The sequence below is a fragment of the Pistacia vera genome, unplaced genomic scaffold, assembly GCF_008641045.1.
Source record: "Pistacia vera cultivar Batoury unplaced genomic scaffold, PisVer_v2 Contig1517, whole genome shotgun sequence".
Lineage (NCBI taxonomy): Eukaryota > Viridiplantae > Streptophyta > Magnoliopsida > Sapindales > Anacardiaceae > Pistacia > Pistacia vera.
Window position 1 is genome coordinate 8,985 of NW_022195594.1, and position 72,089 is coordinate 81,073.

The window sequence follows — 72,089 nt, forward strand, 5'->3', positions numbered from 1 at the left end:
CATGCATTTCATACAACAATCTTTGAAATTTGGAATTATCATTTCCTGATTACGTATTCCTCAGTAATGAACAAATGCTTGACAAAAGAAGTAGTGCACCATCGCAAAATGAAAGTTCTCCAAACAGTAGAGCAGATGATAAATTGTATGCATCTGTAACTGATCAATAATCTAGATAATGTCAATATGGAATTGAACTCTGTGTAGTTAACTAGTGTCTAACTTGGATTACTTTGGGGATTTGTTGACTATAAGAGAGACAAGATAAAAGAGAGGGGAGGCTGGGATTGGGAGATTGTACACGTGTTAACATTAGTAATTTGTTACCTTATTATAGGGTTAAGAAACTGAGGCAGTAGCCAAGTTGATTAATGGTTGTAATAACAAGTTAGTGGTGCTAGTTCTCACAGTTAGCTTATAAGTTCATTAGAAAGTAAAATTGGCCCTATCAAAGCTTGTTGCAATTACTTGTTACAATTTCAACAATTTCTTATATATTAAAATTACTAATTAGTATATAAAGTTTTTGACTTGTTATTCTATTGCACACCAAATTCAAAATTCAAACTTTTCAATTTTCAATTTTCAATTTATTATTTTGTTTTTCATGATAAAGTTTGAGTCATGTGATATAACCTAAGACGCGTGAATAGAAAATTTTCAATTAATTATTTTGTTTTTCATAGCTTATATGTTTTTCTTATTAGGATGGATTTTAAAATAAAGATTACATGAAGAATAGATTTAAATAAAATTGCATTTTTCTTCTTCTTTTTCACTTTTTTCTTTATTTTCGGTAGATCAATATAAAGTTTTTGACTTGTTATTCTATTGGACACCAAATTTTCAATTTTCAATTTATTATTTTGTTTTTCATGATAAAGTTTGAGTCATGTGATACAACCTAAGATGCATGAATAGAAAATTTTCAATTTATTATTTTGTTTCAATTTATAGCTTAAAATTTTCATGAATAAATATTAGTAATTACTAATTTACTACATAAACATTACTACATTAGCACAATACTTAATTAAATGATTAGAAATTTAATTAATTATAACATTACATTATAAATTTATAGTACGATTACGTAATTAATTATAACATTACATTATAATTAAATGATTACTTAATTAATTATAACATTCTATTATAAACAAATTAATTATAATATTATATTAAATATTTATAGTATGATTACTTAATTCATTGTAACATTTCATTATAATATGATTACATAATTAATTATAACATTACATAATTAGATAATTATTTAATTGATTATAACATTATATTATAAACATTAATTATAACATTACATTATAAACAAATGATTAGAAATTTAATTAATTGAACAATACATTATAGTTAAATAATTACTTAATTAAATTGTAACATTATTACATTACATTATATTGTAATCACTTAATTAATTATAGTATTATATAGTTAAATGATTACTTAATCGGTTATAAATTTATAACATTACATTATAAACATTAGTAATTTACTACATTATTACATTACTTAATTAAATGATTAAAAATTTAATTAATTATAACATTACCTTATATATTTATAGTATGATTACTTAATCAATTATAACATTCCATTATAAACATTAGTATATTAATTAAATGATTAGAAATTTAATTAATTACAATATTAAATTATAGATTTATAGTATGATTACCTAATTCATTATAATATTACATTATAGTATGATCACATAATTAATTATAACATTACATAATTAAGTGATTACTTAATTGATTATGATATTATATTATAAACATTAGTAATTTACTAATTTACACAATACTTAATTAAATGATTAGAATTTTATTAATTATAGCATTACATTATAAATTTATAGTATGATTATTTAATTAACTATAGCATTCTATTATAAACAATATTACAATACTTAATTAAATGATTAAAAATTTAATTAATTATAATATTACATTATAAACATTAAACATAAGTTATTAGAAATTTAATTGATTATAACATTACATTATTGTTAAATAACTACTTAAATAATTATAACATTGCATTAGAGTATGATCACTTAATTAATTATAACATTACATTATAATTTAATAATTACTTAATTAATTACAGCATTACTATATTACATTATAAACATTACTAATTGATAATATTAAATTTAATACATTAAATTTAATATATTATAAATACCTAATTATAACATTAAATTAATAAACTTATAAACATTAATAATTTATTAATTTATCAAATAGACCCCTAGAATGTTAGTATAAAATGGGGTATCTTGTAATTTTGCATTTACAAACAAAGCAAAATACCCAATTCCATTAGGGTATTTGAAATTGACAAATTCCCAATATCTCTTTAGTCTCTTCTTCTCCATTCTCTCTGCCGTCTTCTTCTCCTGTGTTGTCTATTTCTCTAGTTCTTCTCCATTCTCTCTGTCGTCTTCTCCTCCTGTGTTTTCTACTTTTCTGGAACTTCAAGTGTTAATTCTCCGCGGCATATTAAGGTGCGTGATATGAAACTAAGCACAATGCTATGTATGATTGAATTTTATAAATTTTATAACTGAATCACTTTTGCTGATCATTACGGCAGTTGCTGCAATTTGCGGAAGCTGCAATTTATTTGTATAATATAAATATTGCAAATACTGCAATGCAGCTGCTGCAATTTGCACAAGCTGTTGCTGCAATTTGTTTGGTCCTTTTTCTTCTTTTTTGTTTGGTTCATGAGAAAACATACACTTTTTCCTGGGAAGTTTTAGTTTTGACTCTACCATTTTGTATTGTTAGTAAAACCCAGAAACGCAATTAATGGTAAATTACTATTTCTAGAGCGGTATTCTTTTTTTTAATTTTCTTTTTCTTGTAATTTCTAGAGTTGTAATTAATGATACAGTTAGTGAAACCCATAAAGGAAATTACTCTCTTTATAGTTGCAATTTAAAAAAAAAAAAAAAAAAAAAAAAGAAGAAGACTTTTTTCTTGTTTGTTTTATGAGTAACTTACACTTTTTGCTGGGAAGTGTTAGTTTCTATTGTACCCTTTGATGCAGTTAGTGAAACCGAGAAATGAAATTACTTGTTAATTACTCTTTCTGTAGCTGTCCTTTTTGTTTTGTAATTTAACTTAAGTGCAATTTGCGGCAGTTGCAAACTTAGATGAATAATTGTTTGTGTTTTGGTTTTGATTGACGAATTTTATATGAATTGTGATGAATTGATTGAATTCAAGTGTTGCCTAGAGATTACAGGTTATGAGTTACATTAGACACAAATGACGAGTAATAAAAAATTATTAGGGGTGTATTTGTAAACTTTTAAGGTATTTTTGTCATTTTTAAACTAATGGGGGTGATTGATTTTTTAAGGGTACCCGGAAAAGGAACCGGAACCTGCATTTTAGGTTCCGATTCGTTGAATTTAGAACCTACATTATGAGGTTCCGGTTTCGGGTCCAGTTCCTTTTTTTTTGGAACCTACACTGTGCAATTCCGGTTCCGGTTCCCCTGGAAAATGCAAGGTGCCCGAATCGCTCACCCCTACCTCCATTAACTTTCAAAATTTTCATTTCATTGTACTACAGTGGATCTTTCATTTTCTTTGTTGCATTTGGCAAAGCACTTCTTTCTTAACTTGTTTAAATATCATTTTAAATCTGTTAGATTCTTTCTAGGAAAGCATGACTAATGTGAATTGGGCTGGTTTTGGATATTACCACTGGTTCAATGATGAAACAGTCCTCCCTACGCTCGACATGCACTCAATATGCATGGTGCGTGTACCTGGCATGCATGACCAGGGTCTAAACCCACCATTGCCTCAAAGAAACATACAAATTGGATCATGTATTTTAATATAAATATAATGCAAGACTTAATGATGAAATTGGTGTAAAATATTTAATTTACACCTATGAAGAATCCTTTGAAAAGGCTAATTTAATAGACTAATTTCAAGCCTAGTTGTGAACCATTATTTACTAAAGAATAATTGGTAGTAGATGTTATGCTCAACCTATAATGTAAACTGGAACGACAAGAAACCAGAAAAAACCACAATCAACAACACAGAAACTTTACCGTGATTCACTTGCCCGATTTGAGCAAGCTACATCCACGTTGAACTCTGGAAAGAAGTTCGCTGCACTATGATAAAGAACACCCAATTACAGTCTCGATTACAAAAGAAAAGGCTCTCCAAGAAACCCAGATCGAACACCACTTTCGGAACCCGTAATCTGCCCTAGGACTCCTCTAAACTGAAATCCCTATATCAAAACATAGCAGTTCTTTCCCTTGATTGATTAACCCCAAATCACTCAAGAACCCACAATACACAAAGAATCAAACCCAAAGAAAGAACCCTAGTTTTCTAAAAAACGAAAACTGCTCTAACTTTTTTTCGATCTACTGTTACAACATGAAACCCTAAACCTTTTATAGTGTTGACTCCAAGCTAGATCTCAGCCGTTGCTTTCCTTCTGAATTACGGTCAGGATCATCATGGGCTGTCTCAAAACGACACGGTCCATTTAACTCAGAACGACGCCGTTTCAGTATTCACTCACAACAATCTCCACCTTGAATGCTAAACCTTCACAGTGCAGCAACCCAAATTTCCATCATTGTTCTGGTCTTCACAGGTTATCTTACATGCAGCAAGTTCAAACAGTGTTTGAACTTGCAGGTGAAACACCTTGGTTCCCATATCGGCAGGATTGTCTTCAGTGGGAACTTTTACAAGATCGATTACCCCTTGTGTTACTAAGTCTCTGACAAAGTAAAAACGGACATCCACATGCTTGGTCCGCTCATGATAACTGGATTCTTACTAAGGTGGATTGCACTCTGACTATCTGAGAATACAGTAGCCTTGCCATCAGTTAGTTTTACTTTGGCTAACAAACCTTGCAGCCATACAGCTTCCTTAACACATCAGCAATAGCAATATATTCTGCTTCAGTAGTTGAGAGGGCAACAATGGCTGGAGTTGTGACTTCCAGCTAATGCAATTCCCTCCAAGGGTAAAGTAATGAGGTGGTGGATTTCCTTGTGTCTTTGTCACCTGCAAAATCAAATCTACAAAACCCACCAAGTCAAGTGTTATATGTCTTTTACAGAAGTTTAACCAACATTCAGGGTACCATTAATGTACCTTAATACACCCTTTAAGGTAGTCCAGTGCTCACTGCCTGGATTTGCCATGAATCTGCTTAATAAGGAAATAGAATGAGACAGGTCTGGTCTGGTACTAATCATTCCATACATCACAATCCAACACATTAGTATAGGGAACAGATTCCATTTTGATATTTCAGACTCATTGTGGGGATTGGCTTTGTTTAACACAACATGGTTTGCAGAGGCATAGACACTGGTTTTGAGTCAGCCATACCAATTTAGTCCTAGTTTTTCTAAGTATATTTCTGCCTAATGATTAATCCATGTTGTTCCCTGTTCCTGAGAATGTCCATCCCTAGGATTCTTTTGGCATTTCCAAGGTCCTTCATGTCAAATTCTGATCTAAGCTGACCCTTTAACTCATGAATTTTAGACTTGACTTACTCACAAACAACATATCATCCACATACAGTAAAAGATATGCAGGCAGATTATGATCAAATTAAAATAAAAACAGTTATCATCTACTCCTATGTATCCTATACTTACAATGATTGTCAAACCTTTATACCACTGCTTGGGGACTGTTTCAGTCCATACAGTGATTTGTGAGGATGCACACATGGTTAGGTTTCTTGGGATCAATAAAACCTAGGGGTTGGCACATGTAAATCTCCTCCTCTAAGTTGCCATGCAGAAAGGCAGTGGTAACATCCATCTGTTCTAACTCTAGGTTATAATGGGCAACAATGGAGAGCATTAACCTAATGGTTTTTATACTTAGCTACGGGGAAAAGACTTCATTGAGCTATTTCTTCCTTGGGGGTAACCTTTAGCTACTAACCTGGCCTTGTACCTAAGGGGTCGTACTGAGATTCCTTCTTTAATCTTGTTACAGCCATCTACATTTATTAGTTTTTGTCCTTGGGTTTGGAACCAAGGACCAGGTCCTGTTTACCCAAGTGACCTCATTTCCTCTTCCATTGCTTCCTCCATTTTTCCCTTCTTAGAGTTCATGCTTCTTCATATGAGTCTGGTTCTGTTCTTTGAATCCCTGTTCCTGCAAGCAAAGCAGTGTAAATTAGTTCAGCATAAGAAAACCTGGCAGGGGGTCTTACCTCCCTCCTTATCTGTCTCTGGCAAGTTGATAGTGTTCTAGGTGTGCTGTTGGGGCCTGAGGCATCTGCTTCATTTTCTTCACTATCAGATCCAGGATCCTCTGATCCTGGTTGGTTTTCAGGTGCATGTTCCTCATTAGGTTGGGGTGGTTCAGCCTGCTGACCCACAGGCTCCACCTCATGGTTGTACTCTCAGTTGTGTCTTTGGTGGTTCAGTTGGGGTTTTTAGCAGTGTTCTGTCATTGGTTTTACAAGGGAACTCTCCTTCATTAAAGACCACATCCCTGGAAATGATGATTTTTACCCCTGGGACTTTCTGTCCCAGAGTCATACCCTTTGGTACCATCTTGATATCATAGGAACACACACTTAGTGGATCTAGGCTCTAACTTTCCTCCCACTGTATGAGCATAGGCTGTACACCCAAAGATTCTCAAATGGCTTAACCCAGGCTTTCTTCTGACCACATTTCTTCAGGACATGAAATTTATGGCAGTTGAGGGGCTCCTATTTATCAGTATGCTGCGTGGACAAAGCCTCTCCCCGAAAGTATTTGGTACCCTGAAGTGAACAACAAGCTCTGACTTTTTCAAGGAGTGTCCTGTTCATCCTCTCAGCTACCCCTTTCTACTGAGGGGTTCTTCTCACTGTCCTATGTCTTAGGATTCCTTGCTCACTACAAAACTGATCAAACTCACTGTTACATACATCTAATCCATTTTCATTCCTTAGGGTTTTCACCTTTCTGTCTAGTTGGTTTTCCACAAGGGCTTTCCACTCTTGAAATTTAGACAGAGCCTGGTCCTTAGTTCTAAGGGTGTAAATCCACACTTTTCTGCTAAAGTCATCTCCAATGGACATAAAGTAGCTACTGCCCCATGAGACTCACTCTCTCAGGACCCCATAAGTCAGAGTGTATGTTTCTAAACAACCTTTGGCCAGGTGTATACCTTTTGAAACTAACTCGGTGCTGTTTACCTAAAATGCAGTTCTCACAAAATTCTAAGGTTTCAGCAATGTCTTTTCCTAACATGCCTTGGTTACTTAGGATATTTAGTCCCTCTGACTCATATGTCCCTCTAAGTGCTATTTTTGTGTTACTGACATTTGGGTTGACAGAAGAAGAACTTAGCAATCAGAATATATTCCCACATAGGATGTACAATCCATTCCTTTTTTCTCCTTTCAGAATTAGATTATGGTTTCTATACACATTCAGCCACCCATTTTCAGCTCTGTAACAGCATCCTTCTTCATCTAAGGTTCCTAAGGATTAAGGTTCCTTTTAAGTTCTGGGATGTACCTAACATGAGTAAGTTTTATTAGTTTCCACTACAGAGTCTAAGGGTTATACTGCCTTTACCTTTGACTCACAGCATGTTGTTCCCCATGAACACAGTCTCCCTATCATATTCCTCAAAGTCATGAAACCGTCCCTATTGGGACTCATGTGAAAAGGCACCCAGAATCTAACACCCATTCTCTTGTATTGTCAGTAACAGAGACAGTAAGGACCTCAGTTTCTTCAGCTAAGTGTTTGGATGAGGCTAGGTTACTCTCTGTGTTTCCCTGCTTTTGTTTTCTTAAGCCATTCAAAACAATTCTTTTTCAGGTGACCAGTTTTATTCAGAAAAAACATTTCCTAGACTCTGCCTTATGCTTATGTTCCATTTACCCCGTTTCTTGTTTTTGGACCCCTGGCTAGGTTGATTGCCTTTACCAGATTGAAAGGTATCTGGTTTCCCCAACATAGGTTACTCCCAGTTCGTTTTTGACTTTCAACTCAAGTTCTCTAGCCTTAGACCGGCCACAACAGTCAACACTAGGTACAGTACCGGAGTACTGAAGTGCATTCTTAACAACTAGGTAATCCTCAGTATGGAGTTTAACAGAATCATGGCTAGACTAGTCTCTCCTAGTTCCTGATCTTGCCCTTTAAAATTAAGGTCATTTTTAGGAATTCATCTAGGTTCTCCTCTATTGTTCTGCTACTATCCTTTTATAGAAAACAAAGCACCCTTGAGAAAAGCTAAGTTAGGTGCAGATTGAAGTGCATACAAAGTTTCGAGTTACCCCATAACCCTAGAGGGGTTTCGATTCCATCAACCTTTCTCAGTACGCTGTCTGAAGTTCATCACGATCAGATTGTAGGTAGCTTCATCTCTCCTCCTTTCTCCTTCATTTCGCTCGTACCATTTCTTTGGATCCTTCTCCAGTGCCAGGGCGACTTTGTTATGTGAAAGCAGAGCCTTCATCTTCTTCTTCCAACTCCCGAAATCGATCTTCCCATCGTATTGGGAGATCTCCATACGTGTAGTGCTCATGATATTAAAAACAAATGTGATACAGTCTAAGGAGTAAGTGGCGTTGTTACACCAGAAGTTGCCAAGTACTGCCCAAGCAGTTTTTAAGGCGGTCTCTGGTTTCCAGCCTATATACCCTTAAACTGGACAGACAACCGAATGAGAACAGAGCAAGTACAGTCCCACGTCACTGACCAAGATCACTCTCCTTAACAAGTGTTTGTGATCTAATCTCACAAAGAAAACCCCAAGACTTAGTAAGAATCACAGTTCTAAGACTCTAGGAACCTTTAGATTCAGAAACCCCTAAAATCTGAGAAACCCTAATTTTTCGAGCAAACCCTAATTTTTCAATCTATCAAAAATTGAACAATTTCAAACAAGATTTCTCCCTATCACGATGGCTCTGATACCACTGTTATGCAATCAACCTATAATGTAAACTGGAACGAACAAGAAACCAGAAAAAACCACAATCAACAACACAGAAACTTTACCGTGGTTCACTTGCCCGATTTGAGCAAGCTACATCCACGTTGAACTCTGGAAAGAGAGTTCGCTGCACTATGATTAAAGAACACCCAATTACAGTCTCGATTACAAAAGAAAAGGCTCTCCAAGAAACCCAGATCGAACAACACTTTCTGAACCTGTAATCTGCCTAGGACTCCTCTAAACTGGAAATCCCTATATCAAGAACACAGCAGTTCTTTCCCTTGATTGATTAACCCCAAATCACTCAAGAACCCACAGATTACACAGAAGAATCAAACCCAAAGAAAGAACCCTAGTTTTCTAAAGAAAAACGAAAACTGCTCTAAACTTTTTTTATTCGATCTACTGTTACAACATGAAACCCTAAACCTTTTATAGTGTTGACTCCAAGCTAGATCTCAGCCGTTGGCTTTCCTTCTGAATTAGCGGTCAGGATCATTCATGGGCTGTCTCAAAACGACACCGTTCCATTTAACTCAGAACGACGCCGTTTCAGCATTCACTCACAACAGTAGACAAGGCAGATTTAATATAACATGTCTTCAACTTCTACTTCAACTTCGATCGATGACATCAACCTTGCCAGTGGTGCTGACTCTCCTACAACAAATCTCATCCTCTTGGCCGTTGTTGCTAAGTTTGAGACGAGAGACCTTGACGCTAGTGAGGAATCTTAGACTCTCCTCGACCTTCCAACAACTGTTGACTCTCTTAGTGCTTTGGTTTTGATTTTGACTTCGACTTCAACTTCAACTCCGATTGATGACATCAGCCTTACCAGTGGTGCTGAGTCTCCTACAGTAAATCTTGTCCTCCTGTCCACCATTGCTAAGTCTGAGACAAGAGACCTTGGCGTTGGTGAGGAACCTTAGACTCTTTTCGACCTTGCAACAACTACTTCTGGTCATGAATCTCATTCGGAGATCCTTACAGATGAGGTTTGCTGATTATTTAATTGATTGTGCTATTTAAGTATGTCATGTATTAAATTATTCTGATTAAGTATAAACTATATTGATTTATTGTATTACTTTATCTGTTCAGACAGCTTATGATAGTTGGGACTTTGTCCTTGGCTCAGCTGTTGGTCTTATAAAAAAATTGTTAAAATTGTCTGACACAGTTAAACTGTTGGTTTGGGAATTTTGCAAGAGTGATAGTATGGAATCTAGTAGCATTGAAGATCAACTTGAGGGTTCAATGATTATTAATGTTGATCTTCAATGATTATTAATGAAATGAAAAAAAAAAAAAAAAAAAGCAGCCATTTATTTGGGTGATATAAGCGTAACTTTTTAGGTATAAAATAAACAAACGCCGCCCTAGTCAGTCAATCAATTACTAAGATTATTACTCAATGTAGACTGGATGCGATGAACTGATTGGAGCAGTCATCTTAAAAGATAATGACATCCATAAAAACATAAGAACAAACAAAGAGGGCCGCAGAACAGCTATAAATCACTTTTACTTTTTTTGCAATATCAGCATTCAGCGCTAAGTATCATGGACCCTCTAATCCAATTTCTGTTATCTCTATTCTGTAGCCTACTTGCCCTGTCAATTTGTATCTACCAGTTGTATCAATCGAAGAAACCAATCACTCATAAGACAACGAGATGCGGTGTGCCTGAAGCTGGTGGTGCTTGGCCTATTATTGGCCACATGCACCTCTTTGGTGGCCGGAAACTGATTTACAGAACACTGAGTGACATGGCTGACAATTATGGATCAGTCTTCACTATAAGGTTAGGTTCACACAAAGCTTTGGTTGTGAGTAAGTGGGAAATCGCCAAAGAGATTTTTACTGTTCATGATTTGGCTTTCTCCAGCAGGCCAAACATGGCTGCCTCAAAGCTTCTATGTTATGACTATGCTATGTTTGGCTTTGCTCCTTACGGGCCTTACTGGCGAGAGATGCGCAAGATAATTACCGTTGAACTTCTGTCAAACTACAAGCTAGATATGTTCAAGCACATAAGAGCTTCAGAGGTGCAGACTTCAATAAAAGAATTGTACAAGACTTATTTAAGCAGAAGTAGTACAGAAAGTGGAGTTCTTGTCGAAATGAAGCAGTGGTTTAAAGATTTGNTTTTTAAATTATTGAAGTTTCTATTATATGATCACATAGCATGATTATATAGTATATTGTTTATTAATAGCATGATTATATAGGCGGTAATTGATATATTTCTTATTGTTTATTAATTCTGTAAGTAATTGTAGTGATTTTTGGTATATTTTCTTTTTTACTTTTTTTTTTTTTTGGGTTAATTTCGTGTGTCTAATAAATGGGTCAAGTCAATAGTATGGGAAGATTGATTAGCTACACTTATGTAGAATCTGATACAAAAAGGTTGTATTGTGTGCGGTGATGATAATAACCAATAAGATTATATTGTGGAATCAATACAAGGGGTAAAGTTGAAAACAAGTTCAATATATACAAAAACAAATTACATTTAAACACTAGTTCATGGTATTACATAATGTTTTTTTGTTTATTTTTCATAATAACACCGTAGATTGAAAATATGTATTTGGTAATTGGCTTGATTGAGATGATAGAGACTATCATTTTTGCTCTGCCCCAAACCGTGGCCAGTAGTACGGTTGTCACCTACAACAACAGCCTCAATTCCCTTAAATTACAGAGTTGAAAGTGGAGGGAAATTGAATCAATGTTTTTTCGATTTATTCCTCGAGAATGATTGCTTGACGAAGGAAGTAGTGCACCATCACAATATGAAAGTTCTCCAAATAGTAGAGCAAATGATAAATTATATGCATCGATAGCTGATCGCCTGCCCCCACAGTTCATACTTCTCATGCACTGAGCCCATACAAAGTTGATTGGAATGGACAAGCTTTATCTTCAGAGTTGGACGATGTGGATTCTAGGGATGGTCCTGGAACCACGTCTCTTGTACTTCAACCTATCTATGGTTCCATGTCATAGAATACTTCTTTAGTTTCACCTGCATTGTGATATACATGAAATCTAGTAGAAGCTTTTTCTCAAGTTCTATGCCTTTAGAGCTAATGCTAAGAACAACAACATTAATGATTCAATGTCATCTGTTCCTGCTAGGTGGCATGAGAAATGATAAAGGGTAATACTACATGTATAAAGAAATTTACAAAGATTTTTTATACAAAGTGACGTGGCAGGACATGAATATAAAAATGAATACGATGACTTTGACTTTTGGTATTCACTCTTCTATTCATCTCCTGATATCTCACTTTGTACAAGAAATTTTTGTAATTTTCTTTGTATGTCTAGCATTATTGAATTATAAATATTTAGATGATGACAATATTTTTTTCTCTCAACGAGGGAGTAGAAGTTTTGGTTTTAATTTATAATTTAAAAATGACCAAAAAATGGCCTTTGCAAATGAAGTCATTCTTATTTTTGTTTTTATTTCAAAATTTTTAATATTAAAAGAGTGGTGCTATTGGCACCACAATTTTATCTTAATTGACTGTAATTCAAAATTTACCCATTTGGTTAAACAAGTAATTATATATTTTTAGTAAATTTTATAAAAGGTAAAATTGTAAATAAATAATAATAAGTAGATGGGGTCTATTATAGTGTTACAAAGAAATAAAAAAAAACGTGATGAGATCTTAAAAATATTAGAAGTATTTATGTCAAAACGTGCCCTTAATATTCAATTTGGCTTGACTTTAAATGATAGAGATAGAGGCCTCGTTTGTTTCAATTTTCAGAATACTACTTTTAGTATTCCCAAAAAAGTTAAACAGTAAGATACCCAAAAACTTTAATTTTTGCAAATACTACTTTCAATATTATTCAACTTTTTTTAAACCCTCTAAATTTGTTAATTTAATTAAATATCCCTAAATATTTTTTTAAAAATTACAAAAACACCCCAACAATCCATATTTATCAGATTCCGACCACCACCGCCGAAAAATGATCAGAATCTGGTAGAGTGGCACACTACCGGCTGAATCTGGCCGGTAGTGTGCCGATCTAGCCTTTTCCGACCAGATCCACGGTGGATCTGGCCGAAAAAGGCCAGATCTAAGGCCAAAGATCTGGCCGTCTGGCCTTTGACGGCCAGATCTTTGGCCGTAACAGTCGGTAACGACGGCCAACAAATACGACGACCGTTTGTTGGCCGTTGTTGACCAACAAATACGTGGTCGTTGACGGCCAGATCTGGCCATAGATCTGGCCTTTGCCGACCAGATCCACCATAGATCTGGTCGGAAAAGGCCAGATCAATGCACGACTGGCAAGATCCAGTCGGTCATGCGTCGATACGGTGACTCCGGCCACCCTCCAGCGGTGGTGGCTGGCTGTTCGTATTTGACGGCCAGATCTTTGGCCGTAACAGGTCAACAACGACCGTTTGTTGGCCGTCGTTGACCAACAAATACGGTCAGATCTGGTCATTGACGGCCAGATCTGGCCGTAGATCTGGCCTTTGCCGACCAGATCCACCATGGATCTGGCCGAAAAAGGCCATATCGACGCACGACCGGCAAGATCCAGTCGGTCATGCGTTGATACGGCGATAGCCGATAGCTCCAGCGGTGGTGGCCGGCTGTCCGTATTTGAGGGTGGGTTGGGGGTGTTTTTGTTAACTTTTAATATTTTATCATAGGAGTGTTTTTGTAAATAAATAAACATATGAGGTAATTTATTAATTTATAAATCTTACATCGTAATACCCGCCCAATTCAACTTTTTTTTACCTTTTTTCAAAAAACTTTTCTCAAAAACCCAAAATTTTGAACCAAACGGAGCCAGAGTCATTTTTGTCTTCACATAATTTTAATTAAATTAATATTGTTGATTATTTATTTTAATAAAAATTGACCTACTTAAAGTGAAAGGTTAAGAAAAGCACAACCTCTGTTTGTTTAACTTTTTAAAACTCTATTCTATTATCCTATTAAACAGTAAAAAACGTTTTTATTTTAGTATCGACGGAATTCAATTCAAAATCCAATCTAATTGAAAGACATTTTTTAGACTGAAAATGAAAAATCCAATCCTATTTCTATTTTCCAATCCTATTCAACTATTGTCTCTCTCATTTTTCTACCTTTCACAATAAAAGTTTATAAAGTAACAAAAATACCCCTACCACCCACCCAAGCCACTATCGGTCACCAGCCGCTGTCGACGTTGGAACAACGCACGACCGGCTGAATCTGACCGATCGTGCACCGATCTTGCCGTTTTCGACAAAGATGGCCAGATCCACAACCAAAGATCTGGCCGTTGATGACGACCATATCTTGGTTGTCATTGACTACCAGATTTTGGCTGTTAACAAAGGTCAGATTCTGCCTGTAGATCTTGTCGTTTTCGATGAGATCCACGTGGATCTAGTTAGAAAATGTCAGATCGACGCACAACTGGCAAGATCCAGCTGGTCGTGTGCCATTTCAGCCACTGCTGGCTGTCATTTGGCTGTGGTGGCCAGTTGCCGACAGTGGCTTCGGTGGGTGGGGGTTGTAGATAAATTAACAAATGTAGTGGGTTAAAAAATAATCTAAATATTTTTTAGAAAATGTTTTGAAAAAATGTACCAAGCAACTATTCTATATTTTTATCCAACTCTGATATTTTAGATATTATATCAAACACATTCTTAGAATCATGTACCAAACAAGCCTTAAATCTTTGTTAATACTTTGATAATCCTAATTTAATTTGTGAAAGATGAAATTAACAGAAAACTATTTAATCTAGCTGTGCAAAAGGAAAAATGATCATTTCAAAGATGAAAATTTCAAAATAACCATTCACTTCTCAAATTCACCCCACCGGCAATTTCAGGCCATTCTGGCTTGTTTCCGACACAATTGACCCTTCCCGACACCACCATTACAATCCCCTTAACCCCCACATCAAAACCCCAAACCTCCCCGCCTGATTGAACCCCCTAATTGTAGGTCGCTACTTTTAGTTTCAGTCGGCATTTCATCCAAATTCTGGTAGGTCCCGACATCGAAAACCACACCCAACACCACCAATAGCATTACCGGCTTCCCCCCACCCAAAACCCCCAACATCGCCGATCGTAATTGCCCATCGATCAATGCCGCCTCTCCCTTAGGTTTTCGTGTTTTGTCACACCTTTCCACCCAAATTCCAATACCTTACTGAGGTGCAATCAGGTGGAAAAGTTAGGGGTTTTGGTGAGGAGGATAAGGGGATGTTGATGGTGGTGTTGGGGAGGTCCAATGGTGCCAAAATCAAGCCGGATTTTGGCTTCGCTGGGATCTCCTTTGGGATTATTTGAGAGAAATTTGATAGGGGTTATTTTGAGAGAAAAGTAACGGTGTTAATTTAAGAGTAGGAATCTGCAATTTATGAAACCAAGGGTGGGAACTGCAGATTTGCCAAACGTTGGGTGGGAACATGCCGTTTACTCTTTGTGAAATAACTAACAACCAAGGGAAGAAGAAGAGAAACGGCATCATTTCTTGTTATTAATTAAACTATTAAGGGTCTGTTTGGTTCAAGGAATGTTGGATTGCGAGAAAGTTAAATTACCTTGAAAATTATTGGGAATCTTTAGAAAAATGTGTTTGATTAGTTGGAATAAATTGATGAGTATGTTATATTAATATGTTTAGTTGGAAGGAATAAATTGGTGAGTATGTTATTTAAATTACTAAATTCCTTTTTTTTTTTAAATATTAATATAATATTATTTTTATTATTAATTTTTTAATAATTTCTTTTAACTCTCAACATTTCAGATTTAGTTAAAACACCCTAGCTTATGTAAAACTTTAATTTATAACAAAATAACCCCCACCATTCCAAGCCACTGCCAACCATCGTCAACCATTGCTGGAAAGTCGCTGAAGTCGCTAAAAATGGCCAAGAGTTGCTGGGAGGCTCCCAACGACTCTTGGGCATTTTTAGCGAATCTGGCAACTTTCTGGCAGCGGTTGGCTCGCTGTTGACAATGATGGTTGGGTGGTGGTGATGGTTTACAATTTGTTTTAAATATAAGGACATTATTATACAAAAACTTAATTAAATAAGGGTAAAATTATAATGGTGAATTAATGTAAATTGATTTTAAAACAAAGACATTATTGTTCAATATTTTTATTAATAAGAGATAAAATTATAACAAAAAATAAGATTACTAAATCTTAAACCTTAAACCCTAAAAGATTACTTTATTAATCTTATAATATTTAGAAAAATAAAGATAATTAAATTATCTTCAATATTACCAAAAATAATTATTATTGTTATTATCAAAAACTCGATAACATAGGCATATAATCTCCGACCAATCGCCTCCTCAAGGCAATCCATTTCGACCAATTAATAACACAAACACCCAAAACAGAGACACTTTGAAGCTTCCACTTCTCAGTTCCAACAAAACGCAGATGGATTTGATTTCATCTTTTAATATGAAAGCCACCCAGATTTTAATTCCAGCAATCACAAACTCGAGTAGCTTCTCAGCTTCACTTCGTAACTCTAAATTCCCAGTTCCAAACAAGTCCTGTACGGTCCATGCCAGGAAGAGAAACTCAAACTCAAACTCCGACTCACTTCCCCAAAAAAATTTAGTTGAAGAAGTATTATTAGACGAAGAGGAAGATGTTCTTTTTGAAGACTTTGAAGATGGTACTAATAACCCTTTTAAAAGAAACAGAGTCATCTCATTTAAGTTCTTATGTTAAGTTTTTCTTTACAGTGAAATGACCGTTATTTGATAATCAAAGAAGCTTTTATGAGTCATTGGGATTTTTTTTTCTTTTTCTTTTTTTTTTTTTTTGTAGAGGAAGTAATGGATGGCGATGATGGTGGTGATTATTTTGAAGATGAGTATGCGGAAGAGGATAGCGAAATCTATGTAAGTTGGTAGTGAAGTTATTTGTGTCCTTTAGTAATGTTGTGATTTGAAGTCGTGATTTTCTAAGAACATATTTTACATTTTGTTTTTGAAGGCTGGCGATGGAGGTGAAGGAGGTGGAATATCCCTTGCTGGGACTTGGTGGGATAAAGAAGCTTTGGCTATGGCTGAAGATGTCTGTCTGTCTTTTGATGGTGTCTTGAAAATATACGCATTTAAGACTACGTTAAATTGCATCATTCGAGTGCGCATTGAGAACATGTCAAAGAAGTAAGCATTTGTTGACATTGTTATAGGATTCTAATTGATTTTGCTTCCATCGGTGCATAATGTAGATTGCATTCACTTGCAAGAATTTCAATAGGACTTCTGTTTAGTTAGTGATACTCCTTTCATTTGCTATCAATCTGTTACTGGGTATATCTTGATGCTATCAGTTGCAAACATAATTGAGGATATATCATGGAATGCTTTCTATAGATAATTCCTTCTCATGCTCGTGAGAGTGGAAGTTGTAATTTACTAAGTGATGTATTCTTAGAGCTGAACCAAAATGTCAATTAAGCTCAAATCAAATGATACACGATGAGGGAACTTTCTGTCATAAGACGAGGATGGTTCATGTTCTAAAGATTCTTCTGCATAATTTCTTTATTTTCTTGTTATTTATTTATGCTGAAATCAAATTCTTGACTACCATCTGAATGGCTTATATTTCATTAGGATTTTTTCCTTCAACTTTTTATGGCTATCGCTTCCTAATTAGGAGGATTTTCACCATAAGATTAATTAATAAATGTCTCGGGGCTCTCTTTGCTGGCAATGTGTCACAGATCAGGTTCCCCAAATATGGAAGATATTGAAGCCTTTTCTGCATCCTATAGAGCTAAACTAGATGAAGCAGAGATTGCGAAATCCATACCCGAGAACATGTCTTTGGAGGTATTTATTAATTTATATTTATTCTGTTTTGGTTTTTCTTTTGATATGTTAATTGTGTTAGCTTCCTGTGGAGGAGGCAATCCTCTCTAGACAAGCAGTTGAAATTGACAACTAAAATGCAAGGAATGAACTGCATGTGTAGTATAGACTGGTTTGGTTATCTATTTGGTTATTCTTTTATATTGCCACTTTCTTTGGCTTGAAGAGCTGAATTGATTTTGTACTTTGCCACCAAATATCTGCTGGCTATTGCTTTAAGGCTAATTGTTGAATTGTTCAAGTTCTCTGTTAAACATTTTGGTCTAAGTAGGTGCTTTTTTAATTTCAGGTGTCATCTCCTGGTGTTGAAAGGGTAGTTAGAATTCCACAAGAGCTGGAACGGTTCAAGGATCGACCTATGTATGTGAAATATGTCAGTGAAGTGGCTGCAACAGGTTCATCTTCAGAAAGTGATGGTGTTTTCAGGCTTATCTCTTTTGACCTGGAAACAAATTGTTGCACCTGGGGTTTGGCAGATGTGAGAATAAACAGAGAAAAAGCAGGGAAAGGAAGACCACTCAGCAGAAAGCAACGAGACTGGCGTTTGGATACAACCTTTGATTCCTTGTGTTTCGTCCGATTGCACTCTGATTGTTGAATTTTGTTCTCCAGTTATTTTTTCATCCATTAAATCATGTGTATTCATAGGAAACTCCATAATGTAGCCAGGTATGCTAACATAATGAGTTCTTAGGATGCCATCGGACAGGACCAATCCCTATATGAGTTGTTTATGTACATACTTTAATAAAATTCTGTCTTTTGTTCTATATACTACTGATTTTATATGGATGAATTGAATTAAAAAAATGAAATGAGAAGGATAAAACTGATGAAGTTTGGAAGTTACGGGGTCAAGATTAGAAGAATAAGAAAAAAAGGTACGAATAAAACTACTAGTTAGCATAATAGGTAAAGTTTTATAGAGGTTTCCTGGCCCTGGTTTAAAAATCTTCAGTTTGTTCTCAGAACTTCTTCACCTCCTTGACTAGTCCTAGAAACTGAAAATAAATATATAGGATTCTGTTAGCATTAGCTATTTATCGGGACAGTTGCAAGTTTATATGGATTTTTGTCTCACTTTATTGCTGAAATAAACCAAGGATGTTGTATCCTCTGATGCAGTGACATTTGAAAATGAAAAGTAAGGTTTTACTAGTCTATGAGATGGTGCAAGTTCTGTTTCGTCTTCATGGCATCCTTTCTAGTTACCTGGAAATTAAGGTATGACATCACCATTGGATCTTTTACTTTTGTCCTTTAGGTTTTTTTTTGTGGACGCAATATATGTTCTTAAGTCGTAGCAATATTCTTCCACAAATGCCACTGGTCTGATATTTGTTAGTTTTTGATGTTTAATGTTCTGACGTTCATTTGGGGATACAGGAACCTTCCAAATGCTGAAAGAGGGGCTTAGGGCGAAAGTTAAGCGACGAGCAAGTGCTAGGCCTGCCCCATCTTCTGCATCCTCTGACGGCTGTAATAGTGATCCAGGATAGATCACTGGTAGTTCTGGTCATTTATCCTTTGAGCCAAACATAAAGATCTGAAAATTTCTGTGTAGATTGCTTCTAACAGTTAACTGCGAATACTCCATTGAGTTGCAATTTTTTTCGAACTTCTCATTGTAATTTCTGTATCTTTGTAATATGTCGTTGGCGTTGGGCAGAACTATTTTTCTAAAAAAACATCCATGTTCTAGGTTGATTAATTAAATCATGAGGCCCAAATAAATACAATTATTTGGTTGCTGATTGGTCTGGAATATCTGTGGAAATGCTCTCATGATCAGCCTCTTGTCTGTGTAGAATGGCCCTCATTGATCTAGCTATGGCTCTTTTTCTTTTTCAAAAAGTTATTAAAACTGTCTACTTGGTCCTTAACTTCGTTTATGTTAGCACTCAGGTAAACTGAACATTTAAACTGATAGTGCTACTAATATGAAATGTATATCTTCAGACTTTACCTTGTTTGCTTATTGAATTCCGATCATCTACCAATGAGGGATATAAAGAAGCATGCCTATACGATTTCAAAGAAATCTTTTTCTTATTCAATTCATGCATTGGTGTTCTTTCCCGCAAAGTTAAATTAAGCCTTTACTATAGCCTCATTAGATTGCTAAGAACCAATACAAAATTGCTTTTATTGATCATTTTCTTTATTTGTGATTTTATCTCTATATCAGCTGGCCATATTTAGAGAAAACCCTAGTAGACATGGCAGTATGGCCCAGGAGGTGAAATAAACTACCATTGGCAGTGAAAACATAGGTTCACGAAAGAAAAATAAATAGAGCCTGATGTGATTGATTTCTTAATTGAACTATTGAATCGCAGATAGTGTGATGTCAAAGCATTGTACTTAATGGTCCATACTGAGCCATATATATATGTGATATGAAAGCAAAAAAGTGACGTGATTTTTAAGTGCACTCCTAAGATCTAGAAAACGATAAAATGTGAAGGTGGGTGTGGGGCGCACTTTTCCGACTGGAGTGTGACTGTAAAGAAAATTTTCTATATAATCAAAACCCCACATTTCCCTCTTCCTGCTTTTGTTCTGTAGAAAACGTATGACATGAGCTTTTCTTAATACACAGCACTAGATGACTAAATTAACCACAAACCAAAACACTTTATTGGATGTCTTATCCAAATCTGATTTGTATCGTTAAAATATGTCATTTGTGTGATGTCTATAAACGGCAGACGTTGTCCCAACAACCGCCCCAATTGTTATGGCTCAAGAATAGAGAAAACACTTTTCGATTATGGAAATGACTGAATAGAATAGAACCTCTTTTTGCTTTTGGTATTTCTCATTTTCAGCTTTTTAATGCTATGTTCATATGTCTCAAGCTGCTGTGCCGACTGATATAACATGGGATATCACTCTACTCGCAGATTCACAGCTTTGAATTAAGAAAACCAGCACATTCCTCATCACTGAGGTTCCCCACAACATTCTCGATGGTAAAGTACCGCGATAATGTCGCTCAAATTACAAGCCAATAAAATCGAGTATTTTGTAAATGCGTGATATACAATAAGATGTCTCTTGTGTATGACAATGTTTGGCGACAAACACGATTTATTGATTTGAAATTATGACACCCTTGGTAAACCAAACATATTATAGTTCTAAGTGTAAAAGAACTAATGATATTTTCACACGTACTTATTAGTGATCTTGACTCCGTACAGAGTATTACATGTGAAGCGTGTTTTTCAATGATTTTTTAACTTGAGCTTTTTTTTTTTAAAAGTCTCTTACGGGCATCCCAACGTGTTTTTTCCTTATCGAATTTCCAATGATTGTTCAGTCTAAACTTGGGATTCATTGTATTATTTGGGATTGAGAATTTGTTTTAATTTAATTTAGAACACAATATCATAACATTAATTTATGCCGAACGGATATTGAGAAGAATGGAAATATTATTTTCTTTCCCATCTTATCAACTTTTAAACTATTAGATGGGAGCTAGATCAAAATATAAAAGTGTTAAGTAAAAAATATTAAATCAAATTAAAGTTAAAAGATTGATCATCCTCACACTACCGGTGTTATAACTGGGCCATCTCCAACCAAGCAATTGCAGGTGTAGGTGTGGGAAAATGTGTTTACCCAACACTAAAAACTACACCAAATTGGTGTAAGTGAATACTATTCATCACACACAAAGTCGGTGTGATGTGAAACTATTTAGTTGAATTATAATGAGATATTTTTTTATTATTTAGTTGGATTTATGTAATTTGATATTATTATATATATTAAATAGTAAAATTATAAATTATATAAGTCAAAAAATGATAACAAAAGTTAAAACAAAACTTCTTAAATGCAAAATGTAAACTACCAATAACTCAAAATAAAGCTTAAAAACTAATAAAAACACTAAGATTAAAAACAATAAATATAAAACTAAAAATAACCAATTTAGTGTCATGGTAGATTAGTTCCGATCTTAAGTCATCAAAATATTGGAAAGGGACTATATACTATCTTTGGAGATCATTAACCTTGTTGTTGCAGTCTTTTTGCATATTCGTTTTACTCATTTTGCAAAACAAAAAACCACACAGGCTGAAATGGTTATGGAATTCAAATCCGATTTCAAAATTTTTTGCTCGATATAGACAAATAAAAATACAGAGGGTTGTCCATGCTACTTCGAAAATATAATGAATTGTGAGAGAATTACTAATTAGAAAATTAATACTATCAATATGAAATTTTATTTGTGTATTGTTTATTGTTTTTTTTTTTTTTTTTTTTTGGTGGCATTTTATATTAGATGTAATGTTTTTATTATTAAATTGTAATGGCTATTTAATTAAATAAATACTTAATTTTATTAAATTAGTATAATTTTCAAATGATTTATATTTAATAAAAATATCATTCTCAATAGTTAATTAATATATAAAAAAATAATTAGTAAATAATAATTGATTTATGAGATAATAGAAGGAATACTTGTAGTGTAATATTTGGTGCAATGGGTTAGAGATGCAACAGTAAAATATATAAAAAATCTACTAATTGGTATAAAATTGCATCAATTTAGTGTTTGTGGTTGCAGATGGTCTAAGTGGGTTATTTTCTTGTCTTTTATCAACTTTAAATTATAGATTGCAGTGAAAAAATTAAATAACAAATAACCTCTCTAGATAAGGAGGACTTTTTTTTTTTTTGTTCTTTAAAAAATTATGCTCGAAAATTGAACTTGGATTCCTTATGGAGCTACCAATTCGGTTTGACCTAATCAATGACAATTGTTAAAATAATAATTTTTTAAAATAAAGAAAATTATAATTAAATCGGAGACATGTGTGTTTATAATAGTCTTGATAAATTTTTTTTTAATACTTGATATAATAATTTGTTATTGTTAAGTTATAAAGTAGATAGATATAAAGCAAATACGCCTATTTTGTAAACTGATAAAGATGAACCGTGGTTTAAGTTATTAAAAAAAGACCGTGGGGTAGTATGTGTAGTAATAAAAAGTAATAAAAATACATAACAAGAGAGATGCGACAAAATGTGGCCGTAGAATGAGGCCAAAAATCTTGAAAATATAAAACAGTAGTCAACGCCACGCTTGATGTCTTGTCGAGTCAATTTGAGCCCCGCTCGTGCTTGTGGGATCTACACTGGACCAGCGCGTGCGCTCATTCCTATCCGCAGTTAAAAGATAAGTTCAGCAGGCGGCCAAATTTGTCGGCACTTTATTGAGTCGTAAAAGTACAAAAAAGATTAGCCTACATTCCATCAATTCAAGCCCAGAGAGCGATCCCATCAGTTCTCTGTTTACTGATTCGACATTGCACTACACCTGCCCCATCCGCGAGTGGCCGTCAAAATTTCTCAAATACATTACATGCGGGAAGCGGCTGGCTAAAGTATTGCATAGAAGATACTCTTTTGTACTTTATACTTATTGACTCATAGTTCCCATAATAATAAAAAATATAATATAATGTTTTTATATATTTCGATTATTATATTAAGAGGGCTTTCTGATTAACCTTAACATTTATGAGAAATGCTGCAGACACCAAATTTATACACTGAAATTTGTTACCGAACGATGTGAAATCCACTAACTAAGATGCGGCTATGTTGGACAAAAAAATACTGATTCTGTGAATGGATGATTATCTATCTTACACGGACAATTGCCCATATGTTATAGACGGATGAACAATCGTCCACAATAATATCAATAGACTCCTATTTATATAATATGGATGGATATCAATTTACTATAGACAGGAGAAAAGTTTAAAAACTAATAATAGATGGACGTCCATATACAATGGACAGTCGTCCATCCTATCTATACCCAAAATCTAGTTTAATAGAAAATTTTCTTTAAAAAAATTCTACATTGTGAATACTTTTTATCTATCTCTCTTGCTTTGCATTTTTTTTATAAACGAAAAAAATGTAAATTTAAAAAAAAAATTATTTGAGTATGGACACTAGTCCATCTCATTTGGATGTTCGTCCATTGTATATGGACGGCCATCCTCATTAGATGGATTTGCGTCCAACCTTTTTACTTTAAAAATCAATTTTTTTCCCTTTATTTCATCTAAAAGTTTTGTGCTTTAAAAATGAATATTTCATCTAAAAATTTTGACTTAGACAAACGATAGTTTTTTTATAAATGAAAAAGAAAATGTAAATTTAAAAAAAAAAATTATTTAAGAAGGACGGTCGTCCATAGTAAAGGGACTCCCGTGCATAATATATGGACGGAAGTCCATTGATATTTCCTAGACTCCCGTCCATATATTAGGGATGAGAGTCCCTTTACTATGGATGGCTGTTTATTATAAATGAACGATCGTCTGGACTCTCGTCTATTTATGATAAATGGTCATTTGTAATTGTTGAACGGTCGTTTATTCTCTAAATACTTGTGTTATGACTTACATGATCACGTCCGACTCAGATGCCAAATAGATGGGTACAAAATTTTGGTGCCAACATTCGGTGTACATAGATTTTTTATCATCTATAGGTGTCAACATTATCATTTATTATTGTACATGATTATTTTATTGATAATTAATTTTATAAATATTTATTTATTATTGAATTAAATTTAAATGTAAGGATAATGTGGTAGTTGAACTCAGTTAAAACTTTTGCTTTTGGTTGTAGTCTGCAAGTCTGTAAACAGTTTCTTTCTCTCATTTATGGGGGCTAACCTGTAGTGTAGTGTATAAATAGAGCATAATTTTTATAGAAAAAATCAAATCATGGGTTAAAATATTATCTCAGATCATTATATAACTATCTTTTTGTTAAAGCTAAGCAACGCCAGAATTCACGTGACTGGTGTAACAGAATTTGTTTGATAAAGATATCCATAATTCCATACATGGTATTATCATCATCATTATTAATATAATTCTTTTTTGGTGTTACTTTTTTAAATCTTGGTTGTCATTCTATGTTTGGAGTTGCAATTCTGTGGAAATGGATATATAAAGCAGTGAGCTGTGTAAAAAGTTAAGATCTTGAAATGGGTATGGGTAGGTGGTGTTTTGGTTTGTTGTTGGTTTGGGGTTTGGTTGTGAGTAGCAATGTTGAAGTGAAGGGATACCCAGTTGAGGATCTGGTGGTGGGATTGCCTGGTCAAACCAAGGTTGAGTTCAAACAGTTTGCTGGGTATGTTGATGTTGATGTGAAACATGGCAGGAGCTTGTTTTACTACTTTGTTGAAGCTGAGGTTGACCCTCAGAAGAAGCCTCTCACTCTCTGGCTCAATGGAGGTTGGTTGCTTAATTTGCTTTTTTTTGGTTCTTTCTTTAAATTGAATCTGGTCAACTTATATGCAAATCTGGAACTGGTTTATGTTTCTCATTATGGTGTATTTTTGTTTTATGTTTTTGAAGTGAGTTCTGGTTAGATTTTGGAATGTTTTTGTTTTGTCTACTGTTTATTTTTTGTTTCCTTTACACTTAGGTTCCTGTTTATCTTTTAAAAAGTGTTTTGGACTGCGCATAAGCAACCTTTGTTGTGTTTTGTTCTCTGTAACATATGCTTTGATTTACATGCTGGTTATTTCTTATTTTAACTTATTGCCCGATGTACTCTATAAATCAACTGCAGCAACATATGAGACTATTAAGTTTGTAATTTAGTTCTTCATGCGTGAGCATTTGCTCTATGAGGCAAACAAACTATTCAGATTATATTTCTTCTCGTCGATTCAGGCCATTAGGACCATTCTTTGATTTGACCTTCAAGACTAATTCATTATCCTAACATAATGCTTTCGTGTTTGGAATACATATTTTTAGTAGCAAGATTGATCCGTCTTCTTCTACACCTGTGGTAGGGGAAAAGTATTCTACTGTGTTTTTAAGTAAAGGTCATCAAATTCCAAATTCACATTGACAGGTCCAGGGTGTTCATCTATTGGTGGAGGTGCCTTTACAGAGTTGGGTCCATTTTATCCCAGAGGAGATGGCCGAGGACTTCGAAGAAATCCAATGTCATGGAATAAAGGTATTGGAATAACATATATTACTATGGCATGTTACTGGAAGTAATTCGAGCATGTAGCTATAAGAAATTTCAATTTACATTCATTCTTTATTTTTTTGTAGCATCAAATCTCCTTTTTGTTGAATCTCCTGCTGGAGTTGGCTGGTCATACTCAAATAGGACTGCTGATTATACTTGTGGGGATGATTCTACTGGTAAAAGGGGCAGCATATGTCTTATTTTTTTTCCTTTAAGATTTTTTTGGCTCCATGTCCAGTTTGGAATGGTTAAAGCTAATTCAATTTTCTTGACAGCCAAGGATATGCGCACATTCTTCTTGAATTGGTATAAGAAGTTCCCAGAATACAAATCAAGAGAATTATTTCTTACAGGGGAAAGTTATGCAGGTATCAGGAGCAATAATTCTAATTTAGTAGCCATTGTGAAAGGCAAAATTTGTTTGAAGTAAATGATACTGATTTGAAAATTTAAAATTTTGAAGCATATTTTGTATGATACCTAAAACTTCAATTACTTTGCGAGTATCAAACTCATGAAAAGCTATTGCTTTGTGCTCGAAGTAGAAACAAACAACTGGCTATTGTGGTAAATGTGATTAACATTATTGTTTTAGTTGTGACTGTGATTCATTTATTTCTGTTAATTTGTGCTTATTTTAATTATCTTGGTTTAAGCTTGACAGTCGTTTCTTTTATATTTATCGATGTTATTTGCCAGGTCTTACATACCCCCGCTGGCTGATGTTCTGCGGACTATAATGCACGTTCAACTGGTTCATGCATATCAAAGGAGTTGCTGTAAGAAAATCTGGCATTATAAAATCTAATTTCTTTGTTTCTTGTCGTGCTGTTTGGTATCTGTGGTTGTTTTTGTTATCATTTAATCCTTTTATTTGTCTTTGCTCTGATTAGATTGGAAATCCACTTCTAGACTTGATCGTGATGATGCTCAAGCAATATATGAATTATTTTGGTCTCACGGAATGATTTCTGATGAAGTTGGTCTTGCCATCATGAACAAATGTGATTTTGATGATTATGTCTTCGCTAGTCCTCCACATATGACTGACTCGTGCAACAATGCATCAGTGAAGCAAACGACATCGTTGGTGAATATATAAATAATTACGATGTGATCCTTGGTTGTTATCCATCTATAGTAGAGCAAGAACTGCGGTGCGGAAAGTGGTACTTTATTCCTTGTACTCCAGCATATTTTTTTTCTTTAGATTTCTTTACTTGAAACTTTATGAAGAAATGAACAATTTTCTTCTTCTTATAGTACAGGCTACAAGATAAGTGTTGGAATTGATGGGTGTAGACCTATAAAAGAAGTTCTATTTCAACCTTCCTGAGGTTCAGAAGGCTCTTCATGCAATCGAAACTAAATTACCATATGGCTGGTTATGTGCAGTAGGTTAGAAAATTTGCAATTCTAGCAGACATCCTCATTCTGTAACTATTAAACTATAGAGTAACTATTGTGCATCTCTGCGTGAGTTATGCCTTCAGCTAGCTGAACTAGTAGAAAGTTCTCTAACTCTGTTAAAATAAAACATGTAAGGTCTGTCATACATAATTCTCTGTGGAAGTTATTTTTAGCACTTCTTTTGGTATGACAGGTCCCCTGTAGGATTACCGATCATCCTGTATGTCAAATTTTAATACATGACTACTGTTTACTGATCATTGCAATTTCATGTTTTCGGCAGCGTTCTAAATTATAGTGACACTGATGGTAACATCGACATGCTTCCCTGCTCAAAAGGATAGTTCAGAAAGGGATACGTTTGGGTATTTAGGTAGATCTATAGGTAGATTATACGATCTGCTAACCCACCCTTTTCTGGTCCTCTTCACTAAACATTGTTTGGTTGGTATGATTATCTGATTGTTAAATTTGATAAACTATAGTGGTGACCAAGATTCTGTTGGTACCTTTGCTGGAGCCCGGACACTCATCCGTGAACTAGCGCATGATCTAAAGTTCGACGTTACAGTCCCATAGGAGCTTGGTTTCACAAAGGCCAGGTACTTGCCCTCCATCAATTTCATCATTTCCCTTTCTATTTTTCCGTGTTAACTTGCTCCTAAATATCTATTTTCTTGTTACAGGTGGGAGGTTGGGCAACCGAGGATGGAAATTGTTGACTTTTGCCACAGTAAGGGGTGCTGCTCATATGGTACCCTATGCACAACCATCAAGAGCCTTACATCTTTCAGTTCATTTGTGCGCGGTCGAAGACTGCCATAATACCGTCCTTCATAGATGATAAGAAAAATGTTTTACGAGTTGCTGCAATGTGTTAGGGTTTCAAGTTAGTTCATAATTCTAAAATTTCGTTACTCGAAAGACAAGAAAGTCACCGTGTTTTCAACAATACGGATACCCGAAGGGACAAAAGAAGGCCTTTCAATTGTAGTTGAGGAGAGAGAGAATTAAATATAGACTTTTCTTAATTTCATTGAGGATAGTTCTCACTTCTCAGTTGTATCTTTTGAAATAGAAGAAGAACATGATTGACTTGATAACGAGTATTTCATGTAATGAATGGGAGGAAGTTTGATTATTTGATTGGAATTATGTTAGCTGTATTGACATTGAAGTTTGTGGAATTGAAATGCAACAGAATTTCATGCTCTTGTCAGACATGATCTTTCTGCACTTATTTATTAATCAATTGTAAGCATTGAGCAGGAAGCTCTTTGATTCTTCCAACTTTTGTTTTTATGTGTTCGGCGAATCAAAGAGAATATTCTATGTTATAAAATCCTAACCAAATATTTGTGTAATTGAATTGTTTGATTGAGAGAAATGAGAAAAAATTTAGCGTGAATTTTGAAATTGAAAGTGTGAACAAATAATAGGGATGCTTTACAATAGGAGGGGTGATTTTGAAAAACTCAAAAAAATATTTTTATTTTTAACTTCACATTTTCTTGTTTTTTCCTTCTTACCATAACTTTCTATTAAAGAAACAAAACTACTCTTGTTCCCCGCTTATCATAGGACTAACTACTTTTGGCGGGAATACATGTTAGTTTTTAATTTTTTCAAGTTTTTAATTAAAGGAAGAAAAAGAAATCCAAATAGAACAACTAAGCGAGACTCAGTAGCTTAGGCCTTAGGAAGTAGGAACCCAAGAGGGTCATGCCCGAGTCGTCACTGAGTCAATGGTCTCAGCTTCTGTTTACATCGTCACAAAACTCAAAGCCACGCTTCATTGTTCAATATTCAAGCTTCTCAAAGATTACCTCTGACTCGACCTCCTTGAAACCAGATCCCCTTTACATCATCTCTTACGAACTTGCGTCCAAGAATGCAAACACAATACCCGCCACCTGTTCGACGAAAGGTCTCAGAGACTAACCCACGCTTTGAAAACAAGCAGAATTGTCCATGCCCAGAGCCTCAAATTTGGATTGGGGTCAAAAGGGTTGAGGAAACGCTATAGTTGATCTTTATGCCAAATGTGGCAATGTAGACTTGGCTGAGAAGGTGTTTAATAGGCTTGAAGAGAGGGAATTTTGGCTTGGAACTCTATTTTGTCCATTTACGAAACGTGGGTTGTTGAACATGTGTTGTAAATCTTTTGGGTTGTTTGTGTAATTGGTGTGTGCCAAATGAGTTCACATTTGCGATGGTCTTATCGCTTGTGCCAAGCGTGGATGTTAATTACGGTAGGCAAATACATTGTTGTTGTAAGATTGGGATTGAGATGAGTACTTTTTCTGAGGGCGCTCTTATTGATATGTATGCTAAGTGTGGTAATGTGAGAGATGCAAGGAGGGTTTTTGAGGGCAGTGGATTTGGATACGGTTTCGTGGACATCAATGATTGCTGGGTATGTTCAGGCTGGTTTGCCCGAAGCTGCGTTGGAAGTGTTTGATGAGATGAAGAAACTTGGCCGAGTTCGGACCAGGTGGCTTCTGTGACTGTGATAAATGCGGTGTGTAGTCTACGGTCGGCTTGATGAAGCATGTGAATTGTCGATCAGATGCAAAACCCGAATGTTGTAGCTTGGAATGTGATGATATCTGGGCATGGCAAGAGAGGTATGAGGCAGAAGCGGTCAATTTTTTCAAAGAATGAGGAAAGCTAGTGTTAAACCTCACGATCCACGTTAGGCAGTGTATGAGTGCCATTTCAGGTTTAGCAGCTCTTGACTTTGGCTTGATAGTCATGCTGAGGCTATTAAACAGGGTCTCGACTCTAATGTTTATGTGGGGAGTTCTTTGATAAATATGTATTCCAGAGTGTGAGAAAGTGGAGTCCGCAAAGAAGGTTTTTGATTCTTTGGATGAAAGGAATATTGTCTGTTGAATGCTATGCTTGGAGGTTATTCACAGAATGGGTATGCCCATGAAGTGGTGGAACTGTTCTCCACCATGAAGAGCTCTGGTTTTCAGGCTGATGACTTTACCTATACTAGCATTTTGAGTTCATGTGCTTGCCTGGACTATTTGGAAGAGGGTCGCCAGTTGCATACGGTCATTATCAAGAACAACTTTGCATCTAACTTATTTGTGGGGAATGCATTGGTTGACATGTATGCTAAGTCAGGTGCTCTGAAGGAAGCAAGACAACAATTTGAGCGCATAAGGAATAGGATCATGTTTCTTGGAAGCAATTATTGTTGGATAGTGTGCAGGAAGGGGATGAGTTTGAGGCTTTTAATATGTTTCGCAGAATGAATTTATCTTGGATTTTGCTGATGAAGTGTCCTTGGCCAGCACCTCCGTGCCTGTGCCAATGCTCAAGGTTCTCAAGCAAGGAAACAGATACACTGTATGCAGTCAAAGTTGGTCTAGAAACAAGTATTTATTCGGGAAGCTCGCTTATTGACATGTATGCCAAGTGTGGAGATATAGGGGCTGCTCGAAAAGTCCTCTCTTGTATGCTGAACGGATGTGGTCCCATGAATGCTTTGGTTGCTGGTTATGCTCAAATAATTTAGAGGAAGCCATGTTTTGTATCAGGAGATGATGGCGAAAGATTGACCCCAAATGAAATAACTTTTGCTAGTCTTCTAGATGCATGTGAAGGACATCATACATTTAATCTGGGAACACAAATCCACTGTCTTAGTAAAGAGAGGCCTTTGTATGATGCTGACTTCTTGGGTGTCTCTCTATTGGGTATGTATAGAATTCCAAGAGAAATACAGATGCAAGTATTTCTTCTCAGAGTTCAAAAATCCAAAAAGCAAAGTTTTATGGACTGCTATTATTTCAGGACACACTCAAAATGATTTCAATGAGGAGGCCTTGCATTTCTATCAGGAAATGCGTAGCCAATGTCATACCTGATCAGGCTACATTTGTCAGTGTCTTAGAGATGTGCTATCTTATCTTCTTTGAGAGATGGTACAGAGATCCATTCTCTAAATTTCACATTGGTTATGATTTAGATGAGTAACATGTGGTGCAATTGTAGACATGTATGCTAAATGTGGAGATGGAAAAGTGCAGTTCAAGTTTTGGTGAAATGGGGAACAAAAATTTGTTATTTCCTGGAACTCATGATAGTTGGATTTGCAAAAAATGGTCATGCAGAAGATGCACTAAGATCTTTGATGAGAGAAGCAAACTCATGTTATGCTGATGATGCACATTCCTTGGTGTCCTAACAGCATGAGCCATGCAGGTAAGGTATCCGAAGGTCGACAGATCTTTGACATTATGGTAAACTGCTACGGGATCACCCTAGAGTAGATCATTGTGCCTGCAGGTTGATCTTGTTTGGCGAGGGGTTTTCTTAAAGAGGCCGAGGAATTCATCAACAAACTGAATTTTGAACCTGATGCTAAAATTTGGGCTACACTGCTAGGTGCTTGTGCGATACATGGAGATGATATAAGGGGAAGGTGGGCAGCCAAGAAACTCATTGATTTGGAACCCCAAAATTCTTCTCCGTATGTGCAGCTTTCTAATATATTTGCTGCATCAGGAAAATGGAGTGAAGTTAACACTTTGAGGAGGGAAATGAGAGAAAAAGGAGTGAAAAAGTTGCCTGGATGTAGCTGGATTGTTGTAGGACAGGAAACAAACTTGTTTGTTGCAGGGGATACATGTCATCCTAATTCAGATGATATTCGTGCAGTTCTGAAGGAATTGACAGAATTAATGAAAAAGGATCGCCATCTCCCTGAAATTGAATCTTTTTGGCATGATGAAATGTGAGGGGACCCTTGATTTTCATTACAATCTACCTACTTGAGCAGATGTGAAACTATTATTCATTATTCAGTTTAATGCATGCTGTATGAGGCATGTATTGATGGCAAGGGGATCAGCAGTCAAGACCCGAGATTTTAGAGGTCTGAATATTAAATCGCTTGTACTGGTTTGCTGAAGAGATTCTCAGCATTATAATACTCGAGATCTATGGACTCAATGACCTATGCTAAATTAAAGTAAGTTGCTGGGGAGTTACAACGTGGCAGTCAAAGTCAAGGGACCTGGAAGCCAAGGATCGCTTTGCAATGGACAGCCTAGCATATTTTGGAGTTAGTTTTTTATCACTAATTCTGGCTTCTCAATTTTGGTGGGAAGAGGAGCACCAGAAGACATTATCTATCTTCTTCACAATAAGGTCTTCTACTAATTATTTTTAGCATGAATCATTGGTACAGTGGGTTGTGGCATTACTAGTAGGAAGATGGTTGATAGAAGCAGCACTAGAATTATAATATGAACAGAGTTTGATGAATTCCATCCGAGATATGCTGCTGGATAAGCAATGTGAGTAGGACATAGAGATTGATGACATAATTTATAGATAAATAGTTGGGCCTATGATTCATCAGATTGAGCTTTTGAGTTTTGGGATTAACTTCCCCCAAGCTGATGTGAATTCCATGGGGCCTTTATAATGAAGAAAAGTTTCCTAATTTTTTTCCATACAATTGATTGATTGTAGGAATGAAATTCTTGTTTCCTGAAGTTAAATCAAGTTGTAGTTATTTGATATCATATCACTGATTTATGTTGAGTTGATATTCTGCATGTTCGATGCTCAAATGATTTATACTTAACTTGTTTGTGATTATTGTAAACAACATTAATTAATTCTTTGTATCTTGTGGACAACATACGTTACTTTACTTTTGCATGATCTTATTGAGGAATATCTAAGAAGATAACTTTGTTTTAAGGTTTAAGGTTTAGAGTTTAGGATACCCATATATCAATGAGGATTTAGGGTTTAGGGTACCCGTTTGTCCATGAGGGTCCAATCCAGCCTTGAACATAACAGAAAATGGAGAGTCAAAATAATCAGTAATTGATCATAAACTAATAAATGGGATGGCAATGGGGATTCTAAATCCATCCACTGGTTCTGATCCACTCCACCTACTCAAATTATTAATTTATTTATAGAATAATGCTAGCCTTACTCCCCCCTTCTTATTCCTTTCTCTCACTCACTTACATTAATCTCCCTTCTTACTCCCTTCTCTCTCTTTTTACACCCACTTACCACATGAGTGAGTAAGAGAAAGGAGTAAAAAGGAGTAGTAAAGCCAGCATTACTCTTATTTATATATTTTTAACTTATTTATTTATTAATGAAGTAGTGTCTATTGACATAATTAAAGTTAACCTACATTTAAGTAGTCACTGCTAAACAAAATATATTAATCTTTTAGTTAAATAGCATAGGCCAATTATAATCTCAGATTTTATAAATTATACCACTTAAAAAATTTATAACAAAATCTAATATACGAAATTCTTACATAATCATAAATTCTTCAATTAATTTTATATTTAAAAATCTTTAAGTTAATATATATATGACATTGATTTTTTGTATCGAAGGACGTGACATCCAATTAGATACGATCATGTTAGAGATAAAACATATCTTCTGTAAATGAACGATTGTCCAACAATTATGGACATCCGTCCATATTTTATGGATGACTATTTATCATGAATAGATAACCGTTTATCATGAATAGATGACTGATTACTAATTAGGACGAATTGTTATACTAAAATAATAATAGATTATTGTTCATATTGAATGGACGATAGTCTATTTTTTACAGATGGGTATCCACCTCAAATGTACACAATCCATAAATTAAATTATAAAGAACAATAATAGAGGTTATGGACAGACGTCCATTTCCAATTAGAACAGAACTTGTCAAATTATTTATTTAAAATGAGTGGGTCACTTGAATGCTCTTGCTAATTGCTCTGCCAACTATACTTAAAAAAAAAATCTTAGAAAATAAACATATTGATGTGACTTCGAAACAATGGATGTCCGTCCAAAGTCAAGCATTTTTGTAACATTGAAGGTGGGGCATCAAATGTGCTCCTGCTATGCCCACTACACTTAAAAAGTGCCTAGAAAATAAAACCCCAAAATGGACGCCGGTCATACTGTAGATGGTGAATTGGTGATGGACACTTATCCTGTTACATGGATGAGCATCTATATGAGGTGGGTATCGTCCATAGTAGATAAGCTTTCATTCAAATAATATAGAGGTGAGTCTATTATTATTTTCGTAGACATTTATCTATTCGTGGTAAACTATTATCTATTAAATATGAATAAAAGTTTATAATTATTAGACAACCGTCTATTCACACAAAATTAATATTATCTGCGTCTAATTAGATAACAATATAAAAATTCGATATAAATAATGATTTTGTAGCGTGTATATATATATATATATATATATATATAAAAGGTTTCTGCAACAAAAAGTACAAGGTGAATGTGTCTCTCATGTGAAGACTGGTTCTGACAGTCGGTAACAAAATCTTCAGCTTCACGAAAGTACGAAGGAAATACTGGTCTCAAACCAGGATTTTGTTGATAAACACCCACCAAATTAGAAATAAAACAACATTAAAAACCCTGATTAACTTAGACTCTAATTTAATCTCACTATCTGACTTTTCGTACACTCTGACGGACAACGATAAATTAACTGTCTTCAATTTTTTTTTTTTTAATATTCTTTTCAGAAATCCACCGACATTCCTGAAGCTATTTGAATATTTGATTGATTTTATTAGTTCACAGATCACTTTCTGAGCAACCAAGTAGTTGGATACAACCCACCGTTTTATTGTTACATCATTTCTCTTCAATCTTGACCCTTCAAAGTTGAACCATTTCTATGTTCAACCAGCTCCTGAGCTTAACCTGCAAGCTTCTCCATCTTATGAGCTTGTTTTTGTGCAAAACCCACTTGGAAATTTGTAAGATTTCTCATTACTTTTAGTACCTAAAAAGTGTAGTGGCATTTGCTTGAAGAAATGGTTTGTTAAAGATTCTGTCTTTGGTGAGTCTGTTCTATGATCAATGTCATTACATTTCTTGATTTGAAGCTTGGTTGATCTGTTTATGCTCAAGTGTGTGCATTTTATTAGATTTTTAATGTAGATTTGGCTTTAGGTATATGTTGATGTGCAGTTTGGGTGGAAATGAAGGAGATGGTTGGTCATTTTAGATCTATTTACGCAAAGGTGTTCGTTTTCTACAACAAAATAATAAAGGGTCACTGTAAATTTTGGATTTTTCAATCATTTAATGGACTTGCTACTGGTTCATTGATATCCTTCCTTTTGGCCATGATATGTGCATATTTATATTTGTTTCCCCTATTTCAACCGGTCATTAAAGAGTATGAGATTCCTAAGGCAAGTAGTTCAGTTGGTAAATGCAATGTTTTTGAAGGGAGGTGGATCCAAGACGAAAGTTACCCTTTGTACAATTCCTCCCTTTGTCCCTTTGCGGAACGGGGATTTAATTGTTTGGCTAATGGGCGAAAAGATATTGGTTATACAAAATGGAGGTGGAAGCCGAAGAATTGTGATATTCTGAGGTTTAATGTGCAAGAAATGCTTCAAAAGCTTCGTGGGAAACGAGTAGTTTTTGTTGGTGATTCACTAAGCAGAACGCAGTGGGAGTCAATGATATGCATGCTCATGACAGGGGTGGAGGATAAGAAGAGTGTTTATGAAATTAATGGACATAAAATCACGAAACAGATTAGGTTTTTAGGTGTTCGATTTAGTTCGTATAATATTAGTGTTGATTTCTATCGTTCAGTTTTTCTGGTTCAGCCTGGGCCAGTGCCAAAGCGTGCCCCAAAGAGGGTTAAGTCAACACTTAAACTTGACAAGTTGGATGATATTAGCAAAGAGTGGATTGATGCTGATGTTTTGATATTTAATTCAGGGCACTGGTGGACACGGACTAAGCTTTTTGAAATGTAAGTTGCCTGGTTTCAGAGCTTTTATTTTCATTGTTAATGTGTGCCATATTAGTTTCTGTTTCTGTTATGGTTTTCGTTTGCATTATGACTCCATTCATAAGCTCTTGGTTGTGAGTGTGCTTTATGATTCTACTTGAATGTGACATAATGACTTTCACTCTAGATGTTGACAAACGCATGTAAAACAAAGCTTCCAATGCATCTTAACTTAATAACCATCTTAAGCCAATTTCATGTATAGGTACTAAAATGTAGTTATTTGGCGTGGAAGTCTAATGGATACTGTGTGTGTGCGTGTTTGGAAACATCTGTTACATTGGTATAATTCTACAATAGTCTTGCCATGATTTTGTTACTGCAAATTTTCAGCTTCTACATTTTGCAGTTACGATTATGCATGCATATTGTTCCTAACAAGTTTTTTCAGACAGGGGCTGCTACTTTCAGGTCAATGGATCGCTTAAACTTGGAATGCCAACCAATACTGCCTTCAGAGCAGCATTAGACACTTGGGCATCTTGGGTTGAGACTATGGTCAACACAAATAGAACAAGCATATTCTTTCGGACATTTGAATCATCCCATTGGAGGTGTGTTATCTATTTAGTTGTTTCATTTGATGCCAATTTCTTTCATAGTAGCCTAACAAGATTCTTAATGCATTATTATCAAAGTTTGTTTCAATAATTACCCAATTGTACTAAATCATTTTTGGTTGCATTGGACTGTTTAAGCTGAAAGTGAGATCATGACTCTGTTCACATGCCGAACTGAGTAGCTGCTGATAATTGTGGCCTAGGTGAACCCTTTTATCTCTTGACACATAACAGCGTACTACTACATCATGGTTTAATATTATTAAAGGGCACCTTGTTAAATTTTATGTTGGAAAAGGAAGAAAAACTCTTCAACTTTAGATATTGATCCATGTATGGTAGCGGTGGAGTATCTCATAAATTTTGCAGGTGTAGCCCACACCACTCTAGAGAACTTGTGAGGGAACACTGATTTTGTGTCAAGAAATGATGTGACAGGCTGCCTTACTTGATGAAGGAAAAAACTTTTATTACTTGCTTGTTGGAGGTTTAACTTAATTATTCCTCAACCAACAGGACTTGGGTCTGCTGGAAAACTGAGAAATCTGCCTCTGCAGTAGTGTATTTTAGAACAAACACATTATGGAGAAAGAAAACTATACCAAGAATTGATAGTTTTCAACAATCTTGAAACATCCAGTTCGTGTTGTTGTTGTCATATGGTCAGGAAAGCTAGAATGATTGAAGGAATTCAAGTAAAATCTTTACTTAAAGATTTTTTATAGAACTTGGCTCCCAGCCTCCCAGTCCTGTATTCTGACATATATTTAATCAGTATAATATTTTCTTGAAATGAAAACTAGTTATACATGAGTAACAACTATTACTTTTTTGTTCATTGTTCTAGTGGTCGGAATCGTAATTCTTGCAAAGTGACTCGACGGCCTTCATCAGGAACTAAAGGGAGGGATCGCGGTCCAATTTCAGACATCATAATCAACGTGGTGAAGAAAATGGCAGCCCCTGTGACAGTTTTGCATGTTACACCAATGGGGGCATTCCGCAGTGATGCTCATGTGGGTACTTGGAGTGACAATCCATTGGTTCCAGATTGTAGCCATTGGTGTCTGCCAGGAGTCCCTGATACCTGGAATGAAGTACTCTTCTTCCATCTTTGGTCGACTAATGGGACATCTCTTCAATGATACCAAGCTCAGTATTTCTTCTCCTCCAGCATCCAGCATGCCAAATTCGTCCGAATTCCTTTCCAGTTTGATGATTTTCTACTCTTTGCATATCTGAAAAATAAACAAATGTATCACTAAGGTTAGAAAATTTCTCCATTTGTTTGTTTGTTTGTTTGTTTGTTTGTTTATTCTATATTTTAATCTGGCAGTAGCATAAAAACAAATGTGCTGTTGGAATGCAAATGCCCTCTTGTAATATAATCATTTGCCTATGACCCTTGATTGGGTGAATCTAATTGTAAGCAAACACTACACAGCCTAATAAGATCCATTACTAAGAAAATATTTGTATGCAAATACTTCTCGCAGATTAAAGAAGAAAAAGAGTCTGGTATCTCTAGACTCTGGTGCACTTAATATTTCAGTCAATTTAAAAATAACTCCCAAAATAGAAAATTAAACACAAAAGAAAAGGCAAGTGAGGCCTTCAAACATAAAGATATACGTTATGTAATACCCTTTTGCGTCTTCAATTTGCCAGTATGATCCTTAAAAGAAACCCTTATTTGTATGCCTCATTATGACAAAATTCGGTTGTGTTTGTTTATTTATTTCTATTTTATTCTACCCAAAATACATATTTGTTTCCCTATTCTGAAAATCCTATTCTATTTTATTCAACTATTTTTAAACCCCTTAGGTTTGTTAATTTAACTAAATAAAAAAAAAAAAAGGTTTAAAAATTGACAAAAACACCCCCACCTACCCACATTTGCCAGATTTCGGTCACTACCGTCGAAAGATGTTCGAAATCTGGCGTAACAGCGCACTACCGGCTGGATCTGGTTGGTAGTGCACTAATCTAGCCTTTTCTGACCAGACCTATCGTGGATCTGGCCGGAAAAGGTAGCCAGATCTTTGGCCGTACCTGGTTGTCAACAACAGCCAGAGATCTGGCCGTCGTTGATGACTAAACGTTGTTAGATTTGGCATTTTCTAGCAAGATTCACCGTAGATTTGGCCGGAAAATGCCATATCAGCGTACGATTGGCCAGATCTAACTGGTCGTGCACCATTATGGCAACTGTCAGCCACCCTTCGATGGTGGTGGCCAACTGCCGGCATTTAATGGGTGGGTGGGAGCGTTTTTGTTAATTTTCAATGTTTTATTGTAAGAGTGTTTAGCTAAATTAACAAACCTAGGAGAATATTTTTGTTAATTTTCAAATTCTACTTCGTAATAACCACCTAACTCAATTTTTTCAAAAATCCTAACCAAAATAATAAAACAAACATACCCAAATTTTTTTTCTAAACTTTTGGTTATGTGAAAAGACCTGCAAATTGAATTGATTCCTGGGAATCTTGTGAATGTGGCATAAATTAGAGAACATAACAAAATTCCCTTGCATATACTATTGATGACAGAAAAGGATTTTTCATTGAGTAATTTTATACTCAATTCGATTATTCAAAAGTTTCAGTAAAGCATACTGGGTGTATAAATAGGGTAAACTAACTTTTTCCTATCCAAATAATGGTTTAATGACATTTTTCCATCCACAGACTTTTAAAATACCATTTTACTACCAAAATTTATATTCTATTTTCGATTCTGGCATCATTGTAATCCCACACTAACACCATTCTCTTTTCCAATAATCACTCACCAAAACCCCTCAAACCCTACTTTCATCGACCCCACAATCGTTGACAATCAAGCAATGAGTGTTTGCATAGTCATCCCTCCCAAGTCAAATTTCAATCAATCTCAACCACCAAAATCCAACCTTACGCCACCAGAAGACTCATCGGCCTCCCCTCTTCAAAAGCTCCAATAGTCTGGATTGAGTTTGCACTTTATTCACCTGCAAAATATAAATTTAAGTAGTAAAGTGGTATTTTTAAAGTCTATGAGTGGGAAAGTGTCAGCAAGCCGTTATTTGGATGGAAAAAAATCGTTAACTCTGTATAAATACTAATAATTAAATCAATATATGATTTGTCATTTGGAGTGGTAAATGTCTATTGTTGATACAGGAATCTGTACCAACCATTAAGATCCGATTGACCTTGTCAAGATCGGAACTGATGTGGGCGTGATTACAAGTAATCAGTGATGAGTGAATGATAATGCCAGAAAGTAAATGACAAAGAGAACTTGTAAAGTGGTTCGACGAAGTTAACTGCCTACATCCACTGTGTTTTGTTTATATGCTGTGAGAGCTTACAATGTAGTTTTAATCTAGAATTCGTATCCCCTTCCTCATTGTTTTAGGGGGGTATATATACAAGATTTACATAAAAGAAAGAGTGAAATTAAGGGGATTACAAATGATTTGAATCACAATTCCGATATCCTTGCGATTGAGCGCTATGATCGTGCAATGATAGCTATTAATCCAGTCATTCCTGCGATATCCGGGATCTGAAGTAATCTGGAGATTGATTGATCAATTCCTGAGATTGTCCGCAACTAGCTTGTGTTGGGTCAATCAATCATAGTCGTCGAGGTCATTCTAAGCCGAGCTATATTCTTGCGTTGGCCCGAACTTGGCGAAAAAACCACACACAACATCTGCCCTTAGTGTTCAATACTCGTTGGGCTTTGAAGACTATCACTTGATCTGACACCAAGCTTAGCTTCAATAGTGAGTCTCTAAGTGCATGCTCGATTGGGCTTCCACGATTGACCTTACATCTGGTCGAAGTTCTTCATATTTGGATATTATTACCAGTGCCACCTGTCAAAACTCAGAATACAAAAAGTCAGGGTATAAATGTAATTTTTGCATGGTCGTGTCGCATTAAATGCGACAGCTTTTGTCAGTTACATATCATCGTACGTAGGCGATAACAACTGTTCACGCGCGAAGTCGAAGCGTCGTGTGGTGACAATTATCATTTCTAGCGGTTCGTCGCACCTCGTGGATGGTCGACATGTGACCGCGTCCAGGGGCTAAGATTGCTCAACGAATGAAGGGCTAGGATCAGTTGTGAGTCGACGGTCGAGATTGAAATTCGCCTTTTCGTCTTCCATGCAAAAATCATTATAAAAGGTGGCAAATATTTAGAACAACCACTCTAAAAGTTTTTTCACCCTTTTGCTTTTCTTTGCCGTTGCTCTTACGTGTTCACGGTGGTCTTTCTTACAAGTTCTCAACGCTCTCCTTTATTCTGGTAACAGTTCTTTCTCTTCCTTACTCATTTATCTGTTTTAAGGTTTTAGTAGGATTTTTGGGGTGCGTTTCCGATGGTCTTGGGTTTTAAAAGGGTTTAATCGTGGTGGCTGCTGGTGTCCTGGGTAGGTCGCGTGACTTAGTTGTGTTGCACGAGCTATTTGGGTGCCTGAGATGGAAGCGAATGTGGAATTGTCATCGAGTTGTTCAAGCTCTAACACATGTTCGCTTCTTTTTTTAGGTACCTAGAGTTGGGCTATAACCATGTTCTCGTCTAGCAGTCGCACAATAGATCCAATGTTCAATTCACTGGTTGGCTCGGTAGTACTAGAGGACGTGTCCCCTGAGATATCCGAAGAGTTTGTTGCCAGAAGCTCAGACCCCGACGCTGCGAGCTTGTCCAATCGTGCTTCGATCCAACTGGCTCAATCCCCGCCGTCTCCAGTTCACAGGCTATGAAAAGAGCCACAATCCTCAATCACCCTCAAGGATCTTGAATGCATTAGGCGGCCTATGCACCGCAGCTCAACCTGATGGCCCCAGGAGAACACTCTCGGAAGAACCCTCCAACTAGATGGGTGGCAACTTCCGAGACTTTTCTTAGGTGTGGGGTATCCATTCCCTTTCACCCTTTCATCGATAAGGTGTTGAGGAGATTCGACATCGCTCCTCTCCAACTGATGGCCAATTCCTACTTGATCATCACCGGGGTATACATCACATACATGATCGCTGAGCTAGGCGAGTCGTCCATTGAAGAGCTTGTACACTTATATAGGCTCAAAAAGGGGCAAGGCTAGACGTACTATCTTTCCAAGGCGAGGAAAGTACGTTTCAACGGGCTGATCGATGTCCCGAAGAAGGTCCCACATTGGAATTCCCAATTCTTCTTCTACGAAGCTGGGATGAGCGGTGTCTTCGCTCTGGAAACGAGTAAGGCTTTGGTTGCTCGCGTACGCGAGGAAAAATTTCGAGCTTTGCTTCATTATCTAACCCCATTATTTTCTATTGTAGTTAACGTTGAGTAAAACTATCTCCCTACGGCGAGCTTGCAAAGGCTATAGCGTTTCAGCAATCTTCCTGACAGTTCACGCAACGTCCACGAGATGCTTACGCTTCCTCGTCTAAAGGTGTACAACTTTTGTAGGGATGAGGCCAGATTTTTAGCGCTCTTGGAAAAAGGCAAGTTGTTGCTTGCTCTGGTTTGATTTCCCGCGCAAATTAATCGCTAACTCGTTTCCCTTTTTCCTTACAGAATTGTGGGCTAAAAAACCCAAGAGCCTTAAGAAGAAAATGGTGGCGATGGCGGTAACTGCCTAGAAGGTGCTGTTTGCTTTGGTGACAAAACAACATGCGGATGCTACTAGCATGAAGTGTGCCAAAGGCGAGCTTACAGAGGGCCCAAGCACGAAGAAATCCGTCGCAATCGCCTCTAAGGCAATTGGTGAGAAGAGCGCCACCGGACCCCCTAAAGTGCTAGAGAAAAAGACGTCCGAGCCAATTGTAGGCTCGAAAAAAAGGTAAAGCACCTGAGCAGCATGATGGCTCAAGGAAGAAGAAGGTGATTGAGCCTCATAGGGGCTCGGGCAAAAAGGTCACCACGTATACTGGCAGCCTTCAAAAAAGCGCAACTAAAAGCGACACCAAGAAGAAGTCTGCCTCTACGGGTGCGACAACTACTTTAGGGGGGAATAGACTTGGCCAGTCTAAGCCAAAAGATGGGGAGACGGGCGAAGTGACCGAGGCTGAAGTTGATGCTCTGATCAACCAACTCCCTGAGCGTATCAGTGTTGGGGCTATGATGGCCAGGGATTACGTCACCTGGCGAACATTCGTGGCCATCAGGGACTCGGCTCCCTCCCAGATATTAGCCTTAACATGCAGCTACGCGGCTAAGATACTGGTAGCTCGCTTTCCTTTTTTGAATGCTATTTTTGTTTCTTGCTCGCTTCTCACCTTTTCGTTTTCAGGCTACCATGGCCAGTCGACTCTTATACGAAGAATGCGGCCAAACCTTGGAGGGAACTCACAAGGGATGGATGCTGGCAAAAACAGTAAAGGAGGATGCCTTGGCCAAGGGGTTGCGGAAAAGGAGAAACGGGCTAGGCTAGGCAAGCCAAGCTTTAGCGCCTTAAGGATGAGGTTGTGGCCTTTGGGGTCAAGGAAAATGAGTTCCTTGATAAACTCAAGGCGAGCGAGGCTGCTCGAAGTAAGGCTGAAGCTAAGGTAGCAGAGGCCGACCAGAGTTTGGCTCAGCAGCGAGGAACCAACAACAAGCTAAACTCTAAGCTTTCCTCAGCCCAAAAAACAGCAGCGAGCTGGGAGGCCAAATTCAAGCAAGCTTTGCTCGACCTTACCTAGGAAACGATAGGTCGGTAAAATGCCAAAGCTAAGGCCGAGCAACTCCAACGTAGGATTGAGGAGTTGAACGAAGCCGTCACTGCCCGATCTTTGGAGACGTCAGTCTTCCTCGTGCAGAAATTATGGGAGGCTCATCCCTTCCTTCAGCAAGCTTATTAGAAGGAGGTCGAAAGGATGAAGGTCGAGGCCTAGGGGATGACCTATGTGTACTTGGATGACTCTAGGAATGTCGGCGAGTGTTAGGAAGAGGTCGGAGAAAGTGGTGAGGAGGCTGAGCCCAAGTTAGAGGTTGAAGACTCGGATCCTCTGACCATAGTCCTCCTGAGCGAGGTTCCTGGACATAAGGTTGAAGACGAATGCCCTGCTCCCCTATTAGCTTGAAGAATCTTAGTCTTTTTTTTTTTATATATTTTTTTTATATTGCCTGAATGTAATTAAACTTCTAATTAATGAAAGAACATTTTTTAACATTTCTCGTTTGAGCAATGATTGTTTCATTTCTGTGGAGCCATTTAATTCATCCTAATGGGACATTGGAACCTGAATTTTGCTCCAAGTCATGTGTAGTTCGCTTCTTTAGGAACTTTTCAGATTTTTTCCAAAAAAATCTTTATGCGATGTTTTGCATTGATTTCGGACTCGTCGTCATTTTCAGGCTTTTGTTGCTGGCTTAAGGTCGATTTTTTTCAACGTACTTTTTCTTGGATTTTTCCAAGTTCAACTTCGTCGACCTAGGATTTTCAATCCCGATTTATGTGAGGAAATCTGATGCGACAATAAACTTCGATTTTAGACTTTACTATCCCTTTCGAGTTCTTTGGTCGCTGGCTTAGAGCCGATTTCCTTCGACCTGTTTTTTCCTTGATTTTAAAACTCAAGTTTAACTTCGTTGATTTAGGATGTTTTATCCTCAAAGAGTTGGATTTTGGCGTGGCTTTTTCGAGGTAAGTTGTCTTTCTTGGACTCTTGACTTCGAGTTTTCTTTTGGAATTTCATTGTTTAGGTCGCGATTTATTGATCTATAGTTAATTGTTGACGAACTAAAAAATGTAAATTATGAACAAAGCAAATACTGAATGATACCTCTCTTATTGATCAAGTGTTTCGGCTGTAAATAGCCTTACAACAAATGTAGTTCATAGAAATAAATAGAATCCAAGCTGCTTATTGGTAATACCTTCGCAAGTGCTTGACGTTCCAAGCTCGCATTATTGCTTCGCCGTTGAGGTGTTGTAGGTGGAAAAATCCTGGTGCGAGCTTTTCAGAGATTCTGAAGGGACCTTCCCATTTGGGTCAAAGTACCCCCAAATTTGGGTTTTGGGTACCCTAAACGACCTTCTTGAGAACCAGATTGCCTACTTCAAAGTCCCTGTTTCTGACTTTGGTATTGAAATACCGCTTGGCCCGCTGTTGATAAGAAGCAAGCCTTAATTGAGATTTAGTCCGATGTTCTTCAATCAGGTCTAACTTGTCATGACCGAGGGCTATCCTCTATCTTGCCATCTTCGACTCAAGGGCTTACCCCAAGCGCCGGACACGTCCAAGATATTGTCTGCCATGGGTCCTTCTAGCCACTCCTCCTTCGGACCCTCACGGATTTGTTTCACTTCGTGGTCTTTTTTCCACCTTGCAAACGCCTCTCCCATGACTTGAACCTTAGACTTATACCTTGGCCAAGTAACATGAGTACCATTAGGCTATATTCAGAGGATACCTGACTGGAGGGGGGTTTTACATAACCTCAGGCAGAGTAGGTCTTTGTTGGCTTCTTCTTCAAAGATTTCTCTTAAGAATGAATTGAATCCTACTTCAACCGTGACCATTGCTTCACATCCAAAAGATAAAGAAAACATGGTCTCGCCCGTCGAGCTCCTGGCAGTCATTCTATAATACTATAGAGCTTCCGGAAGCTCGTTGCCTACTTCCCTTTAAGGTCATCAAGCTTTTTCTTTATGGTGTGCTTGATTACTTTGTTTACAGCTTCTACTTGTCCGTTGGCTTGAGGTCGGTAGATGGTTGTGAAACACTTTTTGATGTTGAGCCGTTTGTGGAAGGTCCTGAAATCTTCGATGTCGAACTATTTCCTATTGTCGGTTATTATTGTGTAGGGAATTTTAAACCAAAAAATGATACTCTTATAGACAAAATCTTTCAGCTTGTTCAACATTATCGTCGCCAATGGCTCAGCTTCCGCCCACTTGGTAAAGTAATCTATGACAACAATCACAAACTTAACACCCCATTTTCCTTGAAGCAAGGGGCTAATAAGGTCGATGCCCCAGATTGGGAATAGCCAAAGGCTTGTAAAAGTGGTCAGTTCCTGTGGGGGAGATCACAGAATGTCTGCAAATCTCTAGCATCTGTCACATCTGCAGACGTAGTCTGTCGCATCATCATAAACCGTTGGCCAATAGTATCCCTGGTGGAACACCTTGTAAGCTAGAGATCTGCCCCCTGCGTGGTTTCCGCAAATGTCCTCATGTATCTCTCTTAGAACATAATTTGCATCTTCGTGGTCAATACATCGCAGCAATGGTACATTAAAGCCTCGCTTGTATAGTTTATCGTTGACAAGCGTGTACCGAGCTGCTTTTGTACGGAGTGTTCTAGCTTTGGTTCTGTCCTCTAGCAGTGTGTCATCTTTTAAGTAGGCAGTGATTGCATCCATCCAGCTATACCTTTGACTTGTGGTTAGCACCAGATCTTGTGAAGCGGAGATGCTTGATTTCGGGAGGAATTTAACCAGGATTGAATAGGCTTTCTCATGGTTCATTGTAGAGGTCAGGCGAGCTAGTGCATCTGCCTGCGAGTTTCTCTCCCTTAGGATCTGGTGGATGGTAAAGGATCTAAACTGTTTAAGCTCGGCTCCACTTGCTGGAGGTAAGATACCATCCTGTCTTCCCTTCGCTTGATATTCCTTGGTAACTTGATGGATTACGAGCTGTGAGTCACTATAAATCTTGACGGACTCTGCCCTCATTTCTCTGGCGAGATGAAGACCTAGCAGTGCCTCATATTCAGCTTCGTTATTGGAGGCGTTGAACCCGAACCTTACCACAGCTCTGATTGGATCTCCTTTTGGAGTTTTGAGCAAAAGGCTTGCTCCTGCTCCCTTCTCATTCGAGGAGCCATCTATATACAGAGTCCATAGCCATAAGTCGTCACTCTTTGGTTTCTATTGCTTGATCTCTTCTGAAGTATCTATCTCTGGCAGGCTTGGCTCGGCGTCTGGCTAATAAGAGAACTCAGATATAAAGTCCGCCATGGCTTCGCTTTTGATCGACGTCCTCAAAATATATTTAATGTCGTGTTGGCTCATCTCCATTGTTCACTAGATAAGTCTTCCTGATGCCTCGGGCTTTTACATTATTTTCTTCAAAGGGAAGTTCGTTAGCACATGGATGGAGGGTGCCTGAAAATAGGGTCTTAGCTTCCTAGCGACAACAATGAGGGCGTAGGCGAGCTTTTCCATCTTTAGGTATCTTGTCTCCACGTCGAACAGTCTCTTGCTCACACAGTACATGAGCCGTTGTATTCCTCCTTCTTCCAGTACCAATGACACGCTGACAGCGGATTTGGATACCGATAGATACAGTAGTAGTGGTTCACCCTGGATGGGCTTTGATAATAAGGGGGATGCTCGAGGTGTTTCTTCAGCTCTTGGAAGGTTCTTTCACATTCCTCTGTCCACTTGAAACCTTTCTTCCCCTTTAAGGTCTCGAAAAGTGGTAAACACATGTCTGTGGCTTAGGAAATGAACTTGCTGAGTGCAGCCATATGTCCAGTCAGACTCTATACCTATTTAATGCCAGTCGGGCTTTTCATGTTGAGCAAAACCTAAATCTTCTTCGAGTTAGCTTTTATACCCCGTTGGTTTATGAGGAAGCCTAGGAATTTTCCGGAGCTCACTCCAAAAGCACATTTCAATGGATTGAGCTTCATTTGATACTTTCTGAGGATATTGAACATTTTCCCCAGGTGCTCAATATGACTTTCAACAACTTTTGATTTGACGAGCATATCGTCAATATATATTTCCATGGAATAGTCGATTTGATTGGCGAACATCTTGTTCACCAAGCATCGGTAGGTCGCGCCAGCGTTCTTGAGACCAAATGGCATAACCTTGTAACAATAAATTCCATGATCAATAATAAAAGAAGTATGCTCTTCGTCAGACTGGTACATCAGGATATGTTATATCCCGAGTACGCGTCCATAAAGCTAAGTAGTGCGTTTCCCACCGTCGCATCTATAAGCTAGTCAATCGGTGGTAGCAAAAAGTTATCTTTCGGACAGGCTTTGTTTAGATCTGTGAAGTCAATGCAAGTCCATCACTTGCCATTCGGCTTCTTGACTAGGACCGGGTTGGCGAGCCAGTCCAGGTACCCGACTTCCTTAATGAAGTTGATTTCTAGGAGCTTGTCGACTTCATCTTTGAGTGCTTGAGAGTGCTCTGCATCTATGGCCCTTCTTTTCTGTCTTATGAGTTGAGCCTCTAAGTCGAGGTTTAACTTATGGCATATCACTTCAGGGCTGATCCCGACTATATCAGCGTCTACCCACGCAAATACGTCGAGGTTCTTCTTCAGGAACTCAACCAAATTATCGGCCATCATTCTGCTCAAGCTGCTACTGATCTTTAGTATGCGAGTTGGATCCTCCTCGCTAACACTTACTCCTTTTAGCTCCTCAGTTGGTCCTGCAGCAAACTCCTCTTTGTGGCTGCGAGGATCTATAGAGTCTTCTAGCAGTCCGAGGTTTGGCTTGAATTCTGCAATGATCATGGTCTTTAGGTGCGACCATCTCTGTATGACGTTTATGGCCCGATTATAACATTCCCGTGATTCTTTAGTGTAGCTCTTGACTGTCGCGACACCCTCGAGAGTCGAAAATCTCATTGCTTGGTAGCACACCGACGTGATCGCGCTTAGATCATCCAGGATTAGCCTTCCAAGGATGAAGTTATATGTGGTCGGGCAGTCCACCACAAGGAATTCGGCTATCACAATTCTAACCTTTGGTTCGACCCCTAGAGTTACAGGGAGGTTGATAGTACCTTTGGGCATAGGTTGTCCCTGGTGAACCCATAAAGCGGCAAAGGGCACGCTCACAGATTCCTTTCTGTGAATCCTATTCCTCGGAAGGCCCATAAGAAAATAATGTTTGTCGTGCTCCCATTGTCGACCATGGCCCTTAATACTCTTGCGTTGCCAATCCTAGATGTGATTACAATCGCGTCATGATTATGACGAGGGGATGTTTCGCACTTGTCCACTGTGAACCCTACTATCTCGCTTTCCTATTTGGGTCGCTTGGGCAGCTTCTGTTCGCAACTCATTATTTGAGGGACCGAGTTTGTTTTGGCTTCCGGAGCGTATTGCTCGCGGGCTCGCCTCGAGCTTCTCGCTATATCTGGTCCTCCGTAGATTATATTCACAAGGACCTCGTTGGGGTTTGGCAGAGCCTGTTGAGTCAGGGTTTGTATCTGACCTAGGACCTGGTTACTTTGCTCGCCAGGATTCTCTCGAGCTGGTTGTGCCTTAACAAATTCTTTCATGACATCTTCTTATTAGGTCCTCGATGGCGTCCTTTAGAACTCGGTAGTCATTTGTATTATGCCCGACATCCTTATGATGCCGACAATATTTTTGTCTATCTCTTCTTCTTGGAGCCCGCCTCATTCTTCCGGAGCGGGCAACCTCTTCTCCTCTCGGGATACCTCAAAGATGTGGGCAATGTCTTGAGTAAAGAGAGTGTACTCTACATACCACGAGAAAGGTTGCCTGTCTCCTCGGTTATCTACTCTCTGTTTCTTTGGGAATCTATTGTGATCTCTGTCGCTACGGTCTTAGCCGCCACGCTTATCCGAGAGGTGATCTTGTCTCTTGTCCGAGACCCCCCGTGTCGAGCTTCTGGTTAGTGCCACTAATGAGCTTTCTACTTGTTAGTCTTTTATGCCCATCTGGTAGAATTTGGCCAGACTCACATGGTCTTCACTCTGGAGCTCTTTCCACAGCTCCATGTTAGGTTTGATCCCTGCGATCAGGAGAGTTCGAATGGATTCTTCAAGGGCATCAGCGACCTTTGTCTGCTCGTTCTAGAACCTCGTTAAATACGAGGTTAGCGATTTGTCTTGCTCTTGGCGAATGTTGCTCAAGTAGCTGAGTGGCATTGCAAACTGTCTCCTCGCTTGAAACTGCTACATATATAACACGAAGAATTGTTACTAGGAGTTGATGGAGTTCGCCTTGAGTCGTTTGTACCACCTCTTGGCATTTCCGAATAATGTGACTGCGAAGCATCGACATTTCGCTAAGTCACTGACCTGGTGCAGCTCTATTAGGTCATTAAAGTTGTTGAGGTGATCTATAGGGTCCCCTCTCCCGTCGAACTTGCTTTCTGGTGCCCTAAATCCTTGTGGGAGCGAGGCCTGGTGAACTTTCTTCGTAAAGGGGGAACTTATTATTTCTTCCACCAAGTTATTCTGGTGAGCTTTTAGATCATCGAGCATCCTTTGCATACGATCCAGGTCTTCATTTTGGTTCCCCTGGTTGGTTCTGTTAAGCTGTACCTCGAGCAAGTGGGTCTGCAAGTCTGTTGCTTGCGAAGCTCCTCCAATGCACACGTTGATACGTGAGGTCGAGTCATGATGGCTAGGTTGGTAGGTGCTATCATGCTCGTCGGTGCATTGCTCGCGACGTCAGTCATAACCGAAATGTTAGTCATTGCTAGATTGATGCACATGGCTCACTTCACGAGCCTACAAAGACCGATTTTGTTTTGGGCGTGGGTTAAAACCAGCACGCTGACGCTGGGGATACCGCCAAGCTTCTCGGTGGTGTCCGTCACCTTCACTTTCCCTCAACGGGTACTTCCCCGGTCGCCTTATGGGGTTTGTTTGTCCGTAGGACTCTCGCTCGTGCGTGAGGAGCTGCCTGCGAGGTTGGCGATGTTGATCGCCTCCTACCGGCGACAAAGCGGACTGTCGACTTGCATAATTCATACCTGTTGGGGTAATGTTGGTGAAGCATGACTAATTGAGGTTCTGGGCGACTGGTTGTTGGTTTCTCAGCTCAGACACGTTCTGTTGCACCGCCTGTGCAACCATTGTCTGATCATCTCCATCAGCTGGCCGTTCTCGGGATTTGATGTCCCTGCCCCCTGATTGTTTGCGGCGTGCTGAGCCGACGGCACCGGTGGTCGGCGTCTAACGTTCTCCTATTGCACCTCCTAGTAGGCAGTTTTCATGTTCTCGTGATTTTCGATGGAGTTCTTGATCTAGGGAACACCATTTTGGTCCTGAGGCAAGTAAATCATGCTGAATGTTTGTCATAATCTTTGAAATAGTGGCAGAAATCCTCTTTCTAGCACCAAAATGTTGATATAGAAATCATGCTGAATGTTTGTCATAATCTTTGAAATAGTGGTAGAAATCCTCTTTCTAGCACCTTGTCGGGATCAGAACTGATGTGGGCATGATTACGGGTAATTAGCGATGAGTAAATGATAATGCCATGAAGTAAATGACAAAGAGAACTTTTAAAATGGTTCGGCGAAGTTAACTGCATACGTCCACTGTGTTTTGTTTATATGCTATGAGAGCTTACAATGTAATTTTAATCTAGAATTTGTATCCCCCTTCTCATCATTTTAGGGGGTATATATAGAAGATTTACATAAAGAAAAGAGCAAAATTAAGGGGATTACAAATGATTTGAATCACAATTCCAATATCCTTGCGATTGAGTGCTATGATCGTGCAACGATAGCTGTTAATCCTGTCATTCCCGCGATATCTAGGATTTGAAGTAATCTGGAGATTGATTGATCAATTCTTGAGATTGTCCGCGACTAGCTTGTGCTAGGTCAAGCTATGACTCCATGAGCTTATGCTAGGTCGATCAATCATAGTCGTCGAGGTTATTCTGGGTCGAGCTATATCCTCGCATTGACTCGAACTTGATGGAAAAACCACAGACAATTTCTGTATATATATTCATGCCAATTTTTGGCTGAGTTTCATTCTGGGTCGAGCTATATCTTTATATATATTCATGCCAATTTCTGGCTGAGTTTCATTCCTGTAACGTGAATAAATTTTATACAATTTCTGGCTGAATTTCATTCCTGTGACGTGAAGAATTATTTATCTCCCATAAACATAATCATTAATCTCCCCTATATTTTTTCTGATAATCACTAAGGCTCCCTTTGGTTCATTATTTAGAATAATCTTTTGAAAAAAGTTAAATTGGGTGGATATTATGATGAGAATTTTGAAAATTAACATAAATACCCCCTATGTTTATTTATTTACTAAACACCCCTATAATAAAATATTCAAAGTTAACAAAAACACCCTCAATCCACTCATAAATATAGACAGTCGACCACCACTGCTGGAGGGTAGCCGGAGTTGTCGTATCAGCGTATGACCGGTTGGATCTTGCTGGTCGTGCATCGATAGAAAAAAGCTAGATTTGGTCGCATTTGGTCGTCAACGACGGCCAAAGATACAGCCATCGTTGACGACTGTCTACGGCCAAAGATATGGCCGTTGACGATCAGATCTTTGGTTGTAAATCTGGCCGAAAAAGGCTAGATCAGCGTACTATCGGCCAGATTCAACCGGTAATGCACCATTAAACCAGATTTCGACCAGCTTCCAGCAGTGGTGGCTGAAATCTAGTAAATTTGGGTTACTGGGGTGTTTTTGTCAATTTAAAAAAAAATTGGGGGTTGTTTAGTTAAATTAACAAATTTAGGGGGTTTAAAGGAAATTGAATAATTTAGAATTATATTTTGAAAATAGGTGAACCAAACACAGATTTTGTATTAACTTTTTTGGGAAAACTATTCTAGTTTTCCCAATATATGAACCAAATGGAGCCTAAACTCCCTTAACATATCTCAAGAAAGGAGAACAGTAACAAGATCATTCATAATTTGAAAATATTTATCATCGTTCATAGACCTAATTTATAAGAGATCTTGAATTTATTACCACCTAACATTTATAATGTTATATACAAAGGTTGGATTCTGTTGATACAGAAATCTGTACCAACCAGCAAGATCCGATCGACCTTGTCGAGATCAGAATTGATGTGAGCGTGATTACGGGTAATCAGCAATGAATGAATGATAATGCTAGAAAGTAATGACAAAGAGAACTTTTAAAGTGGTTCGGCGAAGTTAACTACCTATATCCACTGTGTTTTGTGTATATGCTGTGAGAGCCTACAATATAGTTGTAATCTAGAATTCGTATCCCCTTCCTCATCGTTTTAGGGGGTACATATACAAGATTTACATAAAGAAAAGAGTGAAATTAAGGGAATTACAAATGATTTGAATCACAATTCTGATATCCTTGCGATTGAACGCTATGATCATGCAGTGATAACTGTTGATCCAGTCATTCCCGTGATATCCGGGATCTGAAGTAATCTGGGGATTGATTGATTAATTCCTGAGATTGTCCGCAACAAGCTTGTGCTGGGTCTAGCTACGGCTTGACGAGTTTATGCTGGGTCGATCAATCATAGTTGCCGAGGTCATTATAGGCCGAGCTATATCCTCGCGTTAGCTCGAGCTTGGTGGAAAAACCACACACAACATCTGCCCCCTAGTGTTTGATGCTTGTTTTGGACTTTGAAGACTATCGCTCGATCTGACGCCAACCTCAGCTTCAATTGTGAGTCTCTGAGTGCATGCTGGATCGAGCTTCCATGACCGACCTTACGTTTGGTCGACGTTCTTCACACTTGGACATTATTACTTGTGCCACCTGTTAAAACTCATAATACAAAAAGTCAGGGTACAAATGTAATTTTTGCGTAGTCATGTCGCATTAAATGCGACAACCTTTGTCAGTTACGTTTCATTGTGCGTGGGCAATAATAGTTGTTCATGCGTGAAGTCGAGGCGTCGTGCGACGACGGTTATCATTTCCGATGGTTCATCACAACACGTGGATGGTCAACACGTGGCCACATCCAAGGGTTCAGATTACTTAACGAATGAAGGGCTATGATCGACTGTCGAGATTGAACTTCGCCCTTTCGTCTTCTATGCAAAAATCACTATAAAATATGGCGAATATTCAGAATAGCCACTCTGAAAGTTCTTCCACCCTGTTGTTTTTCTTTGTCGTTGCTCTTACGTCGTCGTCGTGGTCTTTCTTACAAGTTCTAAGCGCTCTCTTTTATTTCGGAAGACTTCTTTCTCTTCCTTGCTCATTTTTCTGACTTTTGTGCTAAAGGGTGGCTGCCATAGTGACCACATTGGAAGTTTTAAGGTTTTAGTAGGGTTTTTGGGATGTGTTTTTTGCAGTCTCGGGTTTTAAAGGGGTTTAATCACGGTGGTCGTTGGTGTCCTGGGTAGGTCGCATGACTTCGTTATGTTGCACGAGCTATTTTGGGTGCCTGAGATGGAAGCGAATGTGGAATGGTCGCCGAGTTGTTCAAGCTCTAACACATGTTCACTTCTTTTTTCAAGTACCTAGAGTCGAGCTACAACCATGTTCTTGTTTAGCAGTCGCATAATAGATCAAATGTTCGATTCACCGGTTGGCTCGGCTGTACTAGGGGATGTGTCCCGCGAGATATCCGAAGAGTTTGTTGCCAGAAACTCAGACCCCAATGCTGCGTGCTTGTCCGACCGTGCTTCGATCCAACTGGCTCAAACCTCGCCGTCTCCAGTTCACAGGCTACGAAAAGAGCCACAATCCTTGATCACCCTCGGGGATCTTGAACGCATCAAGGCGACCTATGCGCCACAGCTTAACCTGATGGCCCCGGGAGAACACTCTCGGAAGAACCCTCCAGCCAGATGGGTGGCAACTTCTGAAACTCTCCTCAAGTGCGGGGTATCCATTCCCCCACACCCTTTCATCGATAAAGTGTTGAGGAGATTCGACATCGCTCTTCTCCAATTGATGGCTAATTCTTACTTGATCATTACCAGGGTATATATCACGTACATGATCACTGAGCTAAGCGAGTCGTCCATCGAGGAGTTTGTACACTTGTACAGGCTCAAAAAGGGGCAAGACTAGATGTACTACCTTTCCAAGGCGAGAAAAGTACGTTTCAATGGGCTGATCGATGTCCCGAATAAGATCCCACATTGGGATTCCCAATTCTTCTTCTATGAAGTCGGAACGAGCGGTGTCTTTGCTTCGAAAGTAAGTAAGGCTTTGGTCGATCGCGTATGCGAGGACGAATTTTGAGCTTTGCTTCATTATCTAACCGAATTACTTTCTATTGCAGTTAACGTCGAGCAGAACTATCTCCCTACGGCGAGCTTGCAAAGGCTGTAGCATTTCAGCGATCTTCCTGACAGTTCGCGCAACGTCCACGAGCTTCTTACGTTTCCTCACCTAAAGGCGTACAACTTTTGTAGGGAGAAGGCTAGATTTTTAACGCTTTTGGAAAAAGGTAAGTTATTGCTTACTTGCGTTTGATTTCTTGCGCAAATTGATCGCTAACTCATTTCCCTTTTTCCTTGCAGAAATGTGGGTTGAAAAACCCAAGGGCCTTAAGAAAAAAACGGCAACGTCGGCGACTGCCCAGAAGGCGTTGGCTGCTTTGGTGACAAAACAGCTCGCGGATACTACCGACACGAAGCACCAGAGGCGAGCTTGTGGAGGGCCTAAGCGCAAAGAAATCTGCGGTCGCCTCTAAGGCGGTTGGTGAGAAGAGCGCCACCGGGCCCCTTAAGAGGCCAGTGAAAAAGACGTCTAGGTCAACTATAGGCTCAAGAAAAGGTAAAGCACCCGAGTAGCATGATGGCTTAGGGAAGAAGAAGGTGACTACCCTCATGGGGGCTCGGGCAAAGAGATTGCCACGCATGTTAGCAGCCTTCAGAAAAACATGGCCAAAAGTGCGGCCAAGAAGAAACTCGCCCCTACTCCCCTCTGGAGTAACATGACAGTTACTCCAGAGGGGAGTAGACCTGGCTCGTCCAAGCCAAAAGATGGGGAGACGAGTGAAGCGATCGAGGTTGAAGTTAACGATATGATCGACCAACTCCCTGACCATATCAGTGTTGGGTTGCGGTGGCTAGGGATTGCATCACCCCGCAAACATTCGCGGCCGTCAGGGACTCAGCTCCCTCCCAGATATTAGCCTTAACCTGCAGCTACGCGGCTAAGGTACTGGTAGCTCGCTTCCCTTTTTTTTAATGCTATTTTTGTTTCTTGCTCGCTACTCACCTTTTCGTTTTCAGGTTGTCATGGCGAGCTAACTCTTGTATGAAGAATGTGACCAAACCTTAGAGGGAACTCACAAGGGATAGATGTTGGCAGAGACGGTAAATGAGGATGTCTTAGCTAGGGCCAAGGTTGCAGAGAAGGAGAAAGAGGTTAGGCAAGCCGAGCATGAGCGCTTTAAAGAGGAAGTTGTGGCCTTTGGGGTCAAGGAAAGGGAGTTCTTTGACAAACTCAAGGCGAGTGCATTGTTTTAAAACCTGGACCGGAGGGCAAACCGTTTTGCTGTTTGGGTCACGGGTCAACCAGTCCAACCGGTTGGACCGGTCGGTTGGACCAATGACGTCAGCAATATTTTATTTTTAAAAAATTACATATTAACCCCTTAAATTTCTATATATTACAAAAATTCACCTAAAAAGTTCAAATTGGTCCCTAAAATTTTTATTTATTCCAAAAATGCCCCAATAAAATTACCAATTAACCCCTAAACTTTTGATATATCTCCAAAATACCCCTATAAAATTACAAAGTAACCCTCATAATTTTAAAATATTTCAAAAAACCCCCTAAGACCTAAACAGGACCGGAGAAGCTGCCGGTTCCCGGTCCAACCGATCTGACCGGTTGGTCCGGTCTGGTTTTTAAAATAGAGGGCGAGTGAGGCTGCTCAGAGTAAGGTTGAAGCTAAGGCAGTGGAGGCCGACTAGAGTTTGGCTCAGCAGCGAGAAGCCAACAACAAGCTAAACTCTAAGCTTTCCTTGGCCTAGAAAGCAGTAGCGAGCTAGGAGGCTAAATTTAAGCAGGCTTTGCTCGACCTTACCGAGGAAACGGTAGGTCAGCAAAATGCCGAAGCTGAGGCCGAGCAACTCAGGCTTAGGATTTAAGAGCTGAACGAAGCTGTCACTACTCAATCCTAGGAGATGTCGGTCTTCCTCGTGCAGAAATTATGGGAGGCTCATCCGTCAATCAACATTTCTTTCCTTCTGCAAGCTTATCAGAAAGAGGTCGAAAGGATGAAGGTTGAGGCCTAAGCGATGACCTATGTGTACTCGGATGACTTTGGGAATGTCGATGAGGGCTAGGAAGAGGTCGGAGAAGGTGGCAAAGAGGCTGGGCCCAAGCTAGAGGTCAAAAACCCGGTTCCTCTGACCACAGTTCTCTCGAGCAAGGTTCCCGAACACGGGGTTGAAGACAAATGCCCTGCTCCCCCATTAGCCTGAAGAATCTTAGTCTTTTTTTCGTTCCTTTTTTTTTTTTTTTTTTTTTTTTTTTTTTTTTTTTTTTTTTTTTTTTTTTTTTTTTTTTTTTTTTTTTTTTTTAATAATTTTTTTTTTGTATTGCCCGAATATAACTAAACTTCTAGTTAATGAAAGAACATTTTTTAACGTTTCTCTTTTCAGAAATGATTGTTTCATTTCTGCAGAGTCATTTAATTTGTCCTAATCATACTTTAGGACCCGAATTTTACTCCAACTCATGCGTAGTTCGCTTCTTTAGGAGCTTTTTGGATTTTTTGCGAAAAAATCTTTATGCGACGTTTGACATTGATTTCAGACTCATCGTCCTTTTCGAGCTTTTCTCGCAGGCTTAAGGCCGATTTTTTTCGATGTGCTTTTTCTTGGATTTTTCCAAGTTTAACTTCGTTGACCTGGGATTTTCAATCTCGATCTATGTGAGGAAATCTGATGAGACAATAAACTTTGATTTTAGACTTTACTGCCTTTTTCGAGTTCTTTGGTCCTCGGCTTAGAGCCAATTTCCTTCGACGTGTTTTTTCCTTGATTTAAAACTCAAGTTTAACTTCGTCGATTTAGGATGTTTTATTCTCAAAGAGTTGGATTTTGGCATGGCTTTTTCGAGGTAAGCTGCCTTTCCTAGACTCTTGACTCCGAGTTTTCTTTTGGAATTTCATTGCTTAGATCGCAATTTATTGATCGATAGTTAATTGTCAACGAACTAAAAAATGTAAATTATGAACAAAGCAAATACTGAATAATACCTCTCTTATTGATCAAGTGTTTCAGTCGTAAATAGCCTTACAACAAATATAGTTCATAGAAATAAATAGAACTCGAGCTACTTATTGGTAATACCTTTACAAGTGCTCGACATTCCAAGCTCGCATTATTGCTTTACCGTTGAGGCGTTCTAGGTGGAAAGATCCTAGTGAGAGCTTTTTGGAGATCTTAAAGAGACTTTCCCATCTGGGTCCAAATGCCCCCAAGGTTGGGTTTTGGGTACCCTAGATGACCTTCCTGAGAACCAGATCGCCCACTTCAAAGCCTCTATTTCTGACTTTGGTATTGGAATACCGCTTGGCCCGCTGTTGATAAGAGGCGAGCATTAAATGAGATTTGGCCTGATGTTTATCGATCGGGTCTAACCTCAGGCGGAATAGGTCTTCGTTGGCTTCTTCTTCAAAGATTTTTCTTCAGAACGAATTGATTCTTACTTCAACCAGGACCATTGCTTCACATCCATAAGACAAAGAAAACGGGGTCTCATCCTTCGAGCTCCTAGCAGTCATTCTATAAGACCATAGAGCTTCTGGTAGCTTGTCGGCCCACCTTCCTTTAAGGCCATCAAGCTTTTTCTTTATGGTGTGCTTGATTACTTTGTTCACAACTTCTACTTGTCCGTTGGCTTGAGATTGGTAGATGGCTGTGAAACTCTTTTTGATGTCGAGCCGCTCGCAGACGGTCCTAAAATCTTTGCTGTCGAACTGTTTCCCATTTTTCGATTATTATTATGTGGGGAATTCCAAACCGACAAATGATGCTCTTATAGACAAAATCTTTCAGCTTGTTCGACGTTATCGTCGCCAATGGCCAGGCTTCTGCCCACTTGGTAAAGTAATCTATGGCAACAACCGCAAACTTAAAGCCCAATTTTCCCTAAGGCAAAGGGCCAATAAGGTCGATACCCCAGATTGCGAATGGCCAAGGGCTTGTCAGAGTGATCAATTCTTGCGGGGGAGCTCGCGGAATGTCTGTAAATATCTAATATCTGTCACATCTGCGGACGTAGTCTGTCACATCATCATAAATCGTCGGCCAATAGTATCCCTAGCGGAGCACCTTGTAAGCTAGAGATCTGCCCTCTGCATGGTTTTCGCAAATGCCCTCATGTATCTCTCTTAAAGCATAGTTTGCATCTTCATGGTTAATACATCGCAACAATGGTACATTGAAGCCTCGCTCGTACAGTTTATCGTTGACGAGTGTGTACTGAGCTGCTTTTGTGCGGAGTGTTCTAGCTTTGGTTTTGTCCTCTGGTAGTGTGTCGTCCTTCAAGTAGGCGATGATTGCATCCATCTAGCTATACATTTGACTTGTGGCTAACATCGGATCTTGTAAAGTAGAGATGCTTGATTTCTAAAGGAATTTAACCAGGATTGAATTGGTCTTCTCATTGTTCATTGCAGAATTCAGGCGAGCTAGTGCATATGCCTGTGAGTTTCTCTTCCTTAAGATCTGGTGGATGGTAAAGGATCTAAACTGTCTAAGCTTGGTCTCAAGTTGCTAAAGGTAAGATGACATCCTGTCTTCCTTTGCATGATACTCCTTGGTAACTTGATGGACCACGAGTTGTGAGTCACTATAAATCTTGATGGACTCTGCCCCTATTTCTCTGGCGAGACGAAGTCCTGCTAGCAATGCTTCATATTCAAATTCGTTATTAGAGGCGTTGAACCCGAACCTTACTACGGCTTTGACTGGATCCCCCTCTAGACTTTCGAGCAAGAGGCTCGCTCCTACTCCCTTCTCATTTCGAGGAGCCATCTATATACATAGTCTATAGCTATAAGTCGTCACTCTTTGGTTTCTGTTGCTCGATCTCTTCCGAGGTATCTATCTCAGACAGGCTTGGCTCGGCGTCTGGCTAATAAGAGAACTCAGATATAAACTCCGCTATAGCTTGGCCTTTAATCGACGTTTTCGGGATATACTTAATGTTGTGCTAGTTCATCTCCATTGTCCACTGGATCAGTCTACCCGATGCCTCAGGCTTCTGCATTATTTTCTTCAAAGGGAAGTTCATCAGCACATGGATGGAGTGCGCTTGGAAATAGGGTCTCAGCTTCCTAGCGGTAAAATAAAAGGGCGTAGGCGAGCTTTTCCATCTTTGGGTATCCCGTCTCCGTGTCGAGCAGTTTCTTGTTCACATAGTACACGGGCCATTGTATTCCCCCCTCTTCGCGTACCAATGCCGCGCTAATAGCGGATTTGGATACCGATAGATATAGTAGTAGCGACTCGCCCTAGATAGGCTTTACAACAGGGGGGCTGCTCGAGGTGTTCTTTCAGCTCCTGGAAGCCTCTCTCACACTCCTCTGTCCATTTAAAACCTTTCTTCCCTTTCAAGGTCTCAAAAAATGATAAACACCTGTTCGTGGCTCGGGAAACGAACCTGCTGAGCGCGGCCACATTTCTAGTCAGACTCTGTACCTGTTTAATGCCAGTCGGGCTTTTCATGTCGAGCAAAGCCTGAATATTCTCTGGGTTAGCTTTTATACCCCGTTGGTTTACGAGGAAGTCTAGGAATTTTCCGGAGCTCACTCCGAAAGCATATTTCAATGGATTGAGCTTCATTTGATACTTTTTAAGGATGTCGAACATTTCCCCTAGGTTCTCAATATGACTTTCGGAGACCTTTGATTTGACGAGCATATCATCAATATATACTTCCATGGAATAGTCGATTTGATTGGCTAACATCTTGTTCACTAGGCGCTGGTAGGTCATGCCAGCGTTCTTGAGGCCAAATAGCATAACCCTATAACAATAAATTTCATGGTCAGTAATAAAGAAAGTCTGCTCTTTGTTGGGTTGGTACATCGGGATTTGGTTATATCTCAAGTACGCGTCCATAAAGCTAAGTAGTGTGTTTCTCGCTGTTACATCTACAAACTGGTCGATCCGTGGTAGCGGAAAGCTGTCTTTCGGATAGGCTTTGTTTAGATCCGTGAAGTTGATGCAAGTCCGTCACTTGCCATTCAACTTTTTGACTAGGACTGAGTTGGCGAGCCAGTCCGGGTACCTGGCTTCCTTGATGAAGTTGATTTCTAGGAGCTTGTCAACTTCATCTTTAAGCGTTTGAGAGCGCTTTGCATCCATGACCCTTCTTTTCTATCTTATGGGCCAAGTCTCTAAGTCGAGGATTAACTTGTGGCATATTATTTCGGGAATGATCCCGATCATATTAGTGTGCACCTACGCGAATACTTCGAGGTTCTTTTTCAGGAACTTGACTAGATTATCGGCCATCACTTTGCTCAAGCTGCTGCTGCCGATCTTCAATATGTGAGTCAAATCCTACTCGCTAACAGTTACCCCTATTAGCTCCTCAGTTGGTCCTATAGCAGACTTTTCTTTGTGGCTGTAAGGATTTATGGAGTCTTCTAATGATATAGGGTTTGGCTTGGATTCTACGATGATCATGGTCTTTGAGTACAGCCATTTTTGTGCGGCGTTTATAGCCCGATTATAACATTCTCGTGATTCTTTGGTGCAACTCCTGATTCTCGCGACTCTCCCGAGAGTCAGAAATCTCATTGTTTAGCAACGCGATGTGACCGCACTTAAATAATCCAAGATTGTCCTTCCAAGGATGACGTTATACATGGTCGGGCAGTCCACCACCAAGAATTTGGCCATCACAGTTCTGACCTTTGGTTCAACCCCCAGAGTTACGGGGAGGTTGATAGTACCTTTGGGAACCAGGTTGTCCCCGGTGAACCTATAGATCGGCGAAGGGCATGCTCACAGATTCCTTTCTGTGAATCCCATTCCTCGGAAAGCTCCTAAGAAAATAATGTTTGTCATACTCCTGTTGTCGACCATAACCTTTAATACTCTTGCGTTGCCAATCTTGACTGTGATTACAATTGTGTTATGATTGTGACGAGGGGATGTTTCGCACTCGTCGACTGTGAACCCCATTACCTCGCTTTTCTATTTGGGCGGTTTTTGTTCGTAACTCATTATTGGGGGGACTGAGTTCGTTTTGGCCTCCCGAGCGTATTGCTCGCCAGCTCGCCTCGAGCTTCGCATTATATTTGGTCCTCCGTAGATTATATTCACAAAGACCTTGTTGGGGTTTGGCGGAACCTGTTGACCCGAGGTCTGTGTTTGACCTGGGACCTGGTTACTTTGCTCGCCAAGATTCTCTCGAGCTAGTTTTGCCTTAACAAATTCTTTCAAATGACCTCTTCTTATCAGGTCCTCGATGGCGTCCTTCAAAGCCCGGTAGTCATTCGTATTGTGCCCAACATCCTTGTGATACCAGCAATATTTTTGCCGATCTCTTCTTCCTGGAGCCCCCTTCATTCTTTCCGGAGCGGGCAGCTTCTTCCCCTCTAGGGATACCTCAAAGATGTGGGCGATGTCTTGAGTAAGAGGGGTGTACTCTGCATACCACGGGAAAGGCTGCTTGTCTCCACTGTTATTTACTGTCTGTTTCTTTGGGAATCTATTGTGATCCCTGTCGCTGTAGTCTTGGCCCCCACGCTTATCCGAGGGGTGATCTTGTCTCTTGTCCGGAGGCTCCCGCGTCGAGCTTCTGGCTAGTGCCATTAACAAGCTCTTTACTCGTTGGTATTTTGCGACCATCTAATAGAATTTGGCAAGGCTCACATGGTCTTCGCTCTGGAGCTCTTTCCACAACTCCATGTTAGGTCTGATCCCTACGATCAGGAGAGTCCGAATGGATTTTTCGAGGGCATCAGCGACCTTTGCCTGCTTGTTCGGGAACCTCATTAAATACGAGGTTAGCGATTCGTCTTGCTTTTGGCGAATGTTGCTCAAGTAGTTGAGCGGCATTGCGAACTGTCTCCTCGCCTGAAACTGCTGTAGATATAGAGTGGAGAATTGTTGCCAAGAATTGATGGAGTTTGCCTTAAGCCGTTTGTACCACCTCTTGGCATCTCCGACTAATGTGACTGCGAAGCACTAACATTTTGCTAAGTCACTGACCTGGTAGAGCTCCACCAGGTCATTAAAATTGTCGAGCTGATCTTTGGGGTCCCCCCTCTCGTCGAACCTGCTTTCTGGTGCCTTGAATCCTTGTGGGAGTGGGGCTTGGCGAGCTTCCTCCGTAAAGGGGGAACTTACTATTTCTTCCATCAGGTTATTCTGGCGAGCTTTTAGATCCTTGAGCATCATTTGCATGCGATCTAAGTCTTCATTTTGGTTCCCCTGGTTGGCTCTGTTAATTTGTATCTCAAGCAAATGGGTTCGCAGTCTGTTGCTTGCGAAGCTCCTCCAACTCGTGCGTTGATACACGAGGTCGAGTCATGAGGGCTGGGTTGGTAGGTGCTATCATGCTCGTTGGTGCGTTGCTCGCGACGTCGGTCATAACCGAAACGTTGGTCATTGGCAGATTAACGCACATGGCTCGTTTTGCGAGCCTGTGAAGACTGATCTTGTTTTGGGCGTGGATTAAAACTGACACGCTGACGCTGGGATACTGCCAAGCTTCTCGGTGGTGTCCGTCGCCTTCACTTTTCCTCAACGGCTGCTTCCCTAGCCGCCTCTCGGGGTTTGTTTGCCCGCGGGACTTTAGCTCATGCGTGAGAAGCTGTCTACGAGGTTGGCGGCGTTGATCACCCCCTAGCAGTGACGAAACGGACTGTCGACTTGCAGAATTCATACCTATTGGGGGTAACATTGGTGAAGCGCGACTGGTCGGGGTTTTGGGTGACTGGTTGTTGGTTCTTCAGCTCAGCCATATTCTGTTGCACCGCCTGTGCAACCATTATTCTGATCATCTCCATCAGTTGGCCGTTCTCAGGATTTGATGTCCCTGCCCCCTAATTGTTTTCGGCGTGCTGAGCCGGCAGCACCTGTGGTCAGTGTCCAACGTTCTCCTATTGCACCTCCTGGTGGGCGATTTCCATGTTCTTGTGATTTTCGATGGTAGTTCTTGATCTGGTGAACACCATTTTGGTCCTGATATAGGTAAATCGCAGTGAACGTTTGCCGGGATTTTTGAAATAGTGGCAGAGGGCCCTCCTTCTAGCACCAAAATGTTGATACAGAAATCTGCACCAACTAGTGAGATCCGATCGACCTTTTCGAGATCGGAACTAATGTGGGCATAATTACGGGTAATCAGTGATGAGTGAATGATAATGCTAGAAAATAAATGACAAAGAGAACTTTTAAAGTGGTTCGGTGAAGTTAGCTGCCTACATCCACTGTGTTTTGTGTATATGCTGTGAGAGCCTACAATATAGTTGTAATCTAGAATTCGTATCCCCCTCCTCATCATTTTAGGAGGTATATATATAAGATTTACATAAAGGAAAGAGCAAAATTAAAGGGATTACAAATGATTTGAATCACAATTCTGATATCCTTGCGATTAAGCACTATGATTGCGCAACGATAACTATTGATCCAGTCATTCCCGCGATATCTGGGATCTGAAGTAATCTGGTGATTGATTGATTAATTCTTGAGATTGTCCGTGACTAGCTTGTGCTGGGTTGAGCTACGGCTCAACGAGCTTATGCTAGGTCGATCAATCATAGTTGGCGAGGTCATTCTAGGCTGAGCTATATCCTCGCGTTGGCCTGAGCTTGGCGGAAAAACCACACACAACAGATTCAAACAAAAGAATAATATTATATACAAAGTTCGGATTCAAACAAAGAATTCCAATTATGTGACTATTTATGTATAATGCCACATTAATTACAGAAAAATAACTAATACATAATCAGCCACTTTAGGGGCTAACTTTGTATATGTATAATATTACTGATTTAGAAAACTATTTGGAAACTTTATCGTGAAAATTTTGTTAACTTTATAGAGGTTTTATCCATTATTTTTACTGAAATTCTTATACTTGTTAGGTTTAACCAGTAAAATAATGAAATCTTTCATATTTATCTAAAATTAAGCTAAACTAGAGTTAAAAGACATCAATATTCGATGAAATAACAAAATTTACTTTTAAGTTTCTTAAATAATGTTACTCATCCCAAATGAGGTGTTATCATATCATTTAATGTATTATTACTTTATTTACATGTGAATTAATCTCAAATGAGATGTCATCGTGTATGGGCATTGCATATCATTCAATGTAGGGGTGAGCATGGGTAAAGGGTAAAACCAGAACCAGCGGGTATCCACTCGTTGGTTCTGGGTAGGAACCAAAACTGGTCTCATTAGGGTTCGGCTCCGGCTTTAGAAAATTGGAACCGAGAATTCTTGGGTCCGGTTTCGGTGTAGTGCTTGAATCGGGAACCAGAACCGGGGTTCGGGTTCTCGAGACTAAATTATAATTTTTGTAAACTATTGGGGGCATATTTGTAATTTTTTGGGTGTATTTGTCATTTTTTAAAAAGTAGAAGATAATTAAAATTAATCCAGGTACCCAAAATGGAATTGGAATCGTAACTAGAACCAAAACATATGTTTCAGAAAAATGTTAGGTACCCAGAACCTCTCACCACTAATTCAATGCATCAACACTTTATTTATATGTTGATGTCATATATGATGACACCGCATTTAAGATAGTTTATGAGGAAAGTAGTAATATTAATAACAAAAATCTCTTAACAAATTACACTATTATAAGTTAATAAACATTTGACTAAATTACTCTTCCATAATTTATTTTAAGATAAACATAATAATACGAGACTTTTATTATTTCAAAATTTTCAATGGATGATTTATTATTAAACCTTAGATGTTAATATATTGAGTCTACAATAAGAATAAGATAAAGAAAAATTTCCAAAGTATATTTTTAAAATATAATTTTGGAATTTAAGTGATGCACCAATTTTGGGGATCGAAGTGATTAAGAAAATGAAGTCTATAGCCGTCGGAGACTTGCCATCAGTGGCGGATCCAGGAATTTCACTCGATGGGGGCAAAAAATAAACAAAAAATAAATAAATAAATAAATTAAAACCAATCATATTCATAATTTTTTTTTTCCCATTATGATGAGCTTCAACAAAAAATTACAAAATACAAATAAATATCTTCAAAAAACATAATTTTTGTAAAATTAAAACAATTTTTCTATAATTGTCCTCGACGAGTTTTCATGTTCTAAAAATGTTGGATAATTATCTCATCATCAACTGTATCAAATACATCTTTCTCAATATAGGTGACCAAGCAATCATTCATCCATTGATTTCTCATTCGATTGTGTAACCAACTTTTCACAAGATTCATTGCAGAAAAAGTCATTTCAACGATCACAGTCGCAACTAGTAAAACCAATGCAAGTTTCACAATACATCAACGGATACAAAATGTCTTTTTTAAACTGAACTAAAATCTTAGCCAAATCACCAATTCCTTCTAACTCAGCAAAATTCATCACAAGAGTGCATGTCAATAACATAAGTCCTAGTATGGTTCTCAAGTACCATCAACTCAAGTGCAGAAAAATCAGTTGGATAAAACTGGGCAAAACGGATCAACTTATGCTTGTCAAAAGCAGAGAATGAAATACTTGGATATAAACATGTCATACAAAGAAGCAGCTCAGTATTAACCTTAGTGAAACGAGTGTTAAGTTCTTGAAGTTGCATATCTATTACTGTATAAAACAATTCAACTCGATAGTGATGCAAATTTTTCATGTGCTCAACTCTTCATCATGGCCGCCTTCGAGTTGCAAACATATCATCCATATTCAAAATGGCAATATCACGTTTTTGGCAAAATGAAGAAATTTCACTCAACAAAGATTTTCATCCTTCATCTCTCAACAATTGTAACCGTTGCTTTGGAGACTTTGACTAAGGCCATAACATTTACAATGTCTTGATCTTTTATCTGCAATGCTTGTAACAACTCATTAGTAATTGTCAATATACTTTTCATCATATGCAAGCTAAATGCAAAATCAAAGAAATAGATTACATCTAATAGATTTAGGGGTGAAATTGAATCAAGTCGAGTATTTGGTAAATCAAACTCAACTCGATCTCTATAGTATCGAGTTCGAGTTCGAGTTCAAGCTTGATCGAACTTGAGAAATCAAGTTCAAACTCGAACTTGGTACTTGAAATTGGAAATCGAGTTCGAATTCAAGTTCATATAATCGAGCTTTTTTCGAGTTTTAGTCGAGTTTTATTCGAACTCGATTTCAAGCTCATCTAACAGGGGTGGATTTACAAATTTTATAACTTTTGAACATATGACCCCTATTACTTTAAAAACTATCAACTTAACCATCGAGCTTGGAAAGACTCGCGAATATATTGAGTCAAATTTTACTCGATTAACTACTCGAACTCGACTCAACTAATGCGGAGTCGAGTTCAAGCCAACATCAAGTATAGTTTGAGTGGCTCGACTTGATTTTCACCCCTAAATAGATTACATGCTTCACCCATTTGTTCAGGATTTAAACCATTACATGGAAACCCAACAACTCTTATTCCTTTCATTTTCACTCCTAATAAAATTTTTAAAAACTAATAGATCCCTTGCATAAAAATAAAAATCACAAAGAATATGTAATAAATATATTAGAATTAAAAACGAGGTTTTATAAAAACAAAATCCAAACTTACTATGGGGGCCGGCTACTCCATTCTCAAAATCTCAAAGATTTATAAGGATAAAATTTAAATAAATATAAATAGAAAATCTGAAATTTTTAAAAAATTGAGTGGGGCCGTGGTTCCCACCCGTCATTCATCAAATTCGCCCCTGCTTGCCATTTGACTTCATTTATATGACCGAAAATAATAGGACTAGATTAAAGGGTTGTGAACTTGTGATGGAATATTCATATTTCATACATCACGGATTGACCGATTAAGGTGAGTCACGCTCACGAGCCATGTACCTTTATGCTTTGAGACGTGTAGACGTGGTGGGACGCCACCTTTTAATTTTCAAGACACACGCAAATTACCAAAAACCACACATAATTTTATTTTACTGAAAACTCCTTATACTTTCCCTTTTTACCAAAAACCTACTAAACAGTTCAAACAGAACCTCCTTGAAGTTTATATTTAAAAAGAAAAATAATTAAAATAAATAATTCATTTTTTAGGACTCTACTTAAAAATAGCTTCCCTCTCTCTCTATATATAATAACTTATTCCAAGATTTTAGCATTTATTAAACTAAAATAGATTTTTTTAACTAAAGATATTGAGTGATCGACACGAATAAAAACTTATTTATATTGAAAATCTATAAGTATTATTATTATTATATATTTTTAGTTAACAAAGAGTAATTTGTACTAATTGAGACCAAAATTTTAAAATAGAATTGTTTTTGGGAAAACTTTTACATATAAGTTATTTTTCAACTCACAAAAAATAAAGATATTTAATATAATTTAAAAAAAAAAGAAAAAAGAAAGGAAAACTCATTTTTATTTGTATCTTTATACGGCCGAGGTTAGATTTAAAGGAAAAATATAAAAAAGGGGGTACAGTGCAACTTCTTCCAGCACAGTGGCATTTCAGTAAATTAATAAAATTTTCCCGTGAACGATTCCCAACGCATTCATTTTACTCTTCTCTTAACTCAGATCATCTTCTTCTTTGTCCCACTTACTGCCAGCTCCTCATACACGCATCATCCTCATCGTTTCCATGTCCGCCACTCGCATCCGCCGTCTCGGCGCCGCAATTGCCGCCGCAGCCGGAGGCACCGCAATTCTACTGAGCGCTCCGTCGCTCTCCGGAAACGACCGCGGAAGCTCTCTCTCGCTCGACGCCATCAAGCGTCAGATAAACGACTCAAACGGCGTGGTTCCGTCCAGAGCCGTTCAGGAGTCTTCTTTGATCGGCGCTCACTCTGGTAATCCGCTTGACCTTCTCGTGATCGGAGGTGGCGCCACGGGCTCCGGCGTGGCTCTTGACGCTGCCACGCGAGGCCTTCGCGTTGGACTCGTTGAAAGAGAGGATTTCTCGTCCGGTACGTCTTCACGATCGACGAAGCTGATTCACGGAGGTATGTGATTGGATATACAACCATATTTGTGTTATTGTTGTATTGATGAATTGTGAATGTTTTTTGTGTATAGAAATTTAGTGATGGCTTTGGAATTTTGGAATGAATGGCTTCTTTATATTTAGGCACCGTTTGGTTAGTCTTTTCTTGTTTATCTTTTAGACTTTTCTTGTTCAACGTTTTGTTACTTCTGAAAGTAATGACACTTTTCGAGGATAGCTAACCGGAAACAACTGCAGTAACAGTAGCAACAATAGCGTATACCTTCATTGTAGCATTCAATATTATATTAGTTCTGTTAACTAGCCCAGTAATGTTAACCTGCCAGTAACAAATATGGCCCCTTTTTGCTTGTAAAAATACTTTTTGAATTTTAATAGAACTTTTGATTATTTCTTTTCTGGGAAAAAGAAATGTGCATGAGAACTAACTGGATGGGCTTGGTTGTTTCGAGGGATATATTTTGAAGGCTGCAGTATGATTTTGGGTTCTTTGTGACTATGCCGTTGTTCCTTAAACACACACACACACACATATATATATTAAAATTAATTACCAATCTTGGTACTGATTGTCATGGATGAAACAGAAAATAAATGCTTATACAGTATGATTTTATGGGATTGATTTATGGATGAGGTGGTATAACTGTGAGGTGCCGGACTTTTGCATTTGAATTTACAGAAATGGGTAACATTTGGAACTCACCAACTTTTGACACAAGCTATATCTCTTCTTATTTGATTTTCCGTGGTCTGGTTTATGTTTGTGGGTCTTTATAGTAAAAAGTCTTACTGGTAACTTTTCATTTATATGGATACAGTGATTTGCCTTGCCTATATGTTGAGAGTAGAGTTGTTATATGGTATTCTAATTTGACTTAGAAATTCAGAAATAGTCTTTTGGCACTGAAATATATATATCTTCTTTTTCTGCTTCAAGAATGTCTTTTGTCTTAATTGGCTGGCAAGTGCATTGCAATAAATACTTACATTGCTAGTATTTAACTATTTTATGATATATGCAAAAGGACTTGTACCTTATGTTTTGTTTCTTTCTTATTAATTAGTTATTTATTTGATACTATTTTGTAGGAGTCCGCTACTTAGAGAAAGCTGTCTTTAACCTTGACTATGGGCAATTGAAGCTGGTATTTCATGCACTTGAGGAGCGTAAACAGGTTATTGAGAATGCACCACATCTCTGCAATGCTTTGCCTTGCATGACACCCTGTTTTGATTGGTTTGAGGTAGTATACTACTGGATGGGCTTGAAAATGTACGATTTGGTCGCAGGACGGCGCCTGTTACATCTGTCTAGATATTATTCTACGCAAGAGTCTGCTGAGCTCTTCCCCACTCTTGCAAGGAAGGGTAAAGATAGAAGCTTGAGGGGTACAGTGGTTTACTATGACGGGCAGATGAATGACTCTCGTCTTAATGTTGGATTAGCATGCACTGCTGCATTAGCTGGTGCAGTGGTGCTTAACCATGCAGAAGTTGTATCCCTAATTAAGGAAGAGGCTGGCGAACGGATAATTGGTGCTCGAATTCGAAACAAATTATCAGGTACAAAAAGCTTAACCTTTCTATACAATTATATTAACTAAACTTTTATCAGTTACAATTTGCCTTTTTTTCTTTTTCTTTTTTTTTTTTAAACTTTTATTCAATTCCTTGCTAGTTCACCTGAAAGTCTTTCCTGTTTGACGCAGTATATATTTGTCTTTCCTGGTTCAATTTTATGTCTTTGTTTTCTTTTACCTATTAATAAAATGTAAAAGATTTCTAATCTATGAATAAGAGGATTCTGAAATTAAAGAATCATTTAGCTGTTGGAGTCTATTAATTTTTGGTTTTGTATTTTGAGCAAATTTTGAAGTTCTTGATTTACAAGTGCACGTATTAAAGTTAGCTGAAGTCACTTTACTTCATAAAATCAAACACATGGATACTGAATAATGCTTATCAGTTTGTTGCTTCAATTTGATGCTAGTGATGTGTAGTAAGTTTTTATGTAACAAGTGTTAGTAAATTGATTGTGTCATGACCCTCACTGCAAATGATATGTTACCAGGCAAAGAATTTGATACCTATGCAAAAGTTGTTGTGAATGCGGCTGGGCCATTTTGTGATGCTGTAAGGAAAATGGCTGACAAAAATGTACAACCTATAATCTGTCCAAGCAGTGGTGTTCATATTATTCTACCTGATTACTATTCTCCTGAAGGAATGGGTTTGATTGTTCCTAAAACCAAGGATGGACGTGTGATTTTCATGCTGCCATGGCTGGGAAGAACTGTTGCTGGCACGACAGATTCTAACACTAGCATAACTTTGCTTCCAGAACCACATGAAGATGAGATTCAGTTTATACTGGATGCCATAAGTGATTACCTTAATATTAAGGTGTGAAATTTTAGCAAATAAGACCCCTTGATTTTGTGCAATTGTTTTATTTGGCGATTTTTTTTAAGAGTATTCTTAATGTGAAATTTCTTTCTGAATCAAATAGGTACACTCGTGCATACTATTTCGTCTGTGGTTCATCAGTTGATTATCATTTTGCTAGATATGGTGTCTAAATTCTTAATAATTGAAGTACTTTTAATGCTAGTGACTCAATTTATCTCATTCCTTTTTTCTTTCTCCACTCAGTCTGCTTGTGGATACTTAAGTAATGGTGAAAAATAATAGGTACGACGCACAGATGTTCTTTCTGCGTGGAGTGGTATTCGACCATTGGCAATGGATCCATCAGCAAAGAATACTGAGAGTATCTCCAGGGATCATGTTGTATGTGAAGATTATCCTGGTTTGGTCACAATTACTGGTGGAAAGTGGACAACATACCGAAGGTAATGTTTGATCAACTAGCTGATAGTGTTTGTTAACAGATTATTGGAGGGTTTCCATACAAAGGTTAGTGCAAATATGCAGATGTAGAGGTGTTGCCTACCTCTGATGCATGTTCAATAGTATTGGTACCTTATGTAGTAATCTCTTCCCTAGTGATATGTCCCTTTCCTTGTGACCTTTTATTAGCCAAAATTATTTTCACAAGCTAATTTTCTACTCCTCTTATTCCTTCTTGCCTCTCTCTTTTTTTCTTTGCACATGAGTTTTGTGCTTACTAGAACCATTTGCAGCATGGCAGAAGATGCAGTTAATGCCGCTATAAAGTCTGGAAAGTTGAGTCCAAGCAATGGATGCTTAACGCATAACCTGCGGCTTATTGGTGGAGACGGATGGGAACCTTCACATTTCACTGTTCTTGCTCAACAATATGTACGCATGAAAAGGACGTATGGTGGTAAAGTTGTTCCAGGGGTTATGGACACTGCTACCGCAAAGCATCTGTCTCATGCATATGGCACATTGGCAGAAAAAGTTGCTACCATAGCTCAGGTTGGTTTGTCTTGCTCTGTATGAAT

The 72,089-nt window shown here is 38.3% G+C and overlaps 4 protein-coding genes and 2 pseudogenes across 5 annotated transcripts in view; all 6 read left to right on the plus strand.

Moving 5' to 3' along the window:
- Window positions 1–10,567: 10,567 nt before the first annotated feature.
- LOC116124361 (xanthotoxin 5-hydroxylase CYP82C4-like) lies at window positions 10,568–11,197 on the plus strand. The gene has a single exon (XM_031410080.1). The coding sequence runs from the start codon at window positions 10,568–10,570 to the stop codon at window positions 11,195–11,197; it is 630 nt and encodes a 209-aa protein (XP_031265940.1).
- A 5,186-nt stretch (window positions 11,198–16,383) lies between these two features.
- Window positions 16,384–19,180, plus strand: LOC116124364. Its single transcript, XM_031410082.1, has 5 exons — window positions 16,384–16,712; window positions 16,868–16,941; window positions 17,036–17,211; window positions 17,775–17,883; window positions 18,212–19,180. Exons 1-5 carry the CDS (start codon window positions 16,469–16,471, stop codon window positions 18,518–18,520), a joined length of 912 nt encoding a protein of 303 aa, XP_031265942.1. The 5' UTR covers window positions 16,384–16,468; the 3' UTR covers window positions 18,521–19,180.
- Window positions 19,181–24,605: 5,425 nt separating this feature from the next.
- On the plus strand, window positions 24,606–28,212 carry LOC116124363 (annotated as a pseudogene).
- A 293-nt stretch (window positions 28,213–28,505) lies between these two features.
- LOC116124362 lies at window positions 28,506–32,894 on the plus strand (annotated as a pseudogene).
- Window positions 32,895–34,741: 1,847 nt separating this feature from the next.
- On the plus strand, window positions 34,742–38,111 carry LOC116124367 (protein trichome berefringence-like 7). Its single transcript, XM_031410086.1, has 4 exons — window positions 34,742–35,275; window positions 35,389–36,208; window positions 36,643–36,801; window positions 37,655–38,111. The coding sequence occupies exons 2-4, from the start codon at window positions 35,418–35,420 to the stop codon at window positions 37,950–37,952; spliced, it is 1,248 nt and encodes a 415-aa protein (XP_031265946.1). The 5' UTR covers window positions 34,742–35,275; window positions 35,389–35,417; the 3' UTR covers window positions 37,953–38,111.
- A 30,087-nt stretch (window positions 38,112–68,198) lies between these two features.
- LOC116124366 (glycerol-3-phosphate dehydrogenase SDP6, mitochondrial-like) overlaps window positions 68,199–72,089 on the plus strand; it is a 5,135-nt gene continuing 1,244 nt past the window's right edge. Inside the window, exons 1-5 of one of the 2 annotated variants that reach the window (XM_031410085.1) lie at window positions 68,199–68,656; window positions 69,751–70,224; window positions 70,733–71,064; window positions 71,353–71,513; window positions 71,805–72,063. In XM_031410085.1, the coding sequence (XP_031265945.1) occupies window positions 68,296–68,656; window positions 69,751–70,224; window positions 70,733–71,064; window positions 71,353–71,513; window positions 71,805–72,063 (1,587 nt within the window). In that variant the 5' untranslated portion in view covers window positions 68,199–68,295. The remainder of the gene's footprint in view (window positions 68,657–69,750; window positions 70,225–70,732; window positions 71,065–71,352; window positions 71,514–71,804; window positions 72,064–72,089) is intronic. The other variant, XM_031410084.1, reaches the window with a different exon arrangement.

Bases quoted from the DNA above. Each gene is read 5' to 3' on its own strand.
- LOC116124364 (XM_031410082.1), top strand. From the start codon at position 16,469: ATGGATTTGATTTCATCTTTTAATATGAAAGCCACCCAGATTTTAATT. The intron at 16,942-17,035 runs GTAAGTTGGTAG...TTGTTTTTGAAG, and splicing joins AAGAGGATAGCGAAATCTAT to GCTGGCGATGGAGGTGAAGG. The intron at 17,212-17,774 runs GTAAGCATTTGT...AATGTGTCACAG, and splicing joins ATTGAGAACATGTCAAAGAA to ATCAGGTTCCCCAAATATGG.
- LOC116124367 (XM_031410086.1), top strand. From the start codon at position 35,418: ATGAAGGAGATGGTTGGTCATTTTAGATCTATTTACGCAAAGGTGTTC. The intron at 36,209-36,642 runs GTAAGTTGCCTG...TTTTTCAGACAG, and splicing joins CGGACTAAGCTTTTTGAAAT to GGGCTGCTACTTTCAGGTCA. The intron at 36,802-37,654 runs GTGTGTTATCTA...TCATTGTTCTAG, and splicing joins TTTGAATCATCCCATTGGAG to TGGTCGGAATCGTAATTCTT.